A 68,579-nucleotide genomic window follows, 5' to 3' on the forward strand; every position below is an offset into this window, starting at 1 on the left:
GAACCAGGGCTGTCCCCATGCCCCAGGACCAGAGGGAGCCCCACAGCAATGTCCTGCTGGGAGCAAAGCTGGGCAGGGAGAAGGGAGGGGGTTACACATGAGGAATTGCAATCCAAGTGCATCTCTCCCAGCAGGCACGGTCCCCGCAGGGGACAGCACAGGAATTGTCTGTGCTGCAGTCCTGGCCCTGGCCCAGCATGCTGGCACCCAACTGGGCTCTGCCAGCACCCTGCACTGTCCCCAGCACTGGGCTCACAGTGATGGAGGTGTTGGGTGCAATGCCAACATGGGGTTATATAAACGTGAAAGCATTTTATATAAGCCTATTTTATCTGCAAATCATTTATATTTAGAACACCTATTTCTACTGGAAACACTAAAACCATGTTACATAAGAGCTTGTTTAAATCCTCTGGCTTAAGGCTTGGGCAGGGGGAGGGGTTGGTTCAGGCATGGTGCATTCAGGCTGCAGGTTATAATCACAGCCTCCACTGGCAGCCAAAACACAGTCTTAAAATCCTTTTTGCTTTCATTCCACACTGCCCTGACAATAGCAGAATACTTCCCTGAAGGGTAATTTTCCTCTTTCTCAGTGCTGCCTTCGTGTTTGGAAACTTTCATTTTTAATGCTGTGGATGTGCTGCCAGCACAGGAGGGATGGCAGCAGGGCAGTGCCCGGGCAGTGTCCCTGTGCCCGGGCTGTGACAGGGTGGGAACACTGCTGACATCACCTGAGAGCCTGCCGAGCCATTCTCTGAAATTAAAATAGGCAGTAACTGGAAATGACCATTTAGCACTATAAAATGACTTTGTCATTCATGCAATGATGTTTTCTAATGAATGAGTTATTCCCCAGCCCTCCCACGAGGGGGAGGCAGGAATGGCCGTGAGGATGGCCATGAAATCCTTGTCTCATGCAGCCGCACCCTTTGGATGCTCACACGGCCCTGCTGTGGCCATGAAAACATCTGTTCCCACCATGTGCCAGGACAAGCTGCTCCCTGCAGGCTGCAGCACCCACACCAGCTGTTGGGCCATGGTGCACACGGGGGCCGTGGTCCAGGCTCCCCACAGCAGCACAGCAAGCTCTGGGCACAGCAGCCCCTCCTCGTGCAGCCACAGGTGCTGTGGCAAGCAAGTCCTTGCACAGCATTTGGATGCTGCTCCCACCTTGCTTTCCTAGTGTGAGGGACTCAAAAATGGAGAAGTGGAGGATCCCCCTCCCAGTGATGACGCTGTCTGTGAGAACTCTCCATTGCCCCACACCATCAATGCTGCTGTGGTGAACAGCACAGCCTCAGCAACAGCACGTACAACTGACCTTCCCTCCTTTACAGCCAGTCTAGACCAAACCTTCTGTTTTTTTCCTGCCCCTCTTTTGAAGGAAAGGTCAGGAACCACTCCTCCTCACTTGCTTGCTAAGGCAGCATGGCCAGGGCACAGTCTCCAGGCTGGATGAACCCTGTCTGCAAACACACTGCTCTCCCAAACCAACAGGGCTGGGCTCTCCCACTGCTTTCTCATCTGGATGCTCCTTTAATCACCATCACTGCTCCAGTTCTCCCTGTAAGTGCTCCACATTCAGGTGACACCGTTCATTGGTTTCTATAAATGCCCAGGACACTGCAGAGATTTCAGGGACAAAGAGCTAAAGCTGTAAATGACTTTCCTCCTTACCTTAATCTCCCAACTCCCTTAAGGTGACTCCAGCACTGGGAGTCACCTGGTTTGTCCCACCCAGTCAGGACTCTGCTCTTGCAGGATGAGGTTTAACCACTCCATCTTTCATTTTCCTGCTCTGTAGTGGAGAAGACAACACATAAATTTCTTAGTGCTGTGGGAGGAAGGCAATTAACATCTGTGCATGCTGCAAAGCCTCTTGAGACTTGCTTTCCCTCTGCAGGAAGTGAAGGTGTCTTCAACTCTTTGAAAGCTACAAAATTCCTGAATTTCTGTGAGCCCAGCTGTGTGGATGATGGGGCTGGGGTGCTGTGTGGCAGAGAGATGGAAATGGAGTGTCCTAGTTCCCAGAGACAGCATTCCCTGCTGGGAATTACCCCAGGACACGAGCAGCACCATCTCCACCTTGGTTTCTACAGCACTTTTTGAGTATTTTAAGGAGAGGGGAAAGGACCAGGTTGGGAGGTTCCTGACCTGCTGCCACTGGTGGAGAGCAGGGTGTCTGTGCTGGGGATGGAGCTTTCCTGAGCCCTTTGCTCAGCCCCACCACCCCAGGGCTGGTGCAGGCTGCCCTGCCTGCTCCCCCAGCTCCCCACACATCACCACTCAAATCACTTCAGCAAATTCTTCTCATACCTCACTCCAGCCAGACGCTGTAAATTGGATTAAAGTCGTGCCTGGAGAGATTTCTCGTGTCAAATATGTAAAACCATAGAGAGTAAAACTGGCTCTCCTGTGGCACTGCCCACAGGAACCAAAACCGATGTCAAAACCTGCCACAGTGAAGAATTTAATCTTGAAAATGCATCTCCTCATTTAGTCTTGGACAAGAATTGTGCATGGGCTGATTGTTAAAGGAGCTGGGCATCCCACTACTCCAGAAAATGGCCTGAGCTCCAGGGGCAGCTGGGCCACTGACTCCAGTCAATTCACTCTGAGCACTCCATCTCCTCCTGGTTTTTATCACTTATCATAAAAGCCAAGGGAAGTAGTGACTATTTCATGGGCCTGGAGAACAAACCTGTCTCATTTCTTGAGCATGGAAGAAGAGAAACTGAGGTGATAGGAAACACTGGGATCCTCAGGACCCAAATACTCTGGAACACTCATGAGAAAAGCCCAGACAGCCCAGGGGAAGCCCAATTCCCCTGCTGCAGGGGCTGTGTGTGCTGGGCAGAGCACCCAAACCCCTTCTCTCCCAAACCCTTGCCAGCTGGGATGCCTAACTGGGATGCCTGATGTCAGGGAAGAACTGCTCTGTGTCACCTGGCTGATTAAAACTGGGGACAAGGTCCTCATCCAAGGGCTGTTCTGCATCCATCTGCACTGCACTGACAAACACTGGCAATGGCAATGTACATAGCAGATTCAATTTAGCCTTGGAAAGTAAATAAGTGGATAGCATGGACTCATGGAAAATAGCAATTTTCATTTCACCTGAAGAACAACCCAGCCAGAGATTTTAGTATGCATTTGCTAATGGCTCATGACCTCATAAATTCTGGGGCACTGAGTTCATGCTTGCTTCTGAGCATGGTCCACAGCTCATGGAGCCTGGGACCTGCAATGCAGAGCCCTCTCATGGCCCACCACGCTCTCCAGGCTGACAGCAGTGTCTGTCTGCAGCTGCCCTGCTCCAGAGCAGCAGAACCACCCCGGTGCTGGGTGTGCAAGGCGCTGGAGAGGCTGGCTGCGCCCTGGCCACAGCCCCTCGCCAGCCTCTGACAGGTCACAAACTGGCTCTGGGGATGGAAGCAGCTCCCTCAGCACCCCTGCCATAAATCCACAGCACTGACTGCTGCTGTCAGCCCCTGGGAGGAAGAGGCACTTTAGTGAGAGACAAACACTGCTTGGTTTTTATTCTGTCGTGGCTGGAAGGACGCCACGGATGGCAGCTCGGAGAGCAGGCTGTGCTCAGCTGGGAGATATCCAGCTCCCTGCTGGCAGCCAGGCTCTGGAACAGCTCCATCCCACTGCCTGGCAGGTCCTAGCTGCTAAATAAATGTGGTGCCAGGCTGAGGTGGTGCAGGGAATGGCTTATGACCTTCATCCAACAAAAAAGAATTCAGGCAGGTGTGGAGAGAAGGTGAAGAATTGGTGTAAATGGCCATAATCAGTCGTGTATTGGGGAACACAAGATACCAGTCTGCTGCCTGTGCCTCAAGGCTTTGGTGTGGGCCTACACCTGTGAGAAGTGGGTGTTTTGCCCCAAGCAGCCTGTGTGAGAGCCTCCCTGCTCCCAGCAGCCCTCTGCAGCCCCACTCTGTTACCAGCTTTCCAACATCCTGTTTTCACTGGGATTATTTTAATCTTCCTGTTTCCCATCATATTTTTCCTCCTGCCCATGCCAACAAAGCCTGCAATTCCTGGCAGGCAGGGTGGAAACCTCCTCCCTGGGCTGCACCAGCCTTTTGGAGGATGAGCTGGACTCTGCCCTGGTCACTACTGGCTGCTCTCCACTGCTGGTGCTGGTACCCTCTGTGACCCACCAGGGCCACCCAGCTGCTCACAGCACATCCTTTTGGGCACAGTGAATTGCTCAAGCAGCTCTGTGCTCTCATATTTTGCTCTGTGTTGGCTGAAGAACCAAAGCCCCTGCTCCACTGCTGACATCATTGTGGTTTTATCAGGGCAGCAGCAATGCTGCAAGTGCTGATTAACTGAGCCACACAGGTGTGGGCAGCCACGTTCCAGCTGCAAACCGTGAGCCAGATCTCCACTCAGGCTTCCAGGGTTTGCTTTTCTCCTGGGTTTGCTCTGGATGATCAATCTCCTTGCCCTGTGCAGGTCCCTAAGCCAGTCACAGGTTTTTCACCTTGCCCTGCTGGAAGTGGATGCTGTACCCTGGGTGATGCAGTTCCAAGGCCAATAGAAATACAGATCCAAGTGCCAGCAATCCCAAAGGACACTCCTGTCCCCTCTGCACTCAGAGAGTGGCACAGACTGGCACCTTGCTGCTTCACAGGGCCAGGCATGGTGCAAAACTGAGAGGCTCAAACACCTGAGGGTCTCTCTGTATAAAAGCAAGTAAAAAGAGAATAAGGAATCATGGAAAAGCAGTGAAATATCATGTGTGAGGGTCCAAAAGATAATTTAGTATCTAGAATTAATTTAATCTTTCAATATGTGTCAACATAAAATCCGCTAAGTCTCTAACAATAGCAGAAAATATCTGAGACAAATATGGTACAAAACAAAACCCAAACCCATCTGCTTTATTAATCACAGGCTTTAAGAATGTTTCTGCTAGTTACCCAGCTATTTCAAGAGCTGTACTGTCTGAATCTATATCCAAACAAACACAGAAGTCACAGTAAATCTGTCATTCAGTTATTGAGGTCTATCCTTTAAATCCTTCTAAATGATAAAATTCAAGACAGGCATCAAAAGGAAACATTGTTTCTCTACAGCCTCTAGCATTGAAGATTTAAACTCTAATCCAGTCTGAATGGCATAACCAAGAACAAGAATTAGAAAATGTCCTTTCACTGCCTGAGCCTGGCTTTGGAGCATCCACTGCTGAAGCCTGAGCTGCAAACTAAAAGATCAACAATCTTGTAAAGCAGAAATTCCCTGGCTACACTTGCCTTTTGGGAAGATGCTGTGGAGATGATGACACAGAAAAATGATGAGGTTTATACTTACCTTGCACCAGCCACAGTGGGATTAGTGTGGCCGTGAAGTTTCCACACTACACAGCACCAGAGCCCTGGGATATGGCTTGAGGAAGATGGCAAAATTCAGATATAAAGGAAAGCCTGTATTTTATTAGGCCTGCCATCTATTCTGAGAGTGGCCAGTGATCTTTAGCCAAGCAGGCAGGGGATCACTTTCCTTGGACTATATTCAACCATGAATGATTACTAGAAGAATATAATAAGCCAAATTTACAAGAAATCTGGAGAAATGAAAAGTGTAAGCTAAGACACAAGTAATGCAGAACATTACCAAATTAGGACAAAATAAATCAGCCTTCTACCAATGTTAAAACTGAAGAAAACCAATCAAACCATCAGGCAGCAATTCAGTAATGACTCTGTGCTCTAGAAACACAGCTTGGACGTAAGCATAGATTAACCCAAGTCCCCAGGGACAGACAGAAAAGCCCTTCCCTATCCCTGTCCCTACAGCCATGCTCTTTCTCAGTGTGTGAGCTGCAGAAATCATCTCCCAGCACCTTTGTGCTGGGAACAAGGGAGCCAAAGCTGGGACACGAGGGCAATGGAGCTGCTGGCTCTGCTGCTGGATGAGTCACAAGCTCCCTGTCCCACCCCCAGCTGCCAAACTCACACTTTGGGATTTCATACCACGTGTAGCTACCCAGGCTGGGTGACATTCAGGTTAAAAGTAATTTTGGCTGCAGTAGCCCAGCACAGAGATTACAAAAGGTATTTTATTCTCAGAGTTCTCTATAGAAGGGCTGCTCAGCAGTCAGGATGCAGCAGACAGATTCCTGAGGAAGGCAGATGACACGTGTGGCTGCTGCCAGCTATTTGCAGAGCGTGGCCATACCTGGCCATGCCCACGTCCCCAGGGGCTGCTGGGCACAGCTCCCTGTGCACATGGCCTGCTGCACACAAATCACCATTCCAGCCACGCTGCTCCCCGGCCAAAAGCAGCCACTGAACTTTTCAGCAGTCAGTATTTTAAGGAGCTCTCCAACAGCACTCAGAGTAAGCAGATAACCATTTTAAATATAGACAGTGGAATGGAAGCCCGAGTGCTGGGTGCCAGCAGTGATCTGGATTATTTGCTTGTTACTAAATACCCCCTGGCAGGGCTGCCCAGGCCCTGCAGCTCGAGTCTGACGCAAACAGTGGCAGAACAGCAAACAAGAATTTACAGGATTTTGTAAGAACTGAAATAATTCAAGGAGCAAGGAACAGATCGGTTCAGGGCTGCTGTTGCTCAAGGCTGTGTCTATGGAAGAACAAAGACAGGTTACTGTTTAATTACCTGTAAAACCCAGCTGAAGGCTTGATAAGCACTTCCAGATCTCAGCAGCAGGAAAGCAACATGAGTATAAATAAAGACTTGTGGGAGCAGATTTAGCTCAAGGATGGTTTTCCTCTTGATATTCAGCAATAATTGCACCACAATGTGCCACTGAATTCCTTGGGGCCCTGCCTACACTTCTCTGGGGTTTGCAATATGCATGTGCAGAGTAGGGGATGAAAGTCCACATGTGGAAAAACTCCTACATCCCTGACTGCCACAGAGTTTAGAAGGGGACAGAAAAAACCAGCAACATTAGTTCCATATGGAAAAAAACCTCTCTGGTGGACTCCTGGAAAAAAGGCATTAAAAACCTGTTCATAAACCAGTGCCTCCAGGCAATCAGCTGGACCAAAGTGTGAACTTTGGCTTTAAAAGGATGCATCAGCATTGCTCTAAGAGCTTCTGCAGCACAAAAAAGCAGCAGCAAGGTGACAGGAAAACAAGGTACATCAAGGCACAGATTTTGCTGTAGGCAGTGAGCCCTTTGCTGCAGGTACAGGTGCAGAGCCCAGCTGGTTCACAGAACCCCAACCTAGAGCCCCAGCAGACAGCTCTGCCCACAGCAGAGACCAGCTAAGCTGTGCTAGACTCACGGTGCCATCACACCACTACCAGCAGCACGGGCAAAGGCTTATAAAAATAGCTAAGATTATATATAGCAACTCTGATTTAATTAAAATTAAATACAACTCTGAGAAAGCTAACTGACCATGGTTAAGAACTCTTGATCAGAACAAACTGTTCAGCAATTATTAGACCTCCTGTGATGACAGGATGTGCAAAAGGCTGTCCTGGTCTGTTGTAAACATCACCTCTTCTAGCTGAAGCTCTTGTTAAATGTACTTTAAAATGCTGCCTTTTACCAAAAGGCCACTTGGAGAAGAAAGGGCACTTTTAAAAGCTGGGTAATTTTCTCATTCCTTATTTGCTTTTTTGTTAAATAAGGGTATTCCATTGTACTTGGCAAGCACCTTGACATGAAACAGTGGTCCCTTTATCTGGTTCATAATTTAAGCCTCTTCCATATTTTGTTTTTAAAGACAATGCTGTTGCTAGGTCACAGCCAAAAGGCTACACATGTAGCTGACCTATTTTTTCCTGAAGGGATGGGCACGGCAGATGAGTACAGGGCAGGAACCATCTTCCATCCAATGGGAACAACCTGTGACACCCTGCACTTTCTGCAGGCTGCTCTTCCCACACTCCTGCAGTTTGCCAAGGGAGAACCCAGCACCACAACCACAGTACCTTCACTTTCTAGCAGTGATTTCACTTTGCATGGTCCTTACAAAACACTTTTGTCTCCACAAAGGGAATTCCTTCTACATAATAAACCCGAGTGCCCAACTGCACCCTACAGAGACCCATGGATGGAGGCTGTTGTGAGAGCAGGGTTTGCACCAAGCAGGCAGCACAGCCTGTACAGTGCTGCCTGTACTCAGCACAGGCAGAACACAAAGGTAATCAAGCACCATGCTGGGTTTAGGCTCAACACTCAACTCTCCCCTTCCTTTTAGTGTAGAACATTCCCTTTGTACCCTTACAGGCTTCTTAAGTACTGTTGGGTTTCACATGTGTTCAAAAAAAAAAAAAAAAGCAAAAAAGATACTTCATTTGTACAAGATGTGCTCCTTCCACACTCCCCACCCACTGCTCTCCTCCAGTCTCAACAAAAGCCCTACAGCCCTTGAGAGGGCAGCTGGTCACCCCTGCCTCCAGCCCACACCCCACTGCTGTGGCTGCATGAATGCGCAGGGACCCTGCCCAAGGACACAGTCCTTGTCCCCTCCCCAGGGGCCCATCCTGTGCCACACTCAAGGGCCACAGATCCTTGTTTTAGGCCAGTTGCAAACGTGCTACCTGCCAGAGGAGCAGGGATGGAAGAATCTGGAGGAACTAAAGCACTGTCACAGGAAAAGCTGTAGGAGTTTGCCAGTAGCTTTATTGTACAGTTAATTAGCTCCCTCTGGAATAGCTGTGATGGCAGCAACGGGAAGAGAAATACATTCTGTTCTAGGGCTGGCTGCAACAGAGACCTGACCTGCACATTTTGTAACATCCCACAGCAGTTACCTGGTCATGCTCCCAAAGCCTCCTCATGGAAGTGGCTCCAGCCAGGCTCTTGGCTGAGGAAGCTGCAGGCTCACCTTCACTCCAGGCTGCTGGCAGTGCAACGGGGCTCTCACACACACACTGCAGCTTTTCCTTTAGCACTCATCTGGCTAAAACTTTGATAAAACGCTAACTTGGGTCACTTATACTCCCAAAGTCAATTGTTTTTTTGAACAGAAATGGTTATGGACACTGCTGTATATTTGTGCTTTCATAGCCACCCCATACGTGGGATTTTCCTTGGTGCAGGCTGCAGGCAGCAGGACAGAAGGAAACTCTTGGGAGTCTCCCTGCAGGATGCTGCATCCCTTCCAGGGAGAGCTTCTCATGCTTCCATGAGCACCCTGTGTTAGGCAGTGACCCTCAGAACTGCCCCAGCTGCAGCACAGCAGCTGCTCCTCATCTGGCAGGGTGTGTACAAAGCATCACAAACAGCCATTTTTGCTGGCCATGTTTTTATTTGTTTTTAGTTTTAAACAGGGGAGCCAATGATACATCCAGTATTTCAAAAAATCAGAAGGTAAAACAAATTTTTAAAAGACCGAGATGCTACATGCTATATTTAACCTAATTTTATTCATGCTTGCTTTGGAGGGGGGCTGGGAGTGGGACAGGAATCATTCGTAAAAACATACAGTAAAAACAAAATGTCTCACCATATAGAACTTTAACCTACAGTAATGTTGTACCTTAATTATTTCCATGCACACAACTAACATTACAAAATTTTTAAAAAATGAACACAATTAAGACTTCTAGGAGCATTTGATAATAAAGCAATTCCTAATTTCTTTTGTAGAGATCAAGCACCTCCAATTACAAATTCCTATACACAGTGAGTGCTTTACTTGAAATGAAAACTAAAAAATAAAAATAAAAATGTATTGGATAGCCTCAGAATAAGCCGATGTTAATATATATCCAGCTATGTAGGCAATATAACCATAGTGCTAAACAAAAACTTTTATCTGAAAAGTAACTCAAAAATTGACTTTCTATAATTACAGAAATATACTTATTTGCTAAAATAAATAAAAGTGCTGCATATTAACACTTCACTATAAAGAATGCATACCAGAACATTTATAAATATTGAATGATTTTCAATAGGAATAGCTACTACAATAATGCTGGCTAAATAGAAGTGCATAATGAGAAGCACTATGGGTGGTTAATGTTTTGCCACATACTGCTGTTACCTTGAGGTAGATAACACATGCGTACCAAATTCTGCATTCATTTCAGTTGCTGCTGGTATCATGTGTCTAAGAAATGTGTAGAGTATGAAAAACTCTAAAATACGCATGAATGAAAAAAATGTTTCGGGAAAAATAGATATTCTCATGCAATTATGTACAGTCTCACTGTGTAAATTTCAAGGCAAGGTTCTTTTTCTGCAAAACATGGACACTGTTTTACTGAGAGAATGTTTTTTTTTTTTACTTGGTTTAGTGCATTTTTTTGTTACCTCCTGCATTTTGCATTATTTTGCTCTATTCTTTAATTTTGTGTGCAAACGACATGCCAGTTTAAAAACAAAACTAACTCATGTATAGAAAGTAATTCTGGATTGTAAAAACAATGGTAAACAGAAAACTAACGAAATCCATACCAAAATTACACCATCTGATTCAAGTAAAAAAATTACTTACACTAGTAATAAAAAAAGACAAACACATCTCATGAATATAAAAGAAATGTCTGCTGAGTGTTTTAGTTTAGATGTTTCAGAATGCTGCTGTAGGTTTTGTGGGGAATCTGGGGAGATGATTTCATAGCAGAAGGCGTTAGCGTGGCCTGGATGGACTTGAGAGGCGAACCAACAGGGCTGTGAAACTGAGGAATACCTATAGCCTCAAGCTGCTTGTTGAAGAGGAGTTCCCCACTGTTACTGAGAAAGCTCTCTTCTCTTTCCTTCTCCCCAAGCTTCCCCTCTTCTACTGGCTCAGGTTCTAGCATTTCAGCATCTTCTTTCTTACTAAAAAATTTGTCCAAATAACTGGTGTAAGTATTTTCTTTTTCAACTTGTTCATCTTTCCTTACTTCGCAACAGAACTGGTCTATGAGGAAGCATCCCTCCCCACCACTGACAAACTGACTGTCCCAAGAAGTTTGGTACAGAGCTTCTAACTGTGCCAAATTGGCCATTCCTTTCTCCTGCTTCTCTCTGCTCACCGACTTCGATATTATTCCTTTCAACTCTATCTGAGACACTGAACTATTCAAGTCATTTAATTTATCAACATCAGTAGACTCATGTTGTAAACTAAGCTGGATGGTTTCTGCTATAAAAGAATCAAAGTCAAACCCCTGATTCTTCTCCCTTTCTTTTTCAACAAGTTGCTGTGATGCTTCCTCAAGTGCTATCTGAGCTTTCACCAACCCATTCTTTTCACATTTAGACTTGCCTTTCTTGTCAGACTTTTCTTTGCTTTGTTCCTTCCAGTTTGAAAGATCTATAATAAGCTTGGGCTCATAGTAATGGTTAACTTCACTGTCTCGCCAAACTAAATTATCTAGGTATGAAGAGGACCTCATTTTGTAATTACAAGTGTGACTACATTCCAGATCACAATACTTGTTTTCGTGGTGATCTGAATACTGCCAGCAAGGCTCAGTAGAGAAGTGGGTGTCAAAGGCAGGATCCTCCAGGTACTTTTCACGATCTCCATCCAAATATTTGCGAGGATCCACTTGCACTTCTTCTTCATCAGTAACGTCAGAAAGAGCCCTTGGATCACGCTGAACTTCATCAGCTTCGTAGTTATTATGAATAGGCCAGTCATGGTCTGAAAACTGACTTTCATGGTATCTGTAAAACAATTTCCTAAGTGTTAGCAGCTAAAAACAGCCCTCTGGCTCCCAAAACAGACAGTCAAGTTTAGAAATTCCCTTACAAAATAATGACAATTCAACACAAAGCTCTTCCTTAATCCAACTGGGTACCTCTTCCAGGTTTTTAATTTAATCTAGCAAAAAGAAACAGAATTATGTACAACAGCTCACTGCATGTACAGAACTTTTTCTAAAGTGTGTTTAATTGAATTAAGATGACTACTGTGAAATCTCTTTACTACAATGTGCATTAAGCATTAGACAAGACAATCATAATTAAAACTCTCCTTAAACAAAGTTTATTTTTAGAGAAGTATTTAGGGGAAGAAAAAAAATAATGGAAATATTAACTTTAGATTCTAGAGTCCTGAGTGCAACTCAGGAATCCATCAGTATATCCAAGTCACCACTAATGGATTATAAATCCAATGAAAATGCTATAAGAAAATAATAAAATTTTATTCTCAGGTCAATTCAAGAGGAAGAAACACAGAAAAGGAAATCAAGCCCATGAAGCAATGTCACTTCAAGCACAAACCCATCCAGTTATGTTACCACAGTAAGTGATAAATTTACCTTTCCCAATTATAAATATGGCTGTGACTTTCATCCATTAGCAGAATATCATCAACCTCATCTTCAATGTGAAAAGGATGACTTGAAATAGGCTCATCCGTTGGAAAGGAATAAATGCTCATGTAAGGATGGGACAAAGCTTCTTCTGCTGTCAATCGATCCATGGGACTAAATGTCAAAATTTGCTCCAGAAAGTCCAGTGCTGTAGAATATAAGCTACCATTAAATAGGAAATTTCTGACATTTAGAACCTAACATTAAGGTGCAGTGCTTTGCTCTAGAGCCCTCTTTTGTTTCAAAGCTTCTAGCTGCCTGTGAAGTACCAGCTCCTGACACTAAGTGCCAAATATGCATCCTGCAGCCATCAGAAAAAGAGAGAAGTCAAATCTAAGATTAGCCATAATTTAACTTAAAGCATAAAAAATAGCAAGAGACAGAAAGTTTCAAGCTCAATCAGTATCCACCAATGGCTACCAGGAAACGCTGCTGCTGGATTGGCTGGGAGACTGTTTTTAAAAACATCTGAAAAACAGTCCTTCTACAGTGACTCCATTCCAATGTTCCCTTGTATTTCAAAGGCCAGTGTCTCAAAACAGCAATTCCAGTGCAAACAGGTCCAGCAGAGATTGACGATTCTACTCTAAAGATAACCAAGCAGCCATCATGGAAGTAAATTTCTTTTATTAGTGCAGAAGACAATCCTTCTTCAGACAACATGGATTCCTCTAACTGAAACTTGCTTTTAACAATCACACGTCTGCACCTCAAGGCTGCACACTTCTTGATGATTTTTCAAACATCAAAACACTGAATCGAGGATTTTTTCATTACTTACCTTCAGGACTGATGCCTGGAAGCAACTGAGTTAAAGGTTTGTGTGGCTCAGTCATATCGTTTCTAATGTAAACTGGAATTACATTGAGAAGCTCCTGACGGTCCTCCTCATGTACGACAGGAATTGATTCTAGAATCAACTGCATCTGTTCAAGTTCATGTGCACCTGAGCACCAAAAGAAAACACAAGCTGCCATTTCAACTTTAAACATTTCTAATCCCTGTATATGAAAGGCATGTCAAAATTTTGTACTCTGAGCAGCTATTTCCAGTAAAAGATTATAATCTCCTGCAACAGAGGAAAGGCTGAAGTTCTGAATTTAAATGATAATAAATCTGAAGAGCTCTCAAGAAATGCTATGGCATATGAAGAATTACAGAGCTGCTACTCACAGATAAAGAGACCTAACATTAAGCTTTTGTAAGGGTGTCTTCACCATGGATGAGGTACTCTACAGCAATACCCTTTTTATTATACACCAAATACTGTTATCCTCCCCTTTCAACTGATCCACCTAATTAATACAGTATCTGACCTCACTTTGAATTGTTTGTCCCTCACTAATAAAAACCGTAGTAGTTTAGCTCAGAAAGACATTTTGCAGGCCACAACCATTTGTATTAATATTCTACTCTGAAATCCTGCATTAACTGTCAAGTTCAAGACAAAAATCACCTGTTGGTTACATAGAGTGATGCTCTTTTTGAAAAAAGTACTCTTTTATGATTGAAATTACAGTACTCTTTAGCACTATGTGAAGCTTCCCGGGGTAAGAACAATAAGGGCCTATACAGCAGGTCAATTTTGAATAATGAACAGCATCTATATTCAGTACTGGAGTACCCAGAAATACAACCTGCCAACTTCAGCTCGTTGCTCAGCTCCAAGGAGGATGTAGGATCCTAGAGACTCAACTAGCAGATGAAATTATATAGGATTATTTGCATGCCAATGTTTCCTTCCTTCACCAAGCAGCTCTGGGCAATCACAAACAATACTGATGTATGTGACAACACATATAAAAATAAATGGGGCCAGCAAGAGACTCTACCATCTCCAAACTTCTCTGCACAGCACAGCAGTCTGCACTGCACATCCTATCACACATCTGCCAGGTGACTTGAAAAGCTGAGGCAAAGTCACTGCAGAAAATCTGACAGAGCTCCCCAAATGAATCAGTACTGCTTTGCGTTAATGTCTTTACTGGACTGAAAGGGCTGTTTCGTTCTACTTCAGACTACAACAAATTACTTAATATGATCTATCAGATGTTATATTGCTTGTAATTTGCTGGAAAACAGATTCTACTGTGTAATGAGTACCGTCCTAAAAATTGATCAGCTTTCTGTCCACTATCAGGGAAATAACCATTGCAAACTATTCATTTAGAACAAAGAAGTAGAGAAGTTGTTTGGAAAAGCTACTGAATTCCACTGTCTCAACTTCCTTTCCCTCACTTGTTCCAGGTATTCTGCAATATTAATCTGTATTCTTCCTTCCCATTCTCATCAGCTTTCTGAACAGCAGGATTCCTAAGGGATGGTTCAGAAGCAGACAGGAAGTTGCAATTAACCAAATCAAACCCCCCAAACAACTCTGCAGAAGAACTTTATTCAGAGTCTCAGGGCAGGATAACTGTCATATCTCCAACCATCTTCCCTTTCCAATGCATGATGTCAAGAAATCCATTTTTCTTTAGATTAGAAAACCATGGCAGTGCTAAATTTTCAGAGAGGCACATCTATATCTAAAATATTTTTCTAAGTATCTACTCAATGCAATTAAGGCATATAAACAAGCCTACAAATTTAGGATTTTGGTGACTAAGACCAAGTTTTTAAACAGAATTCTAACTCTCTGCACAGCAATTGGGCCAATAAAAATTGTGACAAATACCAATGATACTGAAAGAAAAAAAAAAACCAAAATGCTGGCAGTTGTGATCAGTCTATGCTGAATGATGAAATCTGCAGACTTTCTCCCAATGGCAACCTAATAAATCTTGTATCAGTCAAGCATTTAATACTCTGGGGACATTACTCCAGTAGTTAGTAACTCAAAGAGTGAAAAACTCACTGCATGTTAAGAAAAGCTTCTGCATGTATTAATCACTGATTTATACTGAATAACGCTTTCAATTGACAGTTCTTAATGGGAAGAAGCTCTCAATTCTATTGCCTTTTCATGCAAAGCTAAGAATGACTGCAGAGGTGTGCTTTCAGTCCACAGTCCTTGTGTCTAAAGGAATGTGAACTCTGAAATGCAAGCTTAGCTCTCAGAGGTTTTATCTGTATTACTCCTGTAATTCAGACCAACAGGAGCAAATCCAAGAGTGAACCTGAATGAGACAGCTGCTGCTGAGGCCCTAGGGTGCACAAAAATAAGCATTTCAGAGGCATTTCTGCAGTTTGCTCCTCTGCTCTCATGGACTGAGTGCTTGTCAGCAGGTGGTGATCTCCTATAATGCAAATAACAGTTTCACTAAAATGCTCTAGTTTGTGCTCTGAGCTAGGTCAGCAACATGGTACAGGATGGCCATCAAGAGATTGGCTCCAAAAATTTCCACCTGATCCTAAACAAAGCTCTAATATAAATACACCCAATGAAACCAAAGCATTGCTTCCTATCATACCTGAAACAGTTGAAAGTTGCCCATTTCCTTGCTGTATTGCACTAAATTTTACACCTTTAAATGTATGCCCTTGAGGCTTAATAATTTAAAATATAGAGAAGCAAGAAGTGATTAGGTTGACTATATTAAAAAAATAAACTTTATGCATACTCAGGGTATTCATAATCTTCAAATACTCCCTGGATGCACCAATTCACACATGTATCAGAACACTTCTTAAGCAATCAATAAATTTAGCTTAACACAATTACAGACATATTTACCATGTATGACTTCTACAATAAATTGTGATTTTTATCTAAATGCACACCAATACAATTAACAAAATTGATATGTCTTCTGCTTTACAGATACATCAATTTATAGTTTATATAAGTGCACAATAATATAGCATATCCTGATAGTCAGTGACTACTGATGTTAGCCACAATAATCAATCTTTCCTGGGGAAGATAATTAAGCAGTGCCACTCCTTCTATGAATATAACACAGATTTTATTCTACCCACCTGCAAAAAGGGTTTTCCCAGTCAGCATTTCAGCAAAGATGCAACCTGCAGCCCACATGTCAATGGCTTTAGTGTAGTTGTTAGGAGAAAGCAAAAGCCGGGGCGATCTGTACCATTTAGTAACCAATCCTTCAGAAAGATGGCCCTAATGAAATTAATTAAAAAATTTTATTAGATTTTGAAGACTTATGTTTTTAATTTATTTTTTAATGCACTACTAACAAGATTTTTTTAGTCTCAGAGTCCCAGGGATTATATTGTGTGCATTCTACTAAACCTTCTGCCTTTACAAGTATCTTTATGAGTGAACAGCAACCATATACAAATATGACACTATTTATTAGTGAAATGAGGTGCTGCAGCAAAACTTTCTCATTCCCAGATGCCAAAAAAATGCAGAGATGATACTGGACTCTCTTGTGAAACACCTAGACCAGGAGGACAGTATCTCTAAACCAATCCCCCAAAGTAGCCACAGTTGCACTACGAATGCCCTACTAATAATCTTACCTCGGGCTTCTATGATTAAATATAACTAAATGTTGCTCTTAATCTCAGGTTCTGTCTTCACTGTTAAAACCTTTGCTTTTCTGAACCCATTTAGTAAAAAAAACCAAAAACTTTTATGCTTGCAGTGGTTCTATCTGAACTATAGTAGTTCTATCACCATGCTAAGGAGGCCTTCCACAGCCTATCTACCTGTGCAAAAGGGAGAAAGACGCTATTTTAAGAAGGAACAGTTGTCAAAGCATCTCTTAGATATTCCCACTCTCTGCATACCTTGTGGGAATAATGAGGATCCATGATTCGTGCAAGACCAAAGTCACCAATCTTCAGCACCAAGTCTTCAGTATTAATGAAAAGATTAGCTGGTTTGAGATCTCTATGCAGAACATTTGCAGAGTGAATATACTTGAGCCCACGTAGCAGCTGGTACATGAAAAGTCTGGCATGATCTTCCAGTAAAGGGCCTTGCTCTAGCAAATTAGCCAGATCTGTCTCCATGTATTCCTGGACAATGTAAACACAGTTCAATTCTGTCAGGGAGCCCACATCATCTGTTAACTGGCTTCCACTGGGACCAAGAATTTCAAATACTTTGACAATGTTGTCGTGGTCAAGTCTTCTAATAATTTTGATCTCACGTAGAGCATGTTTAACACTCTGGGGATCTGTAAGGACAATTTTCTTGACAGCCACTCTTTTGTCACAGTCATTATCGACAGCAGAAAAAACTAAGCCATTTCCACCACAGCCCAGTGGTTTTAAGTCCATATACCGAGAGCCCAGATCAAAACCATGAATGTTCATGAGACTTTCAAATTTTTCTGCCATTTTAAAATTCTTTACTTTTTTCCTCAAACTACTAAGCTTCTGTAAACACACGGAGACACTTCCACTGGTATCTGAAGGAAAGGTCTTAGAGAAAGGGAGAAGAAACACTTGGCTTTGACTGCAAGATGGTTTCTTGACACTCTCATTTCATTATGAGCCAGCCAGGCCTGTTGTGTCCCCTTGAAATTAGAGCCTGTAAGCTCTAGAACTCAAACTGAGCATAAGATCGAAAGATTGCAGCATTCATAGTTCAAGAAAGGTGCAGCATTTCTGCAGACATTAAAGAAAATACTCACAAGAAACTCAAACGGAATGAAATGACATACTATGCACTCAGCTCTACTGTGCTAATCTGGTTAACATTTAACAAAAATGTGAATAAATATGCACATAATAGGCTTCTATTAACATCCTCCTCCTCACAGTGCAGATACATTCAGTGTTGGACTGGTCCTGAGCAGCGTCATTCTATGGTGCTGGTAAGCACTATTTTTTTTCCTTCTTCCTCCTTTTTCTCTTCTTTGTTTACAGTCTAGTTAAATGGGAAACTGGCAGCTCTTGATTTACAAAAGATGCCTTCTGTTAATGATCAGGTGGCTCCAGCTCACCACAATCACAATCAAAGCTACCATCCATTTTACTCCGTGGCAACCTGAAAAGCAGAGAAAAATACATCAGTGGCCCAGCACATACAAAAGTCTTCCTCCTCCCCCAACTCACTGAGTTATCCTAAATATATAACTTATTTCTGTCCAGTTACAAAAAAAAAAATCAATCATCAAAAAAGCTAAACCAATTAGAAATTATATGTACCTTTCACACTTGTGGAGGAAAGCAATAATGACCAACCACCATTTCTAAAACATATATCGTGAACATTTTTGATGTCATCTATTGAATTTATGGTACAAAACAAGAAATCCTCCCTAGTCTTAATATAGAGACTAACAAAGCAAACTTGCTTTGTTAAGAACTGTTAAGAGACAAGCCAGAAGCAACAGTATCCATAGCATCTGTCAGCAAATTTTGAAATAATTCTTTTCACTAAACTTTTATTTGAAGACAAAATCAGGTTTAACTATTTCACCATAATAAGAGGTAACAAGGTACTGGTCACACAGAAATGGTAGCTTGTACACTCCCAGTATTTACTGAATATACAACACACATCCAATGCCACTTATAAAGCTTTAATCCTTGTGATCTTGGATAAATTTTACCAATATCTCGAATAATAACTTTGCCTCTATAGACTCATTGTTACAGGAATCATAGGGGTAATTCCTACATATCAGACAAATATTATTGCTTTATCAATTATTTCTATACTTATCCAACCTAGATTACAGAGAAAAACTAGCAGCAAGTACATTTTACAGAGTCACTGATATGTTCCACAACCATTTCCCCTAACATATCGGCTCTTTCAGACATCATTTATTTTTTAATAGTGTAATGAATTCACCTACTATTATGAAAAACCAAACTGGCAATTTTCTCAATAAGTTCCCGTCAGCAACAGCAGAATGTAGTCATAAAGACCACATGGTGCATTTTTGTACAACATCTTCACTTCTTCTAAAAGCTCAGAAATGCCACAACGGGAAGAGTCAGAGGTGTATGTTACACAGTGTGGTAAGCTTTGGGCAATTCCACTACAAGTCACTTGAATGTTCTTCCCCAGCACATAGAGGTCACATCAAACCACTAAGTGTCTCCTGTTCAATCTCAGATTAACACATTTCAGTTCTTCCCTAAATGTAAAGGTCACCACACAATCCCAACACTTCAGAATTAATTATATGAATGTTTTCCTTTAAAACAGTGCTAGCCTTTCAGTGGGACAACTGGGAGGAAGCAAAACAAGTCTCCTTGCTCCTAACACCAGCAAGAGCAGCTGACAGGTTATTAACATATTTTAAATAATGGCCTCAATTCACTAAAGCAATCAGAATTGTATAAAGAAAAAACAAAAAGAAAGAAAGGCACACTGGCAATGAGAAACAAGACTTTCAACACATTTAAATATTAACCTTCCTTTGGCTCAAACCTGACTGCCATCAAGACACAGCCCCAGTGCCCGGCCTTGCTCCCTCCTGGCACAGACCACCTGCCCCCAGGTATGCAGGCAGAACATGACAAACACAGGTGAGAAGGAAACACATGCTATCTGCTGCTCAGTTTGTCTTTTTCAATAGAGATCACCAAATGAAGTATTTCTGAACTGAAAAGCATTGAGCTGCCCTCTGCTGATGTGGTATACCCTGCCACAAGGGTGATCTTCAGAGCTTTCTCTACTCAGCACACAGAACTTAAGATTGCCTTAAGACTCCTTTCTTTGTGCTTTGGCAAGAGTCCTAATCTTAAAGAGTGCTTTACAAAAGTTATTAGTCTCAGTACAAACACAATATTATAGTCTCCACACAAACACTACTACTTTTCCCCAAACTATCTTTAATTTTTAGCAATACTAAGACACTAGAGTGAGGACCCCTTTTAAAATACCTATGAATTTATTTAAAGAACAATAGTAAAACTTACCCTAAAGAAGACAGCATCAGTGACTATCCAACTCTGTTCACAATTGTAAAACCCAGATGTCTAGCCTCTTGATTTTTAACATTTTTGAACTTGAAAGTATTTTCTCACTCACATGTACTACTTTCAGGTTCACTTATCCTGAGCTGCTGCCAGTACAACAGTTCACATCACCCCATTCACCTTTCACTCCAACATCCCACCACTTGTTACAGAAATTAAAATTTGTACCAATACTTCAAATATCACATTAACTTGAGGACCAAGGCCTCTGTTCAATTACCCTGCATTAAGGTGTATTTTACATCCTTGGGACCATCTACAACCAGTTGTATTCTGCTGCATAATTAGGCTTATTGTTTCACACTGCTGATGTCTTCAACATGCAGCAATACCGAAACTGTTTGCACCAGCTGCGTGACACATCTGGAAACTCTCTTTTAGCTAGTTCCATTAAACAACCCAGGAACAGATTCAAAACTATGCCCATCAGCAGCAAAGAAAAAGATCTACCATCTCTTTACCATAACTCAGATCTTACCCCCTACTGCCATGAGTGAATGCAGCAACGATAGGACTGCTTCAGGGAGAAAGGAAACTATGGCCAACTCCTGAAGTAGGAGCCCTGCAATTTTCCCTCTGTATCTCTGAAATGATGCATTTTTAATCACCAGTTTACACTTATCCTTCCACCAGGTGTCCACTAATTACAATGTTTTCAGAGAGCCTGCACAACCAGACTGATTTAGCTAAGAAAACAAATGCTAACAACATAAGCAACCAAGCCGGTGCAGCCTTCATTTGACCTGATCCTGCTCCAAGCTTCCTATCTGTGAACAAATTACTTAATCCCATGTTCTAACCACTTTAAACATATAATGGACTACTGTATAAAAAAAGGGGGGGTTTATAATCCCAATTTGTGCTATTCAACAGGCTATTGACGCAGGCACTGACATTTTCATCTAGGCTGCCACCTTGCCACGACGTCCAGGATTTTTAGAAGTGGTACTTTCACTCCTTCTTCACACAAAGTTTAAGGAGTGAAATACAAAGATATCAGTTTCTTAAGTGGTTTATAACTATGGTTTTAAAATGGGTCAGTTCCTGGGAGAGAGTAACAGAAGTGACCCACAGAAGGGCTTTGAAATCACCCCCAGTGATGATCACCACACTTGACTGGCTTCAGGCATTGCGCAAGCAGCCCCTTCAAACCACGCTCAGCTCCCGCACGTGGATTTATCACAGTTTTCAGGAAACAGGATGTACACTGAAATAGTCAGGTATGAGATGTTTACTTTGTCAGAAATACAAATAAGACTGAAAGATACCAGTTAATTTGATTATGCTGACCATATAATGATCAAATTATTACTCACAGGAGAAAGACCGGGAATGACTAATGATATATTATACAATCTGCTAAGTACTATCCCTTTGACTAAAAAATACGGGGCACAGAACTTTTTTTTTAGATCAGCCACGTTGCAGTCAGTAGGCAGAGTGAGTCATCGTCCAACTCACGAAACTGCTGCTTTCTAAAGCCTCCTACTTGCTCCCCACACTGTTTAGGGAACTCAGTGCTGGCAGTAAGCAAATGTTACTATTAGTTTATAAATCTTCTGAAGGATCTGTAAAAACACACAAGAGCCCAGTGTACTTTTTTGTATCGTGTTTAAAAATGGTTTGGCTCTCCCTTTAGATAATAATAATGAAAAGTCCCCAGAAGAAGCCCACCATCAGCTAACCACAGCCTTCTGCACCTCTGCAGACCTGCTACCATCTGCTGTTCCACTGAACAGGTAACCAGTCAAGAGTGGATTCGAGATAACAACCAGACAAGCAAGCACCGAAATTGAGCAAAGAGCTGAAATGAAAGTTCCCATTTTAGCTTTAGAGCACACAATTTTTTGAACGCAATTGCCAAACCAAAATGCACCTCTATTTTAAGCCACCGCTTTCCGGAATTTGTAACTGGTTTATTAACACATAATGCTGTGACGATGTTGTTTTTATATACACACACACACACATTTATGTAAAAAGCTTGCTGGCAACAGCACCGGCCATACGACAAAACTGCGACCGCCGTTTCTTTTCCCACAACACAATTAACAGCCATTGTCAGGCAGATCCCAAACGGCACTGAATTAGCCAAAAAAAGAGACACATCCTACAGACGCCAAGCGAGAGCATCCTGCCTGCCTAGGCAGGGGTACCTGTTCTCCACATCCCAAAACTCGGGCAGTCTCTCTTCAAGCCATTTCCGTCGGATGTTTCAAGCTACTTATTAAGAGCATTAAGTCACTTTTCCCACAAAAGGATCCCGGCGCCTGCGGGCAGGAGGAGCGAGCGGTACCTGTGCCCTATCTGGTACGGCTCGCAGAACCGCGCCGAACGCAGCAGCAAAACTTCCGCGGCCGGCGGAGGCCGGGCCCCCGGCAAAGGACATCCTTCCTCCCGCCGCCGCCGGGCCGAGCCCGCCCGCGCCGCTGCTCCGGCCGCCCGGGCCGAGGGACCCGCTCCCGCCGTGCCGCGGGGCCAGCCCGGCCCCGGCCCCGGCCCCGGCCCCCGCCGAGCAGCCCTACCTTCAAACGCCCTTCAGGCCGCGCCCGCCGCCCCCGGCACAGGCGGCCCCGGGCCCGGCGCCGCACCGCCGGCAGCGCCCCCCGCCCCCGCCCGCCCGGTCAGCGCCCGCTCGCCCCGCTCGGCCCCGCGGCCGCCGCAGTGCGGAGGGGCCGGGCCGGGCCGGGCCCGGGCGGAGGGAACGGAGCGGGCCGGGAGCGCCGCTGCCGCCGCCGGGCGGGACGGAGGGAACAAAGCGCCTTTGTGCGGCGAGGCCGGGCCCGCGCGTGCGGCGGCCGAGACCCCCCGCGCCCCCCGCCCCTCGCACTCACGGGCCTTCCCAGGCTCATCGGGGGTGCGCTGCTCACACGGCCGAGCCCCGCGGCCCCGCCACCGGCCCTCGCCCGGCGCCCGCCCGCCTCGCCGCAGTTGCCGCTGCCGCAGCCGCCGCCATGTAACCCGGCGCGGAGGGCAGGGAGGGGCGGCGCGGCGGCGGCTCCGCCCGCCAGGGGCGGCCCCGGGCGGCCCTCGGGAACGGGGGCGGGACAGGGACAGGGACAGGGACAGGGACAGGGACAGGGACAGGGACAGGAACGGGAGCGGAGCAGCGTCCGGGTGTCGGTGCGGGCTGCGCTCAGCCGTGCAGCCGGCCCTGTGCCCGGCGAGGCGGCCGCGCGACATGCGCTCGCTCACCTCACCGCCTCGCCTGTCGGCCCGAGGCCGCCGTGCCCCGCTGGCCCGAGGGGTTCAGCTGTCTCGAAGCACGGCTGGGTCACACGCAGCCCGCAAAGGCGGCAGGTGGAGCGCTGTGCACCGAAGGGAGCTCTGCCCGCCCCGGTGGCCCCTGCGGCAGCCAGAGCAGCGGGACCGGAGGCCCAGCGGGGCCCCGCCGAAGGAGCGCTGTCCTCGGGGCTGTCGGTGTGCGGAGCTCCAGCAGCGACGGGCGGGGAAGCGCCCGGGTGCGCCCCGTTCAACTGGCCCGGCACTAAACGTCCCTCACGGCAGAGAAACAAAGCAGTTGGAGGCAACAGGCGGGCGCGGCGGAGGCAGTTCCTCTCCCGAAGGTGCCGCTTCGGCTCAGATGTTCTGCACTCTTAATGCCATGGCCGATCTGGGTCTTCTCCCCACGAGCATTTACAAATTTTTGCCATTGCTATCAGCTCTAGATACCACAAAGGATTTCTGTCTCGCTATAGCATCTCCCTTAACAGCGGCACTACGAGTCTGCTTTTCCCCAAAACCACAAGTAATACAGCAAAATAAAGAAAAATAATGAAAACTTTACATTTTCCCCCGTGAGACTCGTAAACAGCACTCTTAGTAAGAGAGAGAAGAGTGAGGACACCAAGCCTCTCGGTATCAGAAGAGCCTTCTGCTTCTACTAACCCAGTTTCGGTACGAGTGTCCAGGCAGGGTGCAGTTTTCCTTTTGCAGTCCCTCATATGCCTTTCCGGTGCAGGATGGCTCAAAAAGTGATAATCAATATTCATTTTTGCAGGTTAAATGCAGGTTATTTATAGCTAGTACTAGGACAGAAGTTTTATGCAATAGGGCTCTATTGCTCTGCTGCCATTTGGACAGAAGCATCCAATTGACCCTTGCACTTTTAGATCATGTAACTTTATTTTTTTAAATAAACAAGTCATACATCAACATCCAAGGATCTCCCCACTCAGCTTTTCTAAAGTTTTTAAAGTAACTTTTAAACTCTCTTCAATTATTCAGCAAACATCCTCTGTTTCAATTAGTCAGATGCACTGCTAGCTCTGATATTGACCCCACTGCCAGGAGAGGTGACCTGGGCATTTGGCAGTGCAGCACTGTGCTCACAGCACACATACAGCAGTCAGTAACCAAACTGACACTTTATATTCCAATGCTTGCTAATTGATACGCAGCTCACCATGCTGCCAACAGCACTGAAAAGTCAGAAACAAAGCTGCAGTTCTTCTGCCCACCCAGCAAAACAGAGCTGGAAGATTGCTGCACTGCTGCTCCAGAAGGCCTGTATTTAAATACACTCCATAAAGAAAAATCTGCAGGAGTGCGCATTTGGAAGAGGTGATGTTAGGACAGCAACAGAGCCAAGCCACAGAGGAGTTTTTACTTGAATTAAAGGAAGAGATTTGGGGCTTAAAAAAAAGGCAGGAGCAGCAGTGGTTGTATGTCTAAATCCAGAGCTATTTAGTTAATTAAAGAACCCCTCCATCCATACAAAGTATTTTCATTATGAGAATCAAAAGAGCAAGCAGATCCTCAGATTCTAGAGTGCTGAAGTAAGAAAAATTTTATATTACATCCTTGAAACAGCACCTGGAGGGCCCATAATCTGTGTCCATTGGGACTGTTTGCCAATATCTTCAGTGTCAATTCAGTCAGGTAGAGAAGTTGCACATCCATGGAGTTTGCTCTGCAGCAGCCCAGACTGTTCAAAAGTAGTTTAACAAGCACAGAGGAGGTTTGCAGTAAGCAGCAAGCTTCCTCACTTGGGTAGCACACACTCACTATTCATCTCCCATAGCCCAGAAGTGCCACCAGTTTCTGGGTCCTTAATTCATAAGTCATGAACTGCATTCTTTTTTTTCCCCTCCAATATCTTTTCTCTCATTCCAGGAATGTAGTTTGTGGTAGGATTAAGTGAATGAGATCCTTCAATCTAGAGGAAAATCTTGCAAAAGGAAGAGCATGGTGCAGGAATGTTACTTTTCTTCAGCCCCACTATTTTTAGAATTACAATACACATGAGAGTTGCTCAAAATTGTGTGTCTCATGGCAATTTATAACTGTCTAATCCAGCAAATTGCTAATCTGTTTTCAGATTTTTAATATCCTATTGATTAGGCTATAAATTACTGCAACAAGTTTTTTGCACATTTCCCACAAGAATGCGATTTCATAGCATGTAGATTATATTCTAGATGATATCAATTCATTCTAAAACAATGGCAGATATTAACTGTCAGTGAAATGCAGAACAAGAAGAGAACTGGATTTCAAAGGTCGTAAAGACCAGCAATTAAAAAATAATTAGAACTGCAGCAATGATTCATTTATTATATCCAAGTTCAAAAAGATCAAACAGTAAATTCCAGTGTAATATTTCAGTCCTGTGTGTGAATTGTTACTTGTGGCATAAAAGGGAACGAAATATTTTTAAGCGTCCACACCCATTATGATTGGCAAGGGAAGAAAGATTTGGAGACGGTTTGAAAAGGTTGCCCAAGGTAACTTGGCAGCTCCAGGCTTTTGTCTCAGTTTCACTGCTTGACTTACACGTTCTCCCAGAAGAAGGGAGATGTGTCCTAGGATATATTTTTAAGGACTGGCCATATTTCTTACCAAAGTTTAAGATGAATTTTGAATGTGAATAGGGATGAGTTTAAAGGACAAAATCTACTTATTAAAAGGGGATGAGGAGATGTTCAAGAAACACTCAGTTTCTCTGGCCTCCTTGGCTTATTCCTTCTTATCTGTGCTCTGAGCCCTAAAATACAACTTAGTTGTCTTGGCACAGATCCCAAGAGTTTTTAATTGTTTGAGTTTCCTTTAACTGCAGTCTCTTCCCATCAGCCAATTTCTCTGCAGGTGTTAAGCAAAACCTTTACAAATCAATTGCTCTTCCAGCTTAGCTTCATAGTGCTGATGTTCAGCACAAACAGCCCAGATAAATCTGAGTTTCACTGGCAACCCAATAGCTCAGGTGGCTTCATTTCCTGGGCACCTTCATTTCCTGCAAGTGTCAGACACTACCTTGCCATAATGGACACAGGATTTTTTTTATTTGTTCTTTTTTAACATGAATGGATTTTTCTAACAAGCACTCACTCTCTAGATTAATAAATCTTAAAATATAATTCCAATCAGCATTATTGTCAGATAACCACACAGAAGTTGCCATCTTAGAAACTTTTAACAATGTTTGTGTCAAGATTCCTTTTTAGTTAAAGTTTACTTGGTGGTAGGCAGAGCTCCCTGGGCACAGACAACACACTATCACCTCATTTGGGCTCACCTGGATAGACCTGACTTTGCCAGAACAAGATTTGTACCATCTACATTCTGATCAGCAAAGAAAACTATGACAAAGACTTGGAATAAAGGAAAAAAACATACCCCAAGATCTGCATTCCTGTATGAAACAACAGACAGACTGGAAAAGAACAGACCCTTAACAGAGGCCAATTCCAACCAGAGGCAGCAAAGTACAAAGGGCAAATGGAGGTGGAAGAAGGAAGTCACAGAAGATGTTCAACTTTGAGGCTAGAAATAAATGGGTTATTTGACATACTTTGGAAATTCTGTAGGACAAAAAGTCATTAAACACTTAAAACAGAACAAGTAATTCTTCCCCCTTGGTAGATCATCAGTGATCTAGGACACTTTGGTAGAGCAGGCCCCCTGCTTAAAATCACCCACTTTTATTAAGTCAGGCAATTCCATTGCCTCCTTTTTCTATGTTTTAAACAACACTCAGCACAGGGCAGAGCAGCTGCCTAAAGCAGGAGTTGGCAAAGCCATGTCAATAAAGAGAGAAGAGGAAAGCTTAGAAAAGTTGCTTTGTAGCTGGGTCATCACTTGAAGCATTAGCCCTCTGTGTGTAAGGCTGGAGCTCTCCCAGCCTTTCATCATTTCCTCATTAGTTTATCTTGCTCAGAGAGAGCTTGCACAGAATAGCAAACATGCAGAAAAATTTACTGAGGTAAGCAGTTAGGGCTGTATGTCTGTTAGTTTAATTTTTTTAAAGGATGACAGGTACCAACATTTTCATACTTGGGTGCTCCAAGTGACCCAAGCTCCTTCTAACTTCCCAGCATGGGATATTGGGGTGTGCTGGAGTCAGGCTGTAGATCCAGTCAGTGGGTGAATCTACAGATGAAAAATATTCTACAGGAGGACAAAGCAACGCGTAAGATGAAAACAAGAAGCGCTGAATGTTTTTGTCCCAGCACTTCAGGTGCAAGAAAATTCAGTGTGCGATGGTTCTTCCGCATTCAGACCTTCAGCAAGGCACCATTCTCATCCTCACCTCCAAAACCTCAAGTGAAGTTGTTAGGAGAGCACATCTGCCAACTGAAGTGGCACAGAACACGATTGTTTGAGGCCTCTGTGCTGGTTATTGCATTAGCTGAAGTGCTGCTAAAGTTGAAAGGCAGCAGATATTATTTAAATATCTGTAATACCTTGAGTATGCCAAGGTAGAGAGACTCCCTGGAAACAGCACTGGGTGCTCTCAGCAAAAAATACATTGGATTTTGGATCTCTACTGGAAAATTTCAGCTCTTGGGCAAGATATGAATGCCTGATGATGGATTTATATAGAACAATTCTGTGTTTTTGTAGAACTATTGCATTTAATTGCAGAAATATAGATATTGCTATGCAGAACTGCTCTTGTTCATTCTTATAGCACTGTAAGCTTTCCTACACGTAGCATTTTGATTCCTATTGCATTACAGAGATAAAGCCTCTGGTGTGATTGTAAATACAGCTGGTGCTGCAGAGTTTGTCATTTAGAGAGAAGAAAAAATTGGACTAACATTCACTAACATTTTCATCCACACCAGAATCCTCTTGAAATACATTTAGAGGGGGCAAAGCTCAACACAAATACATGGGTATTGTGAAAAGAGGATGAAACAAACTGCCTTGGGAGGCACTTTAAGAAGCTGTGCCTTTGTGGCTGCTCAGGCAGAGGCCATGCTGGGGTTGCATTGGCTCCTGGCACAGCGTGCCCCAGCGATCCCCAGCTCAGGGATGCAGCTGTTTCACGGCAAGCAGCACATTGGATGGCAAAGATAAAGGGCCAGGCGGTGCCTGCAGGGCCAGGGCAGGCCTGCGGGAGGCCGATAGCAGCTCTGCTGCTCGAGGTGTGTTTTGGCTGGGGCCAACACCCTTTTTCAGGAGTCCCAAAATAGCACTTATCAAAAGCAGCAGGTTGACTGGAAGCACACTGCTTCAAGTAATGATTGCAACTGTCCCTGCCAGACTCCTACCCCAGTAAGTCTCCTGAAGCTAAAGAGATTGAAAATCTAAGAAATATCAAGAAGTAGGGACTTTTTATAGAACATCTACCATCAAATTATAGGGCGAATACTCAGCATTGCAAAGGCTACCTTGAATCACTTTTGTTGTATTGTCAGACTGCAAAACCCAAAGTTTTCGTTTCACTAACAAATATATTTTGGAAACACTTCCTCTCCCTTAAAATTCTGTAACTTTTTCTCAGCACATCTTGCCCTATCTATTTCTAAAGATTTCCACTAAAGACTATTCAATTGCCCATATTCCCCAGTACCATTTATGTCTTAGACTTCATTAAGATTTTCAAGGTTGTTTCAGGTTTTCTCAGCAGTTTTGAGACACTTGCTGGGAGGGATTACACTTCCAAAGTATTTGTTTTCTCATGAAAACTGGGTTTTGCTTATGTGCCAGAATCAGCAGACGTGTTATAAATAGCTTTGGATTGATGACAGGAAATGATGCAAGATCTCAGACCACTCTACAGAAGACAACTGTTTGAAGTGCTGAGGAAAGGACTTGCACCACTGACTACTGCACAGGAGGAAAGAATTAATGCACAGAAGCATCATTTACTACAAAGGGTATTAGGCTTATGAAACACAAGACCTCTCATTACAACTCAAGCAAAAAGTATTTGCTTGCAATTGCACTACAATGAGAAACAAGAAAATTAATTTTTCCTTTGAAGAGGAAAAACTGACCAGAATTGTCTAAACTTGCTTTGTCTTTTACTCTTGGGGAGAAAAGACACTCTCCTTACATGTTACAAATGCCAACACACACATTGGAAATACTCCAGGCTCTGATTGGTGCCAAACACTGGGATCATCTTCCTACCCTGGCATTTCCCATTAGCTTCAGCAAAGTCTCTTCCAACTCAAAGTGCTTTAAATGGACTCCAATAACAGATGCCTAGAGGTTAAGCTGTGTCTATTCATCTCATCTGCAGAACTCCTTGTTACTCTTTGCAGTGGTAATACAGAATGGAACATTAACTCCTGGTGTCATTCTGTTTCTATCAGCTCCCATGAAGATAAAGCACAATAATTTAACCCCCAATAAATGCTTTATTTGGAATAGGGGCAAACTCTCAGCATTCTTAAGTTTATGACAAAACTTTGAGCAGATGTAACCTGAACACAGTGACTCCAACCTTCCCCTCCAGTACCAAGCTGGCTCCTTTTCCCAGCTGCAGGAAGCACCTCTCAGCCACACTTGGGCACTGTGGATGCCTGGACAACCTGCTGCACATGGAGAACTACTAAATTAGCGAGAAACACACAGTGTACCTCCCCAGCAGGTTGTTTCCAGTCAGTCACTCAGAGAGGGATGCCTTTAGGCCTTCTACATTCCCGCAGTACAGTTCAGCACCGTGTGGGCCTCCAAGCAGGTGTGGAGCAAGCCTCCTCCCTTCTGCCCTGGGCACAGGAGGAGCATCAGCACCAGGCACACAGCTCAGCTCTTACCACCACAGCACTCCCAGTGCTTTCTCTCCCAGAGACAGCATCAGCAGGCACTTCTGCTGAGCTTTTACTTCAAGAGACAATGGCATGTTTGATCCCTCTCACAGCTGTAGCTCAGAGGCATCCTACTTTCAGGAGTGGATGGTTTCTACCCAGGATTTTTGAGTTATCTGTTCTTCTGACAGACAGAAGAGCCTAGAAGCACTCCTACCTAGGAAAGGGATAAATAATACATTACACATTTTTTTGTACTAACTCATTTTACCCATGATCTACTCTTCTGTAAGTTTGAAGAACAAAATTTTTTTCCCCAGTAAAGACCTAAAATCTGACTGAATCTTTGTTATTTTGGAAATGTAAGATTTATTACCTCTCTTAGAGGTACAACACTGCTGAAATTGGGTCATCCCAAACTTTTTCAGTTAAGGCCTAGACAAATGAAATACATCTGTCTATGTACACACTGCAGGACAGAAAAGCAAATCCACTTGTTAGTGGATACTGACACATACACATGCAGTGTGTCCAGGAGAGGAGAGAAGGTGGGCAAGGCTGTTCAGCCTTTGCAGAACTTAATGAGAGCTCCAGTGCCAGCTGGTGCAACTGACCTTCATGACCTTGATTCTTGTTGGAAATTCTCCTTGTCAGGAGAATTTTCTTTCAAATTTTCTTGTCGGAAATACTTCTATTGGACACCCCAGTGCTGAGGAAGCACTAAGAAGCAGTCCTCCACCCAGAAAGTTATCTCATAAAGGTAAATATTTCATTGAAGGGTTATACCAATGGGTTGTTTCATTATATAAATAGCAAGATTTACCCTGCAAGTGAGCTGGAATTAAGAAAGATAAAGAGATAGAGAAATCTTCAGCTTATAAGTGCATCAGCATTCTCTTATCTCCAGCATATCTTTAAACAGTTTTGAGCTGCAAATTTCAACAGTCAAAAACTGTTAAATAAAAACTTAAGAGATACCCCATGCCCCTAAAATTTGTATTTTTTGAAAAGAAAAATATATTCCTCCCTCATTCTTTGTGCTTTATGAAACACCAGAAACCTATTTAAGCCTCAATTAAAATAAAACCAATTCCTGATAAACCTATTTTAGTAAACACCAAAAGCTGCTAACCATTACCTCATATTTCTTCTTATTGTTTAATCAGGACACTCCCAAAAAAAGCAATAAGGATGACTCAAAGAAGATGAGTTCCAACCTTTGGACCAGCTCTGATTGCAATACTGGGTTCTCATGATTGCTGCAACTCAGCAGCAATCAGCTCCAGCACGATAATGGTGCTCACATGTGGTCCATGCACGGCCCTGGGTGACAGCAAGAGCTGCTGCAGGGTTCCTGTGTGTCACACCTGGTGTCCCCAGCCGACAGACCTTCCTGTGGCCCCTGGCCCCCATGGCCACAGAGGTCAGGTGCACACAGCCTCTCACTCGTGGGAGTGACAAGGCCAGGCTGCACTGGGGCAGTTCTTACCTGGCCACCCAAAGCAATCAAGAACCAGCTCAGCCACCAGACAAGATTGAGCAAACTCTTCCTGTGTCTTGAACTGATGGCCCAGAGGGGTAAGACTGCAGCTTAGAAACCCCTCCCCTTTTTCTTGCTGTTAACTTTTCCAGGACAGCCTGCCTATCCTTGATTTCTGTGTTGGAAAAGGTATATCCCAGAAATCAAGGACAGACAGAAGACTCACCCTTGCCTTCAGAGTTAAACCATACTGCCAGGGCTGGAGTAGGAATCTTATTACCATTGCCCAAGCCATCCTGCTCCAAGGGCAGCTCCAAGGAGGACTTAACACTCCCAAGCCTGTCTGTCAGAGATGCTTTACAAAGACTTCACAAAACAGCACAGTATTCATCAAAACCGAGGTGGTGATTTCCCCTCAGCCCAACAAAGGTTTTGAGATATCAGCTGTTTAATTTCTCCTGACTGACTATCCAAGCTGGTATTTCCACAATTTCATGGACTGTCTAGATACTTCCTCGAAGTACAGAGTAAAGTGAGACTGTTATGGTTTGTGATAATATCCCTGTTTGTGATAATATCCCTGTTTGTGATAATATCCCTATTAAGGCAACTCATTTGCTTGTAGTAAAATTGCTTCAAGGACAGCGTGTACAATTTGCGATCAAAGTACTGCCCTGTACCCCGTGTTTATCATGCCAGGTCCAAAGAGGTTTGTTAGTAAACAATAGCAGTGTAATCATTGCTAGGCAGCAGGGAGTCAGAGGCAGGGCTTGAACAGGATGCTGTCAACTAAGAAACATCAACAAAGAGCCTGCGGGGACTGCTGAAATCAAGGGAAGCAGCAGGGCAGTAATAGAAACTTTTGAACCTTTTCACACAGAGGAACAAGAAGATTGGTCTTTTTGATTGCTGAAATGTTTCAGATTGCAGGAGAACATGGGAATATGGGCCTTCATGACAGCTAGTAAACTTCTCTGACCTTGGAAGGCAGCTCCATGTGGCATGACAGTCACAGTAATCAGAACAAGCTCTATCTGCTCTGATACAGCTTTACTGCAGGAGCAGATATTCCCTCTTCTCCTCACAAGTGCTCAGTGCTCTCCTTCATTCATTGCATAAGACAGCATTCACCTGATTACGAGCAACTGGATACTGACAAAAACCAAAATCAGTGTACTGCCCTATTTTCTGTCCATCACATATTGCCCCAGTCTGAGCACAGAACCACCAGGGTTTAAGGGCTCTGCAAATCACCATTAAATTAATTTCTACAATTTGAAGGAATGTCAGAATATTATCATTCCCTCTGTTCTGAACTGAGTCACAAAAGAACAAGGTCAATGTAGCCCTTAATAGCAGATTTAAGATTACTAGAACTAAAATTTGCAAGAGTTTTGTATTTTATTTCACCGTTCGACTTTTCAGGTCACTTTTGGTCCTGGCACCAAGTAGAGATCCCCAAAGTTCTGAATTCTGAGTTTACAAGTTATTCTAGGCTTTGTCCAGGCAGTTCTGATTTTGCCCAGCACCAGAAGCCCTCAAGTAGCTGAGCTTGTACACCCTGAGTTTGCACACCCTCTGTGCCAGTCTCTCCACTCCCTCTCTGAGCCCATCTCATTTCTCCAAGACCCTTCCTATTTCCTGGTTTCTATTTTCTTTTCTCCTGTCCAATTAAAATCTCATTTTTACAAGCTTTCTCTCCCAACCTATTTCTGAAAAGTTCCCTACCTATTTGGTCCTTGTTTCTTCCACATGAGTCAGGTAGCTGCTGGAGCCAACAGGAACCACTAAAAGCAATACATGGGAGGAACAGTCCACTTAAATTCAATTCAGGTGCCCAATCCCAACATAGCCTGTAGAAGCCTGTGGATGCAGTCCCAGGGAGATTTTTGTTCAGGAGTTGTGTGGGCTGGAGCACACCCAGGACTCACAGCACGGGAATTAATCTGCTCGCAGATCTCTCAGGCTGCAAAACCCGCGGTCTCCAGTTCATGAACACCAAGAAAGATAAAACATGCATTTTTGATTCTGGATTTCAAGAGTGCCCTCCTCTTCTGAAAAAGACAAGAGTCCTTTAAAAACTTTTTTTTTCTTTGCTTGTTTTGAAGTAGGGAAAATTCAATGGTCTCCTCTGCCCCGGTTGTTGTAAAATAAGTGAGACATTACAGCAAAGTTCAGATTTGGAAATCTACCTGGCACAGAAATGTTTCTATCTGAGGAATCAGCCGTCAGCAAAGTCCTGGTGTGTCAAAGGAACCTTGCCTGAGGCACTGAGAGGAGGCTGCCCGTGCCCTGTGCAGTGACACTGTGACATTGTGACACTGCTCTGCCAGCGCTCACACGGTGTCCCCCAGCAAAGGAGCACAGAGAGCCCAGCTCCCGTGGCTCCCTCACCTCTCCTGGTGCCTTCTCCTCACACTGCTGCCCAGGAAAGCCTCTAGCTGTCGAGGAAGGTGCTTCTGAGGAAGAAATGTCCCTGTCAGTGCCCTCCCCATGGGTGGGTGCCAGGCTGCTGGGGGAGCACAGGTGTACAGGGACTGAGGATCACCTGCTGCTGGGATGCAGAGGTTCAAGCTTCTCTTCCCCTTCACAAACCTATTTTGGGAAAAGACCCTCACCAGTGCAAAGCAGGAGGCTGTAAGAAAACACCCCACTCTCCAGGACAAAGATTTTTCCTATTCTTTTGCTCCAAAACGTGGCCACACAGCCTCTCTTCCCAGCCAGAGCCTGCTGCTTGCCTGGTGTGCTGGTGCAGCCCCCAGAGTGCTCAGTGCAGCTGCTGCAGGCTGTGGGACAGCCAGTACCAGGGCAGGCAGGGCACACAGAGTAACAGGGAGACCTTTGGGGGAATGCAGGAGAGGAGAGACTGAGCGTTTAAAGAATTTCCATCATCAGCTTCTCTGTAATCTCAGGTTTTGGCTGTGGAAAGATGGACAGAAACTACATGTGACTCTATGCAGGGGATAGGAGAATGTCAACATTAGCCCAGCTTTCTGATGGTTACAGAGGCTGTAATTTCATTTTCTTCCCATTGTATCCTATGTGAAAAGCATTCCAAGTCGTGCCTCACCCCCTAAATCCTGTTAAGAAAAAACAGACTTCATAAAGCTGTTTTCCAGTGTGTTGAATTCAGGTTTCGTGGCTCTGTTTGACAGTTTTCCATTAAGTCCCAGAGGCAGTGAACAGCAGGAGAGCAGGACTCCTTGCCCAGCTGCCTTGCCTGGGTTGGATGTGCCTCTCAGAGCCCCCATGTCCAGCCCCAGCAGAGGCTGTTCCCCGCCTCTGTCACTCAGCAGCAGGCAGGTGTGAGCAGGACGCCTCGAGGGAAGCCAGCCCATGCCACCCTCCTGCTGCAGGGGTCAATGCTGCAGCACATCGGTGAGGCCACCCGGTGCCACCCCTGTCACCCGCGGGACAGCCACTGCTGCGGGAGGGACTGGCTCACCTGCAGCAGCACAGACTGCCTGGAGCCCTCCAGCATCCCTACAGGCAGAGTCCTGGAAATACTTCCCCAAACCCATCCTTGTGCTCTTTAAACCAAGCTTTTATCTATGCTGCTGCTGGTGAAATAGCTGAGAATCTATCTGAAATTTACAGAAAATAACCTGAGTCTCCAGTCTGCCTTCAGCTGTGTTTTTCTCAAAGCTCCTCTCCCTCTGCAGAGCAAACACAGCGTTTGCAGGAATAAAGCTGCACTTATGTAAGTTTCTGAGAATGCCAAGTTGAAAGTCTGACAGAAGAAAAACTTCTGGTAAAAACCTATTTTTTTGTGTTTTCAAGAGATCTAATCTATCTTCTGTGCATTCCTGACCTTCAGAAAGCATTTTCATCTCACACGTTAAGTATAACAATCCTCTTAACAGGGAACATTTTGTTAGAGCTTTAAATTGGGTTACGTAAATTATTTGTAGTTCTGACAGCAGGTTTCTCTTCCGTCCACGAGGACACTTGTTATGAGCCTGCCACAAGGTTCATTTGCAATCACTGCAGATAATCATCTCAGGGGACTGTTTGAAAGGAGATTTTATCTGGGGCACATGCTACAAGTTTGTCAAGGCTTTTTATAAAAGCAGCATTTTTGCCAAATAATTTGCAGTACAGTAACATGCGTGAGAATTAAGGCATCCCTGATGGGGATGGTAAACTTAGTGAACAAAAGTTTTTCTAACTTTAACAAACTTTTGGAGGTACAGGACACAAAGGGAAAAAAAATCCCTGCAATATATATGTATATAGGTGGTACTGAGCATGTCTCAATTCATGGTTTTACTTCTGTTGACTGCAGTAGGAATTTTAAACAGTCAGGATGAGGTTCTTTGTTCACACTAGGTACTTGTTCAGAAAAAAACAGTAGAAAAAGTATTCAGAAGTTACAGCACTACTTTTAGGATTGTATCAGAGCAGTCACTGCCTTAGAAACACAGTTTGCAGTACTCTCTTTTCATTTTTTCTTCTCCCCAGGCCCTAAACAGGCATAGGCTTAGACACTGGTTTTGAATGGGAAGAGTTCTCTGGCAGCAGAGCCCTCCTGCCTCCCTTTCTCTTGTCACTGGTAAGGCTGATTGGGGAAAAAAATTTCTACTGGTTTCATCATGGGTGGGAAAAGAAAGGCATAATTTATAAATTTGGATTGATATTTAGGTTTCCCATTATATTTATGAGCTCTTAGCACCCCCCTTCCTCAGTAAAGGAATAAAAGAATATTTTATTAAAATTTAAAGTATTTTGTTTGCCTTTAAGAACAACGATTTACTAAAACAAAATTTTAAAATGAAAACTTTCAAAGGAAAATACGGGCATTTAATTTTTAAGTCTTTTAAAGTGAAGTTCAGATTTTTTTTCCTAAGCAACAAGAGCAAAGAGTTCCATCCCATGCTAAATACAAGCCAATTCAATAAACCTGATTTCTACACTCCTGCTGGCATTACATTCTCCACAACAGTGGTGCAGAAACCAACAAACCCTTCTGCAACATCAGAGTACCCCAAGGAGCCACATTTTCAAGGAGGAGAAAACCTGTGGGTCTGTGAACCACACACACACATGCACAAACACAAAACCCATGCAAAAGGGGCTCAGCAGAGAGGACCTTTATCCACAAAACTTGACATTTACTGACATTTCCAAATCTGCCCAGGAATGCTTTACCTTGCTATTTCCAATTGTATTGAGCTAACTGGTGGTGTTTTATCTTTCCCTCTCCTTCTTTATTCAGTGCCAAACCTTTATTTTCAGCACTCTATACAGAGTTGTCTCATGGTTTTATTAGCAGTCTTTCTTAAAATACTTTATCTACAGAGAATGCAATGCATTAGGGCTTCTAGGGACAATGTTAGTACTTCTAGGGACAATGTTGGCTATTCCTGTGAATTATCTAGAGACACTAGCTGATTAATATGAAATTATTTTATTTCTATAAAAGACAATATATTATTATTTTGGCAATTCTTAAAAAGAAAGAGATGTTTCTAAGTGTTAGTTAGAAAGATTCACCTTTACACTTCTTTCTCTCTAAACAAACAGATCTCATGGGAGAATACACACAGACATTTAACTTACCATTACTGCAGCTATCTTTTGAATTCCTCAGTATCATTAATATTTAAGCAGAAAGAACAGAACAAGCAATTATTGTAATGATAGCACACCAGAACTAACAAAGTAATTTTAAAAAAGTTTTCCAGAAGAAGCGAGAAGGTCAAGCCGAAACCACGAGTCAGGAATAGCTGTGCTCCAACGAGGAGGGGAAGGTTATGTTGCTGTGATATGAGTAGTGCACAGCTGTTACTCTAGTAATAATTCATCATATTAATATTTAAATGAGAGGAGGAGGAGGAAGAGGGCACGAGATTGTGTGTGACTCAATGGTCCCTCCCTGTCCTCAAGCAGAAAAATAGGCCACCAATACAGAAAGAGCATTAGGAACTGCAGAGTGGGAAGGTTTGTTTTCACTACCTCATGAATAAAAGTGGACAAACTGGTCCCTGAAGAAGTTAGAAATTATCCTGCTTTTACTACAGCAAGTGAAATTCTGTTTCTAGTCTCAGAAGCAGCCATTGCTTAATGAACAAACTGATCCAGCAACCAGTGCTCTAGGTCTGCACGTGGTGTTTCTTGGATTTCAGTCTGTTTCCAGCAAACCTCTACACTTCCTCCAAAGAGCTGCCTGCAGGAGTCTGGCCTGGCAGTTCCTCACAGAGAATTGCTGAATTGCTGCCGCACTTTGCCCGTTATGCAAATACACATTTATAAAAACATTTCTTTATGGGGGCTAACTTACCTCCAATGCTCACTGCGTTGCCTGGACCCATCTGGGTGGGCAGGTCAGGGAGCTGAGGAGGAGCAGGAGGGGCTGGGGGTGTTGTGAGCAGCAGAACCTCAGCCCTGGGGAGCCTTGGGGAGCTGCTGGAGGCAGAGCAGCAGCACCCAGCAACAGCAGGATCAGCTCGAGGTGCAGGGCCACAGCAAACAGCTGATGTAGGCACAACCCAGACAGATGTGGGTGGCATCCCTGGCAGGAGAGGCAGCCTGACTACCCTTGGTTGCATATAGGGTTGCACAACTTACCCAGCAATTCAATATAAACACACCTCTCACATGCTGGGTTTTGGGAGGCTGGGATTTTCTTTTGAATTCTGTACAGCTCCCTCCTCTTTGTTAGCAGAGCTTTTCCTGTGATAGCCCTGGCTGAGCATTGCCTTGTTGGCTGTGTAACTCTAAAAAGGTAATAAGCAACCATTTAACCAGACATGGACTCCAGACATGGCCATGAGGCTAAATAAAAAATAGTTTGTAACAGAACAAATCCACAGAAAAGCATTTGGTTTAGTGCTTGGCATGAAAATACAAGGTACACAAAGTACAACATTAGGAGATGCCAAATTCATGCTGTAACATCAGTTCTCAGCACACCAAGGTAAATTCTTCCCCAGAAATTTTCTATTTTTTCCTGTTCAAGCAAAGATTTTCCTCCCTCCTTTCATTTTGTTTGTCTAATCCTTTATGAACAAATTTGCAAACAACCTGAGTTAACACTGATATTTTTAGCTGACTGTTAGGAAGGTTTTATTTACTGTATCCTGTACAAAATGATTTGTTATTAATACACTGCAGAAAACACCACTCGTCAGATCTTCTTCATATCCATGGTCAGTATCCCAGCAAAGTAACCTTTAAAAACTGGTCCTCATGACTTGCTCCAAAGGTTTTTACATAAAGCTAAATCAGGCCGCTGGATATGTTGGAGGAATGGAGAATACTGATCTAGGCTGCTTTCAAAGAGTAGGTGACAAGCGTCTGCAGGAAGATACCTCTTCTCTGCTTTAGCAATTACACTAACACATTAGCTTGCAGGGATTAGGTTCTTCCTTCCTGGATTTTGGGAGTGCTGGAGGAAGAGACCACCCACACTGGCTTTAATCCCAGGCAGAGCCCTCCCTTCAGCTCCACCACTGCTCCTGCCTCATGGGTAGGACAGATCCATGAGGCTGGAATTAACCACCTAATGCACCTACGCTGCTGGATCAGTTTAATTCAGAAGAAAAAACTGTGGACAAAGGCTAAAACTTCTTTGCAACCACTGAATAGCTAATTGAAGGCAAATGTGTCTTGGAAGATAACATTTTCAGGTACAGACTGGGCCAGCTGACAGATTTAATAGCTTCCATAAAACACCAGATTGCAACAGCTTTTACAACTGTCTTTATAGGCAACTATCAATTTCCATCTGGACTTGGGGGCTACCAGATCAGTGTGCTGTGTTTGAGGAGGTGCAGAAGCCCAGGCTCAGATTTGCTCTTCTTGCAGTGACAGAAGTTGCCAGTTTAATCCAAATCCACGGCCTTGATTTGGAAGAGGCTACATCCTCTGTTGAGGAGTACATTTGAGGTTAAGGTTTTTTCAGGCTTTGTCTAATGGCTGCTCAAATGCCACACCATTCCAGCCTATGCTCTTAGTTAAAAAGAAAAAAAAAACAAAGGCAAATTCATGCTTGCCCTGGGAACAAAGGGGTCAGTGTGAAGAGCCATTCTGGCACCACAAGCCCCAAACCCTTATCATATGCAAATTCTAACTGAATTAGCATGTGTTAAAGGTGCAAGCACAGGATGCAAATGGCTGGGTGCAGCCCTGGTGTGGCCAAACACAGCCTACACTTGTGCCCCATTTTTCCTTAACCAAGCCTCCATGGCTTGGTTTTCCTAGTTGAAACTGGGCTCTTGAGCCTTTCCAAGGCCACACAAGGGGACAGACTCCCCTCTGGCTCTGCCAAGGCCACGTGGTCCACTTGAGATATTAACAAACGCTCCCAGAAGTGCTGTGACTAATTTAGATTCCAAGTAACAGCAGCAAAGCTTACATAGTTATTTAACAGTCAAAAGAGAGGGGTAGGCTTTTTATAGTCTAAACTTTATGAAGTGATAAAGATCTATTAATCATCTAACATGCAGTTTATCTACAGACAAATAGGATTAAAAATAGAGCAGGTAGTTTCGGCTCCTTGGGGTTTTTTTTCCCTCTTAATTCGCATGAGAACAGCAGGCTGGAAGATGAGGAAAGAGAAGGTTGCTGAGGATGCTGAGCACAAGGCTATGGCTGAGCTGCAACCAGAGCTCTCTCAATTATTTTCTCTCCCTGATGAGAGGCCAGATCTTAGGTACCCTTGAGTGGCCCTTTTCTGTAATGAGGATCTCAGTATCTGGCCTATTCATATTTTTAATTTCATTTCTCTGCACTTGGTCCAGGAAATCACGAGGCTTGTCTTGGCATTTTACCACAGGAATCAATGCAAAGAATTCTTCCTTTTAAGTGCTTGGCTCTGCCTCAGAGTTTTTAAATCTTTCCTTTCCTAAATGTAACTGATTGACAGGGAGTGTGCATCCCTGGGTCAGTTTTCAACTCATGTTCCTAATATCTTAACTTGAAAAAAAATACAGTTTCACAAAGAATTTTCCATGGGACGGTCTGGAAACCCTTCTTGTCAATAAATAATTCCTACCAAGTGAAACACTGACAGAGCTGTGCTGCTCAGCTAAGTATACTGTGAAACATTAACCTCCTTCCCTGTCCCGTGGTGGCACAGACTGTGTTTTGCTGCTTTGTGAACCATGACTGACCTCACCATGAACTCCCATATTTTCAGCACACCTCCTTGAGCTTTGGGATTGAGTTAGCACCTATATTTAAAGAAGCAGATGGGAAACAGCAACTTTCATTTCTTCCTTGTCTCTAGTGAGCATTATATACAGTGGGAATGGGACAGATAATGCCAGGATCACTGATCCTCATCCAGGACACAAATTTGTTCCTGCTGCTGCTGGACAGGAACCACAACACAGGAAACACCAGAGCTGTCAACCTATGGAGCTCCAAAACCTTGCGACAAATTCCTGGGGGTATCAGAGGGTGAGAAGCTCTGGGAGACCCCTCTGCACTCCAACAGCCCCACCAAGAGAGGGTGTGCCCAGAAGATCGTGGGCGACACCAGAGCAGCACGTGGACAGGAGCTGCTGACTGACACCTGTGCCTCTGGCTCTTCCCTGTCCAGCCTCACCCTGCACTGAGTAAGCTTCTGTACACCCACACTCCTCCACACCCACAGCTCTCTCCTTCACCTGCCAGAATGTGCACCCTGGCTCTGCTGGCAGGCCCACGACAGCCACACACTGCTGTTAGCAGGCCAGAAAGGGAAGCCTTGCTCAGGGACCTGCTCTTGGGGTGCACAGAACACCAGACCTCCCTCCCAGCCACCTCTCCAGAGGACCTTTTCTCACTGTGGCATTGCCCTGCACAGGGATCTAGCTCAGAAGGGCTGCATGACTTTGCCAAGCCTGTGCCAGCAGCCCAGAGCTATTTCATAATTAGGAAGCTTCACTCAAACAAGACAAGTTGTTAAGAGACATGTACAGAAGAGTGTTCTGTGGAAAGGCTGGGTTGAGAAGCATAAGGCAGTTTAATGTCCTCACAAGGAAAGCTCATCCAGGAAAGGATTTTTCTTTTCATTAAAAGCCAAACCAAACCAAGCCCCACTTTTCCCTCAGTGTCAGCAGAGCACCCAGCTCTTGTAGAAAGGCTGCTACAGCCTTGCTCACCAGCCCAGGCCTGACAGTGCTGCCCTGAGAGAACAAAGAAAGCCAAACCAAACAACCAAAAAATCCACTCTTACTCAGAAGTCAGTCCTGCAAGCTGTACCCAGCAGCCAGGGCAGAGGCAGGAGAGCTGAGGAGAGGTCAGGGCAGTGTGTGGAACAAGCTCACACAGCACAGAGGCCACAGCTCCCAGCAGGGCCGGCTGCCTCCGGCTCGGGCAGCGAGCTCCCTCTGCCTTGTGCCCGAGCTTCTCTTTGGAGCTTGTGCTCCCAGGGGCCCTGAGCAGATCCGAGGGACACAGGGGACAAAGTGCATGCCACGTTGTGGCCAGGCTTTGCCAGGCTAAAGGTAACAAAGAGCACTAAGATGCCCCACAGTGCTGGATGTGAGGCTCAGGCTTTGGGCTGCCCATGTGCGGCTCAGTGAGAGGTATGCAGCACCAACGTGCACGGCTCAGCAGGAGGAAACCTAAGGAAAAAGCCATGTGGCACTCAGCTCCTGCATGTACTGAGAGCTGCTCCTGCCAGGCCAGGTGCCTGTGCCTGTCACAGAGGCTGGTGACACCGGAGATTTGTCACCAGGGCCTTGGCGCTGCCGCCTGCCGTGGCTGCTGTGCCTGCTGGCCACCCAGCGCATCCTGGCCTTCTGCTGGCTCAGCACAAAGGGGTTGGCAGTGGAGCTGTCTCTGGGCTACTCTCTTGTCTGGCATCTCCCTCCAGAGCTTGTGGTCAAACTCTTGTTATTTTGTTTTCAGCACCAGCAACTCTCGTACTTCAACAGAGATGCTCAAGCAGGATTGAGAAAGCCAGAACTCTGCTCTACCTGCTTTACCTGCTCAGCCTCCCTTACAACCCTCCCTTGGCCAAGCTAGAGTAATTTCAGCAACTTGGATGGTAAAACATTTTAGCCTTTAGGTCACAGCTGGGAGGAAGTTGTAACAGCAGCATGGACACAGCCATCCTTATGCAGTCCTACAAATTCACAGAACTGTAGAATCACAGAATGGTTTGGGTTGGAAGGGACCTTGATGATCTTTTAGTTCCAACTCCCTGCCATGGGCAGGGACACCTTCCACTAGATCAGGTTACACAAAGCCCCAGCCAACCTGACCTTGAACACTTCCAGAAGTGTGAAATCCACACCTTCTCTGAGCAGCCTGTTCCAGTGCCTCACCACCTTCATAGTAAAGAATTTATTCCTCATATCTAATCTAAATTTACCCTCTTTTTGTTTAAAGCCATTCTCCCTTGTACCATCACTACATGACATTGTCAAAAGTACTTTTCCAGCTTTGTTGCAGCCCCCTTAGGTAGTGAGGGTCAAATCCATGAGGAGTGTTCACCCTGCTGCCTACTGACCTGACCCAAGAGGTTTGGACGTGCATATTCAGAGACTGGAAGCGTGACATTCACAACAAATACACCACACCAAACATGGAAATATTTCTGCCACATCCTCACTGTAGCTGGCTCAGTCTTGACCCTGTAAATGAACAAAGCCTAATGCTGGCAAAGGTAGAAAAGCCTCTGTTAGGGGCTCAAACTGTGGAACAAACAAAAGTGTTATAGGGAAGGAGAATGGAGAAAGAGGAAAGGGAAAGAAGGAAGGAAGAAAATTCAACAGAGGTTATATTGTGCATGAGGATCAGGCAGCTTAAAGTGCCATGAAATCCTTTATACAAATATTCTTCAGTAAAATGAAAGAACAGCTCTTCTTGGGAACTGCAGCTCCCCTCAGTGATTATAGCAACAGCCTGAATGATGCCATATTTTTTCCTTTTTGAACCAATTCCTCTCACTAGTGGTATGTACCTGTATCCCTACAAAGTACTTCAGAGCAGCATATCAAGTTCAAATGGAAACTGTTTAATACATTTATACACTCAGGCTGGATAGGGCTTTGTTCCATAACTATTTCTCATGGTGAGATAACAGACAGAACTGCATGAGTCACTGACTGTCCATCAAAGCACACATAGGTTTATTCATGACTGTCCTTACCCCTGGGAACAGATAAACAGTTTAGATATCCTTCAATTAAATCTCTCCAGGACCACCTAGTCACAGATTTGGTTTTGATTTCCTACTTTTAAAAGCTTTTGTCCCTATCTACTGAGTTCACTACAGCCAAAGTTGGTGAAGTATTATTCTTTTTTATTTCAATCCCTGCTTTTGCCAGAAGGTTAGTCAACATCTTGAGTCCTACCCCCCATGCCCAGACAAAATCTCACAGATTGCAAATATGAATGGGGCTCATTTCCTCATTTTGTCCTATGGGACAAGAAACAAACTTTATAATGCTCCAGGTTACATATGGCTCAGATATACTGCCAGGGCCTTCCAGCCTGTTCCAGGGCAGATTTCCTGTATCCCAGACAGCTTCCCATTTAAACAGGCACAGACTTCCTTCCCACCATGCAGGTGGGACCTTAAGTACCCATGACCCTGCATTATCAAGCCCATATCTTCTGAGCAGGTCACAAGGGCATAGTGGGAGCAAAGAGGTAGTGTTTAAGCACCAAACAGTTATTCTTTCATCAGAGCAGCAATGAGACCCGCACTGCACAGATCCAGAGAGGAAGCTCTGCCATAATAAGCTTAGATCAGAGTGCAGAGTAGTGGAAACAGGCCAGTTAATGACTTCCAGCTCCTGCATGGAGAGCACAGTGGAGGAGGACAAATGGAGCAGTGTCTGTCCTTAGCTTGAGAAGTCACAGAGCTCCTTTCTTCTGGATGCTCCATTTGTGTGTTTGGAGTGGGGGTGGTTTTAGGGATGAATACACACAATGACACATAGAAATATGCCACACATTTGGATCTCAAATCAGACAGGCTTCCACAACATTCTGCAGTATTAATAGTTGGATTTTCTTGTAACTCATTACAGGACAGAGCTATTTCATGAATTCAGATATCACACTGAGTCCTAAGAGTAGTACTTCTCCCTTAGGGCTGGGAAGGCAGGAAAGAGAGGAAAGTCTGGAAGCCTACCACTTGCACTTGGCTCCCTTCATCTTTACTCACAAATTTCAAACCAGGCACTTTCAAAATATACATGACAGGGAGAAATCCTCCAGCATGCAGCCAAGGCATCCAACTAGGGCTACAGGACAAGGGAAAGGAAAGAAAACTCCATTTGTGACCTGCCAGTGGAGTAGCACTGAAATAAAGATTGAGCTCCATGATACACAGCCCTCTCAAAATCTGGACTCTACCCACGCAGCAGAACCAGTAACTGCCTGGGAACCAGCAACAGGCCCTGGCCAAAGAGAAGCAGGTCAAGAGTCTCTAAGGCTCAACCACCTTATTCAATACACACAACCAAAAGGGCCACAACCTCTGCAGGACTGTACAGACAAGCAGCAGCACTGCCTCAGGCCCTGCTACCCCTCTGTGTCATCATCCCACTAGAGATGGTTGGTTGCTCCTGTGTTTCTCACATGTCTGCTTTACTAGCCACAGCTCTCCCAGTCAGAGGGAAGTTTGGCACTGAAATTCCAGACTCCCACCCTTTTGCCACTAAAGCACCTAACCATGCCATTCCCCTGGTCTTCAGCAAGTCCTCAGATATGATTTCCCATGGAGAGATCACCTCCACCCTGTCCTGCCCCTCTCCCACGCCTCCAGAGGCTGACAAGCAGGTCCCACCTCTTTTATCCCCTCATCCTGAGAAAGTTGATGGCGAAGGCATTCCCAGACAGCCAAGCAGCCTGTCCTGCAGTCTCACTGCCATGTTCAGCAGACAGAGTTGGGATGCCTTGCTGGGAGAATGACCCAGTCAGTGCTCCCTCAGATAAAACCTCCTGATGGGGAGAAGGGTGAGAAGCAGAAAGACTCACACTGACTCCACTGTTGCTGAGAGACACCTTTACATTTCAGCACCCTGAGAACTGAAAAAAAGGCTGTTCTGGGGCTGAACAAATCTGAAACATTAACTTTCAGAAGTATGGGCAAACACTTCTGCCTGGTTCTGTTGCAGCACGTGAACCTCACATTGAGTGCAAGTTTCCACCCAAAACTCAAAGCAAAACTGCTGGAACCACAGAACCAACTGCTGGAACCACTTTTACAGAAACTCTGCTCAAAATAACTACCTCAGCTCAGGTTTACTAAAAATTCAAATCTCTCCTGGAGGCAGGGGACAGGGTTTTGGGCTGGTGAGGAGAGAGCAGCTGGGGGTTCCAGGGGAAGGAGTAAGGCAGAGAGAGGACAGGAAAGCCAGGAGCCCAGCCCTGCTGGCCAGAGCAGCAGCCCAGCAGCTCTGCACACCTACCCCTTGAACCACCAGACCTGTTCCTGCTGTCAGCATTTCTGAGCTCAGTCCCTGGACATGACAATGAGGTTCTTTGCCTTAATGACCACATCTGTTTGCTGCCCATTTCGAATAAGGGCTGTAAACTTCTCCAACGCTTGCACGGGTGCTTTTTGAGCTTTCTGCTCCCTCTGCTTTGTGGCCACTCTGCCCATGCTCCAGCCATGACCTTGTGCCTTCCCTCTCTGTTGTATTCCAAGCTGGAAGCCTACTGCACTTACTCATTTTAGCAGCCTATTCTCCTTATCAGCAAGTGAAGAACATAGGACACAACAGCACTTGGATGGGACACCTGATGCCAGGAATAGCCTCCTTGGCTCCTTGGGCAGGACTGCAGCTTGACAAACCTTGCTTGACAAACACCACTGCAAGCCTTGGAGAATGTGGGAACAGCTCTTCCCTCCTGTGAGTTGGATCTGTTGCTCTGCACCCTGGATAAAAGGCTGCTCAGCACTCAGGGCTGCCAGGACTGCCAGAAGCTGCTCTTTCCTTGTTTTTATTTTCCCCTAATAAGCCACAGACAGAAGAAAACCACAGAAGGAAGAAAAGCCTTTAATCAGCATTGGAGATTTGGCTACTACACTTCAATTCTCTCTTTTACTTTTCAAACAGGCAGATCTATAGCAGAGATAAGCATATGCCTAAGCAGTTAGCTGAATCAGAATCAAAGGAGTAGTCAGATTCTGCACTCAAAAGTTGCTTTGATACCTCAGTTATGCATTTCACTTAAACAGTACATGTATATGAAATACATTTTTTTTCCTCCCGTGCTTTTGATGTTGATATTTCTGTAGGAAAAACTGAATATCCCATCTCTAACAGAATTCACTCTTCTTTGGCAAGGCTGGCACTGCTGGGTAGTACAAACAGGCACTCACCTTGTCCAAAGTGACACTGACAGGCAATGAGCTTTGGTCCCCAGGAGCCAGACTGCTAAAGGCAGTAATAACTGCTATTCAAAATACTCTTAAATCTCTGCTCTGAAGACACAATGTAGACTAAAAGAGAGTTGTAATATAACAGCCCTGTCTCTAACACAAGATTTTCTCAATGCAATAAAAATGACAAACTTTCCTACCAAAGGTATTTTTGCTGGCAGAGCAATTCCCAGTTCAGTAAGTTAAATAACCTAAACAGGAAAAAGATCACATTGATTTAATTATCCACCTACAATGGTATTTTAATGATACAAAAATGGCATAATCTCTTTTTCTTCAACAAGCATTTCATTATCATAAGCTTCTAATGTGGCCCTGGCCTTAAAGACCTGGGGGACAAATTTAAGCAATAAGACACATTATTCTGGAAAAATCTGTAACTGTTATCCTTTGCAGATATAGAAGCCAGTGCACTCTGCTACACAAAGCAAAGGCACTTGCTTTGGTGTTTTTTAGAGAGGAGACTTTTAATTTAATTTTAGTCTTCCCCCTTACAATAGAGAACAACCCTAAAGGGTTTTGCAGACAGCTTTTCAAAATAAACACACAACATCACGCTGCTGTGGGGAGGAGGGAGAGGACAGGCCCTGCTCTTGGAGCAGGAAATGAGTGCAGGGGGAGCAGGAAGCCTCACAGCAGGGATGGCAGCTCCTTGGAGCACCCGAGGCAGCTCTGGCTGCTCCCAGCCCCACGGTGCCCCATCGTGTCCCACCAGACCCACAGCCTCAGAGCCAGCCCTTGTGGGCACTTCTGAACAGGTTTTATTGAGGAATAAATCCCAGACCAAACCAACCCCAAACAAACCAAAGCAAGGCTGGGGTTTGAAGTTGCTTCCACATGGCTTTATGTTTTAAAAATCATCACAGGATTGATAGTGCTGTAGGACCTGACCCCCTCAGTTACACACATGCTGCAGTGGTCTGTAATCCAACAGGGTGCTGTATGTCTGGGTTTTATAGATGTATGAGCTGAAAGTCCACAGTAGTTTCTATAGTTAATGACCAAGAGGTCAGTGAAGGGCAGCAAAAGCAGCTTCCATTCAGATAAATGCTGGTCTGAGTTTCAGCAGGGATCAAATGGGAAGTTTGCAGACCAGGCCTGGAAGAGCAATCAGAAGAGGTTGACCTCAGTGTTAAAACATCTTTCCTTGCATTTTCTCCTTGAAGGGCAGATGGTTGTATGCAACCAAGTTAGGGCAGTTAAAAATATTATCATTCCACTAGCTAAGTCCCACCTGATGAGTTTAAGCCCCCTGCAGCAGGTCCAGGAGGGTCCTGTCTGACTGCACTGGGAACACCAAGAGCTCCAGCTCTGGTGTCCCTGCCGAGGAGCCAGCACTGCCCCAGCTCCCTCCTGTCTGCCTGTGCCTCGGGCCCTTCCAGGGACATTGGGATCCTAAGATAAGGAAAAGCCAGACAGGGCACAGGATGGCTTACTGCTCTGGCAGCAGAGCCAAAGCTGTGCTCACAGAGGTGGATTTTGGGCCAGCTAAAGAGCTGTCACCATTCCCAGTCAAGCCAGGGGAGCAGCTTGGGCCTGTTTTTTGGGAAGGCACTCCCTGCACAGGGCAGAGCCCTTCCCAGGGCAGTGGCAGCAGCCTGAGGGTCCTGCTGGGAAGTGGGGACATTTCTCTGTCACACAGACTGCCACAGCTCTGGCAGAACAGTGAGCACCTCACTGCTGCTCACTCAGCCCCAAAGTAAACAAATACCATCCTGCCCTGCTCGTTTGTTTTGCTTCAGCCTCCTGCAATTCCCCCTTGTTCTGACAAGGAACAGCCAGGGCAAAGAGATGGAAAACATGTTCTCAGCCTTCTGAACAACAGAGGATTCTGCAATACACTGATCTGTGAGGCAGCAAATAGCAGGAAAGGCCCCAGCAGCGTGAAACCCCTTTGGCCTCCTGAAGCTGACAAGAACTTTACCATTGACTCTATTAGTGCTCTATGGGGAAAGCTCAGGCACTGTTTATGCAATGTGGATATTTTATGTCCAAACAAGAGGTTTAATAAATGTTGATCATACCAGCCATAGCAAAGATATCATTTTTTTTCTGTTTAATCAACACAAACCTCCACCCATTCTCAAATTATTAATTCTATCAGAATAAACACCTGCTTGGAGTCTACACTTAGTTTAGAAACAGGGAGGAAGCCATTTCCCTTGACATTTCCTCTACATAACCCTAACACAACAAAATAAACAATTCAGTTATGCTGCCATTGTTACTAAATCTGGCATCAAGGTGCTGCTTCTCTAAGAGGGAGACATACATTTTCAAGACATGTTATTGCTCCACAGCTTTCCTACAACACCACCAAGCCCTTTCCTAGACAGAAAAGCTGAGTTCCTTCAGAGAAAGGCACTTGTTTCAGCTCATTTCCACAGAAATAGAAATAGATGTAGAAATAGAAATGTTGGTGGCAAGGCCAAGTGGGTAAGAATGGCTCCAGGCTGCAGAATGCTGAGTAATCCTGTGTGATGCTGAGCTGCTCTGGGTAGGGGCTAAGGACACACAGTCCTGGACAGAAGGGCTTTAGCATCCTGCAGAATCAAGCTGTTACTACTGAATTCCTCTCTTTTGCAATCTGTCAGAGAACAGCTGTGCCAAAGTGGAAAAAATCCCGGAAAGTTATTGAAACATCCTTACTATTAAAGACATCATGTTTCCACTGCAAATGGATGAAACTCCCAGTGGGATTTCTGGTGTCTGTTAAGGTCAGTGTTTGTGGCATTACAAAATATCAGACGTTCTGTGATGCTGTACTCACAGATTCTGGGAACATTTTTAAGTAAGACTGGAAAAAAATTGCCACTTGCTTGTTGTGCTTTACACCAGTGCTTGCCTGTGAGCACACATAACACTGATGTACTGCCAGTGCTCAGTGTGACTCAAGCTCCTTCCCTTGTGCACATCCCTTCTGACTTTGCCCCACTTGGCTCCAGTGATTGGGACTACTTAAAAAATCTTCAGTTGGCTGCATTTGAGATCTCCAATGAAGGAGTGCAGTGACTTTCAGACTGTGCAGCACCCTGCTACCTTTGGCTGCAAGGCCAGATAACCCATTCCTGTTCTTCACACTGGCAATCACAAAAGTAAAGGTATAAAGAGGGTGATCACAACAACCACTGTCATTTTCCTTCATCTTCACCAGTATCTCTGCCAAGACTGCAGACAGCAGAACCAGCTGTGCTGTCTCTCTCTCAACTGCATTGCTTAATTTTTTCCATAATCACTAGTATATAATATTCCTCCTGGGAAACCAAACCTTTCCCATACAGAACTGAGGGTCACTTAAACTGAAAGGATTTTTCCCCTTTTTCATCCCTCCAGAAATGCACTCTGCATAGACAGATTTTAATATCTCACTGTGGTGAGGAGAGATCAGACACTAAATGGCATTCCATGCAAGTGAGGACTCATTACTGTGAAGCTGTTGTTTCTTGCCCAGCCAGTTATAACTGAAGCCTATAAAATTTCCATTGTTCAAACCTGGAATGTCTCACAGACTATGCCTGGACAAGGTAAATCCCAAACTTTCATTCACTGGGCTGATACATGGGTTGACATGCACAGGATGGAAAAGTAACCCAAGACTGTGCCATTTGAGCAGGTTCTGTCCAGGGATCTCCAGTGGAAGTTTTAATTCCATCTGTGGAAGTACAGACACTGAGGGGTGAAGTTACTTGCCTTGAGGCATGCAACAGTTTAATTGCAGAGCTGGAAATAAAAACTGAGGAATAAGAACATGCTGGACCATGCTATAATCAGCAGATGCTATTGCTTCCAAGTTCTAATTAAAGAGCTGTCATTACACAAAAAGAATTTGCAGTTTGCAGTAAAACTGATAAAGCTCAATAGTCTGAAATATTGGAGAGAAGGCATATGTTTGGGTTTTTTTAAATCTCCCAAAGATGACAATATACTCTTTTTTTTTCTTGTCTTCCACAGCTTCTGTAGCTAACTGATCCCAGCTATGAGGTGTCTTTCTGCTCTAACAAACCTGTCCGTGACCTTTCCAGTCCAAATTAAGTAATGCTTAAAAATACACTGGCTAACTGCAATTTCCTACCTGAGACTGTGTGAGAGAAATAGCACTTTAGCACTCTCACAGAACAGATAGAACAACCAGTGGGAAAATAACAAGTCTGGGAGAGAACAGAAGTGGTTGATGTGCTGCTGCCATCATTAGCACAGCTGGCAATCTTTAAATGCATGAAAATATAAATGAACCAATTTGGTGTCTTGGGCATGCAAATGCAAGCACAGACACACATGAATACACACATTTCTGTGCAAAGGGAGCTCCTGCTCCTGGTGCCCCTGTCCCCAGCACCACTTCAGCAGGCCCTTGGCACTGGGTCCAGCCCAGGAGCACCTGTGGGCAGGTCTGAGAGGCAGGTGGGGCTCAGCACTGCAGCTTCTCCTGACAGCAGAGCTGGGGACACCGCAGGGCTGGGGACACCGCAGGGCTGGGGACACTGCAGGGCTGGGGACACTGCAGGGGCTGGGGACACTGCAGGGCTGGGGACACTGCAGGGCTGGGGACACCGCAGGGGCTGGGGACACTGCAGGGGCTGGGGACACTGAGGGGCTGGTGGCACACGGGCAGTGGCTGGGGACACCATGGGGCTGGGGACACTGCAGGGCTGGGGACACCGCAGGGGCTGGGGACACTGCAGGGGCTGGGGACACTGAGGGGCTGGTGGCACCAAGGGGCTGGTGGCACACGGGCAGTGGCTGGGCTCTGCCATGGCCAGGTGCTGACACGTGCCCTGGCAGTGTGCTGGGGTTGGGGTGCAGGTGTGCCCAGGGTTACTCAATGCCAGTGCCTCCAGCTAAGTGAGGAGCAGCAGGAACTGCGTCTCTTGTCCAGCCCTGCTCCTTCAGGCTGAACTCAGGCCTTTGGGAAAGGTGAAAGGACAGGGAAGTGCACGTCTCCATGTTTCCCATGACAGCACCCAGGCCCATTCCCAAGAGGAGGCACAAAAAGCCCCAGGTTTCTGTGGTGAGCTCCTGGGGATCCTTGGCCAGCCTCTGGCAGCAGCTGGATAAGGGTGAACAGACCAGGCCTCCACAGCTGGAGAGGAGAATTGGGAATCCTCCTGCCACCTTTGCAATCTGAGCCACCTCCACAGGGGCATTGCTTATCTTAACAGTATAAAAGTGAACACAGCAAACAGGGAGCAGCAATGCCCCATTCTGTGGCCCTGGTGAGCAGGGCTGCCAAAGTCCCCCTCTGCAGTCCCAGTCTGAATCTGGCAATGTCTGCGGGGCACACAAGCCAGTCTTTGTCCCCTGCATCTATTTATCACAGAATATGCTGAGATGGAAGAGACCCACAAGGGTCATCAAGCACAACTCCTGGTCCTGCACAAGACCATCCCCAAGAGTCACACCATGAGAGCATTGTCCAAACACTTCTGGAACTCTCTCAGGCTTGGTGCTGTGGCCACTGTCCTGGGGAGCTGTTCCAGTGCCCAGCCACTCTCTGGGGGAAGAGCCTTTTTCTAGTACTCTGCCTAAACCCCTGTGACACAGCTTCAGGCCATTTCCCCAGGTCCTGTCCCTGTCACCAGGGATCAGAGATCAGTGCCTGCCCATTCTCTTCCCCTCACAAGGAAGCTGTACCTGCAGTGGGGTCTGCCCTCAGTCTCCTCCAGGCTGAACAGACCCAGTGCCCTCAGCTGCTCCTCACAGGGCTTCACCACCAGACCCCTCACCACCTTCACTGCCCTAATTTGATCAAGTTTGACCTAGGCTATGCCAGCAGCAGCTTTTAGTGGTGACTCAGGTCCACATCAGCCCTACAGAGGTGCAGCACAGGCATGTAGGCACTGGGAGAGCAGTCAGGTCAGAACCAGCCAGCTCTGCATCACTGAAAGCACAGTTACTCACAGCACATTCCTTCTGCCTCCATTTTAATTGAGCTTTTTTATGGGCACTCTGGAGCAAAAAAAAAGGACCTCTTTAGAAGTGTTTCTCTAAAAGCAAAGTCTAATGCTGGGCTAGAAGTTCAGGCAACGTTTCAGCAGAGCTCTACCAGCATTTACCACAAAAAGAGAGAAAGAGGAAATGCCTTAAAACAACACAACCAGAATTATCTGGTGATCTGTGATCAAGGTGGTGCTCTAAGAAAAAGGGGCCAGGAGCATCAAAGTCTTTAGGAGATAAAAGGGAGAAAAAATACCAACAACCCCCACTCCTGAGGTGCAGCTGAGATCTTTGGCAAAATATAGGCAATGAGAGAAAGACTTGTGTAATTGTTCTTCAGACAGCAAACCAGGGCAGGTTTCAGGAGCTCCAAAAGAAAAGGCAATTGTGCTGCAGTGCGTGAGAGACGAGGGCCAGGGTCATTGGCCTCTGGGGCAGCTGGCTCCCGTGACTTTGCTGGGTTCACTGCAGCTGCAGGCAGCCAGCTGGCAGGGCAGAGGATTCCCTGAGAGCAGCAGGACTCCTGCCATGGCCTCTCACACTGCCCATCCCATTAGTGCGTCAACATGAGCAGCAGAGCTTGGAGTTATGCAAGGTCCTGCTCCTGTCAGGTCCAGCACAGGGCCTATTCCAGCTGGGCTTGGTCAGAAATCACCTTTGAACTGCCACTTGGAGGGTTTTTTTTAATCCAAACCTGTGGATGGTTGGGCAGCAATCACTGGATTTCTCCCAGGCTCCTGTAGAGCTCTCGGCTGTGTTGGTGCTGCAGCCATCAGCAAGGGGGCACAAGGTGGAACTTTCATTGCACACAAGGGCAGCATTTTGCTTACCTACCTATGGGCAAGTAGAGGCTGCCCACAGGGAAGTTCATGCTTGGCAAAGAGAATTATGAATTTGGTTCTAGCAGCACTACAGAGCCTGTTTGCATAATCAGATCAAGGGGTCACCCAAGTTACCAGAGGATCCAGAAAGAGAAATTCCTGGCCTATACCAGGGAGTCTTCAGGGTGTGTTGTTGAGATGTGTTTCAGTCCTGGCAGGATGAACACCAGGCACAGAGTTCAGGCTGGAATCCATGTGCCCTGGCTGGGAGTACAGACAGATCTGTCCTCCTGCTCCTGCCCTCCCAGCTCAGGACACTCGGGGGAGGGCAGCACTGCAGGACCTCCAGCACCTCGCACACCTTCTGCACAGACAAGAGCAGAACATTACACAGGCTGCCCTCCAAGAAGGCACTCAAAAAATAAAGGATTTTTTCCTCTGCCCACTCAGAAATGAAGAGATTAAGTGAGAAAGCCTGACTCAAGAAAAATGAGCAGGACTTTGTCACTTTGATTTCAACAGGCCCAGCTTTTCACCCCGAGAGCCTGCTCTGCTGTGGAGTAAGGAGATAAGCTGCCAGCAGCAAGAGTCTGGCCTCAGAAATCTGGAGGGGTTTGTTGGCTGATTGCAGAAGCAGCAAATGCACAGCTCACCCACGGTGCAGATGTAATTTGCCTGCCTTCCACTTTCAGGAAAGCTGAGGATTCTGTGTTGTTTATTGTGCAATAGGAAGACATTAATAATCATGCCTGATGATGTTTAAGAATGGAGATAAAATTCTCTATTATCATGGATTATCAGTTTGTCAAAGGGTATGCTGGCAGACAGAAGCTTTACTGGGATGAGGTTTGCATTTCAATGAGCAATCTGCATGGAGAGCTTTCAGCTCCTCTGCCATCAGATCCAGGCAGAAGCAGATCTGAGCTAAGCATCCTTCCAAGATGCCCTGCAGTGCTTAGAGAGGTCTGATTCCAACCAGGTCATGGGCAAGGCTGCCAAGGCTAAAAATTAGAGACAACCTTAGCTGTAGAAGATGCTGTGCTGCAGGCTCAGTAATCAGGGGTTTAGAACAGCAAAGACCATACTTCCTGCTATTTATAAAATGCTGCAGAAATACAAACTGGAAGCACTGGTGCAATGATTAAACATCAGTGCTCCTTCAGACCCGAGGTGCTCAGATCCTTTCCTGAAGGGAACAGTAGAAACACACAATCCATCTGCCTTGAAAAGACTTCAGGGGCTTTGCTGGGAGTCAGAGGCAATTGTGGCAGTATGAAACTTTGCACAGATCTGAACTTAAAACCTAGGCTCAGCACGACAAAGAGTTCATCACCCCTTTCCATTTTGAGGTCTCCTTCTGCAGGCACAGGAGCTGGAGACATCCCTCATCTCCCTCTACAAAAAAAATATTTCATTTTCCCTGAAATATTGTGCATCAAAGAGCCGTGTCTTTGCCAAGCTCCCAAGTATCTTGAGAGTCACAATAGAGCCTCAAGAGCTGATAAAGCTGTGCATGTGGCTGAGGAAGCTCTGGGAGATGAAAGACAAGCCACATCCCTGCTTTGGTCCTTTTTTCTACAATCCACAAGACTCGCACAATGTTGGCTCCATAAATTCTCATGGCCCCTGGGAGCTCCGTGCAGGAGCAAAATCAAATTCTTCTTGTGTACAGCACCAACCCTCTGCCACATTTTGAGACAGACCTGAGACAGCAGCAGCCACACTGACAGAGTCACAAGACACAACACCGGCTGCTCTCGGTTTGCTGAAGGAAGCAGGCAGCAGCTTGTGTGGCTGTGTGTGCAGGGAGCATCTGTGTGCTGGGGGTGCCATCAGCTCAGGCACACACACACAGGCACCAGCTACAGCCTCACACCATAAACACAGCCTGCTGCTCAAGTGAAACGCTTGGCTGGGCTCCCTGCCCACCTCCAAGGCACTGGAATGGCTCAGGAACAAGTAGATGGTTGGGATACAGTAACCAGCCATGATTTCTTATCCCCATTTCTTGGGTAAAGGAAGTCAGTGTGTTGCACATTCTATGAAAACCAGGTTTCCTGAAGCAGAGAGGCAGCAGTACAGCCCTGGCTCCTCCTGCCTCGTGCCAACCCTTCTTGCTGCAGTTTTGGTCCCTTTCTTGATGTGATCCCCCACAGACCCTGACTTCAAACTTGAAGCCTGTTCTCTGCTTCTTTAGCCCTTTGAAGCTCAGGCTGGACAACCCTTATTTCGGTTGTTCCATGCAGAATATGGTGTGGGAGGAGGAGTGCTGCTATTACTTTTGCATGGGTTTGCCATTATTATTTCTGCTGCTCTTCTGTAGTGTGATCCACCACTTTCCTCAACTACTGTACACAAAGCTCAGATCCAGAATTTCAGCTGCAGCTGCACCTCTGCTGCACACGGTCAGAGAACTGTTTGTCTGGGTGTTGCTGCTGCCTGAGCCTGTGTGACAGTGGCCTTGCACAGTCCCCTGCTGTGTCAGGTGAGTGTACTGTATCCAGGCAGGGTCAGGAGCTCAGGAAGGCAGGGCAAGGAGCCCTCCCTGACTGCAACCCCACTGATCTGTGTTTCTACATGGCAGGGGAAGAGGAGGATTAAAAAGCATTTCCCTTTGTAAGTCACAGTGACCTGAAAGTGCCTCAGCAGAGCTGCCTGCCCCAGACAAAGAGCAGCAATGGCTGTGGCTGCACACAATGACTGGAGGCAGCAGAGCCCACATGGCTCTGACAGACAAAGCCCTGATGGACCAAGCACTCAGCGTGGGCTGGCACAGCTGCCACCCTCTCACTGTCCCCCTGCCCTCCACACAAGTGCACATTTGTGCACTGCTGTGAGGGCAGAGATGTGCTGGTGGCTGGGCTGTACCTTCCCTCCTTCCCTCGCAGGGTGAGGTTCAACCTGCCCCTCTCCACCTCCCCTCGCTGCCCTGGGGCTGGGCTTGCTCTCCCATCACCACTCCTGCTTCAGCCCCACTGGTGCCCTGCCAGCCCCACAGATGGCCAGGGAGCAGGGTTTGCAATACAAGGAACAGTTGAAACAACAAAAACCCTGCCGAGGCTGATTCAGCTCGTGAGCCTGCATCCCATTAAGCGAGTAATTTTTTCCAGTTGTTCAGCACAGGAACCACATGGTCGGGCAAGGCTTCCCAGGCAGTGGCTGGCCACGCTGAATCAGCTCTCCCAGCCAGGCTGCTGGCAGCCAGCTTACTCCAAACTGGACCAAAGTTGCTCCTTCTACTCTAGGATTCAAGTCCTTGTGAAAACAAGCCCTTATGACAAGGACTTCTGGCCAAGTGAATGCTGAAGTCACCCTGGCAATCCCCCCCCCAGCAGCCCTCTCCAGAGCACACTGCTGCCTTTCCATGCTGATGGAGACCTGCCAGTGCCAAAAGCAGGGAGTTTCTTAATGTGCCCAGCTGGCAGGCTCCAAACATGGCCTGGAAAACAACAGGGGAGGCTGTGAGGCTCCCTGGGGTCCAAGGGGCAGCACAGCTCCTGAGGAGGGTGAAGGAGGCAGCCAGCTCCTGCACACCATCATCCTCCACGGCCAGGGCAGACACATTAACTCGACTTTTCCCCCTCTGTATCATGTCTTGGACTTTCATTGCCTCACAGACAAGTTCACACAAATCTTTTCCTTCTGAGACACACTAAGTCATAGTACTAAAAAAATTTCACATGCTTGTAAAACCTACAGCTGCTGGAACAGCTCTGAAACTTTTTCTCCTTGATGACTGCTGAGCTTTTTGCTGTCCATGAAGTGATGCAGTCTCCAGTCAGGATGTGGTTTGTGCCATTCTGCATCTGTATCACCCAGAGGAGATGCTAGACAGAAACAATCATCAGCTGGGAGATTTCAAGCAGGACTTTTTAAGAAAAGAATGTATTTTTTTTAAGGAGGGTACATGTGCCTAGGAATTCAAAGATCACAAAGTAAATTAGGAATTAAATTCCCATCCAAAAGGATAGGTGATAGGAACTATATGGAACTGCACCTTTGATGGACTGGCTGCCTTTAAAAATGTGTCCTTTAGTTGTGTAGCTCAAGGCACAGTTGCTTTTAATTTACTTTGGGAGGCTTAGACCGGCAATTACTACTGAGGGCATACACTGCTCTCTGAACTGAGGCTCACTGGATTGGGAGTTTTAGTAACAATAGGATAAACATTAACTGCATAACAATTTTGCAATTGTTAAGCAAAGTCTAGAGATATGGGAGTTTGCTCAATGAAACTGCTCAGAGGAGTTTGCCATAGCCCTGGACATACTTTTACTTAAAAGTCATTATCAGATTGCACTGGAGTCACATGAAGATGATGACGGTAGAATTACCAAACTGTTTGAGGATTTGACCTCTGAAGCAGACTGATGAATGGTTCTGGATTGAAAAGGAAGGCTTTTCTGCCCTGTGCAAACACCTACTTGCTGGAAACATGAGGAGTCATGTAGCTGATAGTGCCAAATCTGATAGGGAGTGCAGAGCTGATCCAGACACAGACACATGCAGGGTCCTTCTGTGCTCTGACACAGCTTCAGATGATAACCATGAAGCTCTGGATGACCCTTGGGTGTTGGGCCTACTACAAACCTTTAGAGCAGCCCAAAAGGTCCCTCTCACTTTCATGGGGCTCAGCCTCCATACCTACAGAGTTCTGCTGCTTTTTTTTTTTTTTCTGTTTTCTTTCACATTTGAGAGTTACCAAAAGCACCCATGTGACAAATGCTGCAGGCATTTCTGTACTGCTAACACAGTCCCCTGAAAGCACCAGCCCTGGCCCGATGTTGCACTTCTGCTCGTGGGCTCAGGTGTTGTTGCTTTCCCTGGCACCTGTGCAGTACCCATGCCAGAGCAAAAAATTAAACACCGTGTTTGGGTGCATTTTGTTTTTGCCAGATGATGGTGTTTTGAATGTGGATAGTATCACATTACAGAATAGTGTCTGATCTAGATAATCTGAAGCCAGAGCAGTGCTAATCTTGCACTGATCCATGTCAACATGCTTATTCATGTCTGCTGGGTTAAGGAATGAGGCACTTTCCCTTCAGCCTGAGGCTGCACCAAAAATACCAAAGGGGTGCAGGCAGAAACTGCAATTATAAATGAAGACATCACAAAAGCAGCCCTGCATAAAACCAAGATCATGCTCCAGGCTTGAGCTAGCTGCTGCATTTAGAATTACTGAATGAAACAAGTACAAAATTTACCAATTTATCACTGGGAGATATTAGCCCTACCACAGCCATTATAACAAAGCAATAAAGTGTTACAGTATGTGGAGGACCATGACACAGTTAAAAAAAAATACCAAAAAACAAAACAAAGAAAACCTCAATAAGTCATACACACCCAGGATTTTTTACTGAAAGAAATTTAAAACTTGGTTTTACCACTTGTCTGGAACAGGATAGGAAGTTTTTAGCCCACATGAAAATGCACATTTTAAATTTTAGCTATGAACTACATACCATTTAAAAACTGACATAAAAAGTGAATCATTTCAGATATTTTTCTTCCTTCAGACTAAGTATATATTTTGGAGATGGGCCACTGGCTATCCAGTAAACAGTGCATTTCACTAAATGACCCATTTCCTCAGCCAGACCATTTAGAGGAGATATTCATTTGCTTCCTGTAAGTAACACTTGTGGAAGAATTTTCCACTGTGAAGCAGGTCAAGAGCCAGCAAACAGCCCTGAAGCTCTGTGCAAAAGCCACAGGGCAGAGAATGCTTACACTGAAGCAGCAGAAAGGGAAAGCTGGAGTGGCAGAGCCTGCCCTGGCTGGATCTGTCCCGACAGGAGGCAGAAGGAGAAGTGTGACAGAAAGGTGCTGAGAGAGCTGCATTGTCCCCCAGAGCTCAGAGGCAGTCTCTGTGTGACTGCAGAGAGCCTGGGGCAGCAGCAGGCTCTGAGTGACCCAGGCAGGCTGTGCTGCAGGGCGCTCTCACACCAGGACAGCTCCTGCTCCTGCTCCTCCCAGAGCCCTCACACTCTGCTCGCTCCATGGGGCCATTGGCACCCTTCAGTTCCTGCAGGGTCAGGCTCACCTTAAAGGCAAAAACAGCAAAAAGCCACCTCAAATCCTTCCAGTGTTACAGGACTAATGAGCAAGGACTCCCAGCACAGGAGCAAAAGCTGCACAACACTGCAAGGAGAACCACTGCGGGTCAGAGCAGCAGCCAATGTACCCCAGGCTTGTTCCTGACACAGGCCAATGCAGGAGAGCGAGGAAAGAGCAGGAGAAGAGGGTGAAATCAGGAGGAATTCAGCTTCATGTTTCTGCATTCCCTTGGAGATGTAGAGAAGGGCAGGAGTGGGCCACAGATGAAGGTACCCAACAGGAGTCTCTCTGCTGACATGTCAAATCTCCAGTTCCACTTTCCTATACCCTGTGTTCTTTCTGCCACAGACAGCAAGGCTGCTGCAGCTCACTGTCCTTGTCCTCTGAAACACTGAAATCCTGGGGAGCCCTTGCAAGTCCTGGATTTCCAGACATTCCAGATTTCCAAAATGTCCAGCTTCCCCTCGGCTAAGTAAGACCTGCAGGTGGAAGAAAGGATACACCTAGAGGAAGATCTACTTAGAGCAGGGTGGAATCTTCCTGTTAGACCTGACTGAAAAATGCACAGCAGACATTAAACAATATCACCTCAGAGCCCATTTATGGAAAAGCTTTGACAAAATGATATGGCACAAGACTTTAGCCAGTCTGAGGTATAGGGAAAAGTGACAAGTGGGTGCTATTGTGAGAAAGCTTAGGAACACTGTGGAATTCAATGGTACTCCTAAATTGCAGATGAAATTGGACAATTACAGCTTTCTACTTTCAGCCAAGGACTCTGTAGACTTTTCAGAGGTTTTCTTCTGTCCCCAAAAAGCTGGTTTTCCTCCCTAATCTGGTCTCATGCAAGCTGTAACCTCACAGGGGTGGTGATGTGGTTAAACATAATGAAAAACAGCCACAGAAGTCTCTCACTGTGATCCCACTGGATTTGGGTGAAGATGTCCATGCCAGCCCAGCTAGTGCCTGATGGGGAAGCTAAAAAGCAATAGCTTCTAGAGTCATGGGTGTGAGAAGGAGCTGGAAGGTACCTTTACAACATTTTGAAGGGATATATGCTGACTATAAAAGTCAAACTTCCTTTTTAAAAGAAACATAACACACAAAAAAAAAAAAAGATAAGCATTCATTAATGACAACCCCCACAGCAAGGAGTTGGAACTAGATGACCACTGAGGTGCCTTACAACCCAAACCATTCTATGATTCTATGAAAAGAGAAGAAAGCATTCCAAAAACTATTTGTTTTCCACTGTAGTTACTGTTGAACACCAGAGCTCTTTCACAGCTTTGTTGTCTCAAACCCAGTGAGGTAAAGGTTATGCTGTGCTATGTTTGTTCTTTGGGACATTTTATTTTCTTTTAAAGATATAATCTTGAATGCTTATGAGGTGCTACTTACTTAAGAGGAGAAAGCACATATAGTAGAGGCAGTCATGTGTTACAAATAATAAATAAAGGAGATAGAGCTGAAGTGTTAGAAAAGATTTTCAGTACTGCAGGAAAAAGGGCTTAAATATTGAAGTAATTTCTGAAATGCTCCAAGAAGCATGCATATGGACAAATCATTCAGAATCTTATTCTCTGACTGTTTCCTTAGATTCGGCTCCTAGCCTCCTCTTTACTGCCTTTTCCAAGTATGTTTTCTATGCAAAGTGTCTTTCTGAGCAGTCTCCTTTTCTATTTCTTTAAAATTAAACTTCAAGTAACCATTCAAAGCCTCTCAAAGATCTATGATTTGGAGACAATCCATCTTTCTTGATCATCACAGTCAAAAGAAAGTAAAACCAGAGCCTACCAATGTCTGATTGAAATAAGATCCAGACTCACATTCACTGCACAGATGAGTTTTATCACTTTTCTATGTAGACCATTGTCACCTAGTTTATTCACTCATATTGCCTTCTGGAAGAAGACTAATCTGGAATATTTTTACAAAAATGCAGTGTTTACATAGGGCTTCTTGACAGAGTCTTTGAAGCCAGAGGATGCAGCTGGAAGTGTGCTGTGTGTGACATTTGCCATCCCTGGTCTGAGAGCCCCACATCAGGGACAGGAACCTGCAGCTCCCACCTCGTGTGGCCCTGGCTGAGCTGAAGGCTCTGGCAGGGCTTCAAAGCACTGCTGGAGCAGCTTTATAGCAAAACTGGCTAATTACCACAGCCTGCAGCCAAGATGGGCTCTCATATATTATTATATTGTCAGCTAAGAAGCTGTGGCATCCCTAAAGATCTGAAGAAATTCCCAAACTAATCACTGTTGTATATACCCAGTTACATAGCAGAACATTAAAATATTGTGATGTTTCAAAGCTGGAAAAAAAAAAGAATTTTACAAAAAGAAAAACACCAAATACCTGACATCACAAAAATTCACTATAAGGGATCAAAAGCAGCTTTCAGTTTGACACACTTCACTGTCCTCCCACACACCCACCAAGCAGGAGCAGCCCCTCCACTGCCACCCATTGCTCCAGATCCCATCCACATTTCCAGCTCCCTTTGTCCTGTGGCCAAGGCTTTGCAGAGGGAACACAATGCCAGCTGTGGGCTGCAGCATTTGCCCAAGGTAATTCCCTTTAGGGGAGTTATTCACTGCAGTTGTGAGAGCAGCACTGTGGGGAGACATCCTCACCTCAGCCCTGACCATGCACAGCCCAGAATCAAACTTGGGCTGGCACTTTGGGTGGTGACACAGCTCCTGAAAGCACAGAGTCTCTCTGCTGCTCTGGCACCACTGAGCACAGACAACACACATCAACAGGGCCACCCAACAAATCCTTCCCACCAACGTGCCCCAATTTTTGTGGGGTGATGTCTGGTAGGGCACTACTTCCTAAATTCTATTGACAACCTTCTCACTGGGCAGTGCCATCCAGCCCAGGGATTCTCAGGAACCACAGCAGTAACAGTGCCCCAGCATTAACAGAAGGAAGCAGAGGTAGCAGAAACTCAATTTAGACAAAGTGATGCAACAAATTGACATCAAACAGGGCCAGCACCTTTGTGACTTGGTTCCTTGTAAATACTTTTACGCCAACATGTTCCTTGCCCTAATTTCCATCCCACTGAAAGTATTAATTTATTGTTGCTTTCAAGTCAACTTTCATGTGAGATTTTGAAGCACTTGGCAATAATTCCTGATTAAATTAATTTAATATGGTGCAAATCCTGAAGCATACATCAGGATAGAGAATGAGTTATCTGCCAGTATCTGAAAGCACCTAGCTCAGCACAACTTAAAATGGGACACATGCAGCTGGGCAGAGAGCACACAGCTGAGTGAGGACTTCTGCACACTCAGCCTTGGAGGAGTGCAGAGCTGAAGCCATGGAGCCAGCTCATCTGGTAGAGGATGGCCAGGAAAATGCTGCCCAGAACTGCCTGGGAGAAGGCTGGTGGTGCTACAGACACACAGGTTTCTTCTTGCTCTTTCAATTTCATTCACAAGGTTAGGGATGCTTGGGGCTCATTTTTACTGAGAATTTTCCCCAATCACTCCCTACCAAAGTGGTGAAATGTTATTCTGTATATCCAAATCAATCCTTCTTAGGAAGAAGCTGGAATAAGTGTGTTATGTAAGGGATTTGCATTGCTACTTACATTTCATGTAAAATGGGGCAAATTTATTTGTGCTTTTAAAAAGAAACAGAAAATTCCCCATAGCCCCAGTCTAAAAGCAAGCAATACCAAATTGAAAAATGTGCTGTGCAGATCAGGGAATCCCCATAACTTATTCTACTGGAGAGCAGAGTCAGGGATTTGCACAGAGACCCAGGACAGTCAGGGAGCTGGGAAGAAATACTTCCTCTTTCACTGGAGCAAACAGCAGCTACTGGTGCATATCTGTGAGCTGTGAGATGCAAATGAGCCCTGGAGGACTGTGGGCCCTGGGGGTCAATTCAAGGTACCCTGTGGAGGAAGGGACTTGCAGCAGCGTTTGCTGTTCTGGGGTGAAGAACAGCTCACAGTACAACCATGTAGTAACAGTTATTTCTTCAATATTCCTTCAAAACAAACCCCACCAGGCTCAGACCTGCAGTGCAAAGGCTCTAATCTCACCTGTGCATGCCAGAGCAGGCTGGGACACAGACAGGGCACCAGCTGGTTCCAGCACAGTACATGGTGGGGTAAAGCTTCTTTTGGAAGGAGCTCTGAGCACTCCAGCAGCTTTCACATGGCAAATACAGCACCGAGCCCAAGGACAAGGGCACAATGGGACATTAATTTACATCCTGACATGTTGCAGCCAAGCAAGAAGGGCAGTGAAAGCAGGCAGAGGGAAGAGTTGCTCAAGGAAAACCTGGAGATGTTCAGACTTGAAAGTCCAGAGAGAGCCTCAGCACTGAGTGGCCATTCCCAACCAGAGGAGAAACAAACCCTGGGAGTTAACCCAGGGTACAGGGGCAAGGCAGAGAGCTGAAACAAGCTGCCTACAGCAGAAACCAGTCTGCCCAATTAAAGCCCAGATGAGGCTAAGTCTTGGCTTTAAACTAAGATTTACACTGCTTTTTCTCCTGTGTTTCTGAGCCTACAGAAATCTTACCCCATTGCATTGTGTTATTTTTTATAAAGTGATTAATACAGCTTAGCTTGCCTGAAAGTAGGGAGGAAGACCAGTCTAGTTAGTTCAGAGAACAGTGAAGGCTCATGCAAGACCACATCACATCAGCATTTCTCTCCTCAATTCTCTCATAAAACACTGGAAAGCTGTGTTGACTTTAACAGCCATGGGCATTATTTTGGTCACAGCTGTATCAGGTTGCTAAGGCCACAGGAGAGTGAGGAGGAAAGCAACGTGATGCCTGGTGTCACATTGTGCTGCAGTTCAAAGAAAACCTGCTTCTGTTCAGGAGAAAGCAATTAGCTGGGAACAACGTGGATGCCTGTAATTGTGGTGTGGGAGCCTTGGGCTGCACCCAGTTGTGGCTGGGAGGGCTGCCTGAGCAGGCTATTGCTTGGCTGGCTAGGACAAGAAAAACAAACTGCCTCATTTTGTACTGCTACCTCTCACAGTGTCTAAATAACATGGCTGCTCATCTAAGTTTTCTGCTTAAACACAGTTAAAATAGGAAGGAAAAAAAGAAAAGGAAAACAGCTCCCAGAAAAAAACCCCATAGTGAATGAATCAGAGTTGTTAGAGAATATTTTCAGGCACCAATTTAACTGGATGGAAAGACAAGTGCAAGAGCAGCAATCTCAAAATAGCAATGTTTTACAGGTCATGATGCAGTAGAGCTCACTTACACGGCTGTCACCTCTCAGTGCAGCACAGCTGCTGGCGTTACAGCACAAATTCACCTGCAGCAATGTCAGGTGTTACCATGGGCCAAGTGTGTGTGTGTGCATTTATCCTGCTGCCCTGCTGGCCTGGGTGCTCTCTTACCTACACTAACCAGCACAGAGCTGGCTGAGGTGTGCCTGACATACCCACCTGCCAGCCTTTACATCTGCTGCCTTCCCTGAATACCAGACCTTGTCTTTCTTTTGCCTGCTCAGACATGTTTTAAGCAACTTGCTGCATTTCATACCACTTCAGATGGGTCTATAATAGCAGAAGGAAGACCTTGAGTAATGCCTGGGAGCAAAGACTACCCTGTAATCTCAGTGCAAAACTCCTTGCCTCATGTATTATCTAACAAGGTTGTTCACAATGGAGGAGTCAGAGATGAAGTGATTTTCCCTTTCTTTCCATCTTTCTGAGGAGCTCATGTGACTCCATCCCACAAGGGCAGTCTGTGCTCGCTGCGCGTCACTCGCTCCCAGGCGGATCCGCTGCCACGGCCAGGGAGGCATCACCAACCGTGGCTCAGAGAAAGGCACACCAGAACGTGCAGTCACAAGGTCTCTTCCTCAGGGCCATCTCCTGAAAGCAGTGACTGCTCTCCTGGCAGGAGTGAGCTCCCAGCCTCCACTGAGTCCCAAAGACAGCACAGGAAAAGCCCTGCTGACAGCCCTGCTCTCAGACAGGACACCGCCCTCAACAAAGGGTTTGTGTTTGTCAGAAAGCCTCACCCTCTGCTCTGTCCCTGAGGATGCTGCCCCTGCAGAACCAGCAGGGAGCTGGGTGCCAGGGCTGGGCTCCTGAGCAGCACCAGCAGGGCTTGGGGCACAAGGCTGGCTTTGGACAGCGGGTCAGACACAAACTCTGATTGTTCCTGCAGCCCTGAGCAGGAAACCTCACTCCAGCAGGAGAAACCAGGCATTAAAGCACAGATTACTAAACCTGGTGCCACAGGGGAGGCCTCAAACATGTGGCCCTCCAAGCTGTGATATGATTAGAGGGCTGTGAAACACTTGTCAAGGGCTGGTCTTTGTTAGAAAAGCTTGCAAGTAACATTTATAGCAAAACAGCTGCCTCAAGCTTTGCAAGTCCAGCTGCACACAAAAGTTTTAGGTATAAAGATATAAACAGTAGCTCCAAAACCAATTCATTTTGACTGGAGGAGGTTGGGCAGCTGCAGTGGCAGACCTGAGGGAGCCTCTGGAAAAGCAGATGGTTCTGCTGTGAAGGCAGAAGGAGCTGGGAAAAGGCATTAGTCCAAGCCACCCAGGACAAGCCAAACACAAGTATAACAGTTCTCAGTAGATGAACAACCAGAGAGGATTGGTGCTCTATTGGTTTAAAACCAGTTCTTTGGCTACACTGGTGCAAAGCTGTTTGCAGGTCAAGCCTCAGAAAAAATATTCCTGAAGTGCAGTTTCACTGGGAGAGCCAGAAAACTGGCATCAACTCTCTGCTCTCACTTGGAAGGGGGTACTCCTATCCCTGAATCTCTGCTGCCTTATTTCTGCTATCAAGAGGTGCCAAGCAGCCCTTGGGGCACAGCCTGGCACTCCCCCAAAGGCAGCCAGGGCTGTGTGACCCCAGAGGCTGGCACAGGACGTGGCTCCTGCCCTGCACACAGAGGGTGAGGAGGTCCCTGCAGGTGAGGTGAGCAGGGTGAGGAGGTCCCTGCAGTGTGCTCTGCTCCCCAAGGCAGCTCCCTGGGGAGGCTGAGCTCATCCAGACTCTGTCTGCCTCCACTGCCAGGATTTCCTCTAATCTCAAGCATCTGAATACCTGTGTCAAGCACATATGTGCAAGACAATCAACAAGACAAGCAGTTGTTGCTGGTGTCAAGGTCATCCCTAGGCACACGATTTATGTCTGTTAGCTAGAAAACTGCAGGTCATGTTTGCCTGGGGAGAAAAAGAGGCAAGAATGAGGATGCATTGTGGGAAGGTTTGCTGACCTGGCAGAGAAGAAAGTGCAATTCAGAGCTAGAAATAAAGGTAACACAAGGAGATCTTTGGAAAGGTTCTCCTGTTATGCCAGTGGGCACCGGAGAGGTGTCAAGAGACAGATTCCTACAGGAGCAGAGCATGTCAGCACATTATAGAAATTGGTCCTATGGGCAAAACACAGCTACTAAATGCAAAATGTTTGCAAAAACACAAGCTATGGCCCACAGGCTGAGCACAACCTGTGCCAGACCTACCCAGGGTGTCACAGAGCCCTGCCAGGCTGGTTCACAGACTGGCTTTGTGCTGACAGCCCCAGCAGAGAGGTGACAGGTTCAGGACCTGCCCACCTGATGTGCCTGGGGACATCTCCTCAAACACTGGGAAATCTACAGCTGCAGCACACACCTCTTGGGCTGCTGCTGAGGGTGGAGGAGAGGAACTTCAGGGGAAAGCCATAACTTTCTGTGATTAGTAGCACTCAATTCAAAGGCAAGAATAAACCTGGACTGGAATGTCCTCTTGGACCACCATCTATCACCAGCAGCTCTCTGCACTGTTCTGTTCTCCAAGTCCCAATTTATGAGCTGAATTTGCCCCTTCACTGAGCCATTTTTCACCCTTTACATAACACAGCCCCAGCTGCAGTGGCTCCCTGCTCAGAGGGAGAAGGCCTTTCCTTTTGTAGGGCTCTGCACAACCCTTTCAAGGGCTCAAATAGGTCAGTGTTTTTCCTAAGCTCTAAACAGAAATGAAAACATAGACAACCTGCTATTTGACCAGCTATACAAAACAAAACCTCCTTCAGCAGGGTATGATTTGTGGATTAAAGTTTTTTCCCTGGAGCTCAGTGCAGCCCAAAAATCTCTTCCGGCAGCTTATCACAATTTAGCTAACTCCAGTCCTTAAAAGACTTCTCTATCTCAGCACACCAAGGAAGGTCTTTGTCAGGGACTTTCCAAGAGCCCTTGGCAAACCTGCTGCACACAGGGCACAGTACAGGCTACTGAGCTTCACAAAATGTCTGAGATGCCAGAGAGAGAACTCGGGGGGTTGATGTCAGGAACAGAACAAGCCTGGGCATTATTTCACTTTGAAACCCTTTGCCTGTCATCTGGAAACTCAGTGTGTTGTTCCAGAGGCACGGAAAGCAGGGGGCTCCAGTTGGAGCATGATGCTCCTCACATCCAGGCCCTGTGAGGTCCTGGAGAGGTGGCAGCAGCTCCCTTGGGTAGGCTGGAAGCAGTCAGTGAAACAAAAATGGCAGAAAACAGCTCCTAACATCTGTCCTGATTTCCAGCTGCTCCTGCACAGGCTGGACTTCTTTTACTCTCCAAGACATGCATGAACACGAGACTGAAATGTGTGCTGTGAATTTACTGGGAGAAAGCAGACTACAAGCCTGCAGTAATAAAAGACACAGACATTGCTATTAAACACTGTCACAGGCTTTTTTGGTAATTTTTGTCCATTCATAATAGTTCCCCGTCATAACCCTCTTAAAACCCAGAACATGATTATTATGATGTAATTTTACCAATTTCACAAACAGGAATGAAAATACCCACAAGTCTGGATAGGCAAACAGAATATTTTCATTATAATTAATCTAAAGAACAATATAAACTCCACA

At 45.6% G+C, this 68,579-nt stretch overlaps 1 protein-coding gene across 1 annotated transcript; it reads right to left on the reverse strand.

Moving 5' to 3' along the window:
* Window positions 1-9,228: 9,228 nt before the first annotated feature.
* On the reverse strand, window positions 9,229-23,071 carry MAPK6 (mitogen-activated protein kinase 6). The gene is made up of 6 exons (XM_066558522.1): window positions 22,947-23,071; window positions 16,957-18,163; window positions 16,177-16,321; window positions 13,037-13,201; window positions 12,202-12,403; window positions 9,229-11,602 (listed from the first exon to the last, which is right to left on the reverse strand). Exons 2-6 carry the CDS (start codon window positions 17,509-17,511, stop codon window positions 10,504-10,506), a joined length of 2,166 nt encoding a protein of 721 aa, XP_066414619.1. The 5' UTR covers window positions 17,512-18,163; window positions 22,947-23,071; the 3' UTR covers window positions 9,229-10,503.
* Between the last annotated feature and the right edge of the window lie 45,508 nt (window positions 23,072-68,579).

The sequence above is a fragment of the Molothrus aeneus genome, chromosome 13 (assembly GCF_037042795.1).
Source record: "Molothrus aeneus isolate 106 chromosome 13, BPBGC_Maene_1.0, whole genome shotgun sequence".
NCBI lineage: Eukaryota > Metazoa > Chordata > Aves > Passeriformes > Icteridae > Molothrus > Molothrus aeneus.

Bases quoted from the DNA above. Each gene is read 5' to 3' on its own strand.
- MAPK6 (XM_066558522.1), bottom strand. From the start codon at position 17,511: ATGGCAGAAAAATTTGAAAGTCTCATGAACATTCATGGTTTTGATCTG. The intron at 16,322-16,956 runs GTATGCAGAGAG...TAATTTCATTAG, and splicing joins ATCCTCATTATTCCCACAAG to GGCCATCTTTCTGAAGGATT. The intron at 11,603-12,201 runs GTAAATTTATCA...ATTGTTTTACAG, and splicing joins CATATTTATAATTGGGAAAG to ATACCATGAAAGTCAGTTTT.